This window comes from Benincasa hispida, chromosome 1 (genome assembly GCF_027475165.1).
Source record: "Benincasa hispida cultivar pf3 chromosome 1, pf3_genome.v1.1, whole genome shotgun sequence".
Lineage (NCBI taxonomy): Eukaryota > Viridiplantae > Streptophyta > Magnoliopsida > Cucurbitales > Cucurbitaceae > Benincasa > Benincasa hispida.
Window position 1 is genome coordinate 70,502,497 of NC_143478.1, and position 72,089 is coordinate 70,574,585.

Below are 72,089 nucleotides of genomic sequence, written 5' to 3' on the forward strand. Positions count from 1 at the left end.
GCTGTTATAAACAAGATTGACTTCAATCTTTAATGAAAACCAAGGAACAGAAGGGTGATGCAAATTTTGCTTCATCCTCTAAGAAGTTCTTCAGAGGTTCGACCTCTGGAACAAAGTCTGTGCCTTCTTCTTCCGGCACCAAAAGGTGGAAGAAGAAGAAAGGTGGAAAGAAGAAAGCTAATCCACCAGTCGCTGCCCAAAAGTGCAAGAAGGCCAAGATTGCAAAGAGAATCTGTTTCTATTGCAACCAGAAGGACATTGGAAAAAAAACTATCCCATATATTTGGCGGAAAAGAAGAAGACTAAGCAAGGTAAATATGATTTGCTTGTTGTAGAAACTTGTTTAGTGGAGAATGATGATTCGGCCAGGATAATTTATTTGGGCGCCACTAACCATATTTGTTTTTCATTTCAGAAAATTAGTTCTTGGCGGCAACTAGAAGCTGTGGAGATGATGATGCGAGTTGGAACTGGGCACGTCGCCTCAGTTACAGTAGCGGGAGGACTTCGACTTTATTTACAGAAATCATATGTTATACTAGATAATGTATTTGTGGTTCTAAGTTTAAAAGGAATCTTATTTCTATAAAATGTCTGTTAGAACAAAATTATACTCCTTTTTAATGTAAATAAAGTGTTTATTTACAAAAATGGTGTATATATTTGTTCTGAAAATCTTGAAAATAATCTTTATGTGCTAAGACTGTTAGCAACTAAATTCCTCCTTAACACTGAAATGTTTAAAACTATGGTAACTCAAAATAAAAGACTTAGAATTCTACAAAAAAAAAGCCCAACTTTGGCACCTGAGATTAAAACACATCAATCTCAAGGGAATTGAGAGATTGAAAAAGAATGGACTTCTAAGCGAGTTAGAAGAAAATTCTTTACCTGTGTGTGAGTCATGTCTTAAAGGCAAAATGACTAAAAGATGTTTTACTGGAAAATGTCACAGGGCCAAAGAACTCTTAGAGCTAATATATTCAGACCTCTGTGATCCGATGAATGTAAAAGCAAGAGGAGAGTTTGAATATTTCATCACCTTTACTGATGATTATTCAAGGTATAGGTATGTTTATTTAATGCAACATAAGCCCAAATCCTTTGAAAAGTTCAAAGAGTTCAAGGCCGAAATTGAAAATGCATTAAATAGAAAAATTAAGACATTTCGATCTAATCGAGGTGGAGAGTTTTTGGATTTTACATTATAGAACTATTTGATAAAACATGGAATAGTGTCCCAACTGTCAGCCCCTAGTACACCTGAGTAGAATGGTGTATCAAAAAGGAGAAATCAAACCCTGTTGAACATGGTTCGGTCTATGATGAGTTATGCTTCCTTGATTTATTTTGAAGTTTTGCTGTAAAAACTGAAATGTATATTTTGAATTTTGTTCCATCTAAGAGTGTTACGAGAACACCTTTGAAGTTATGGAATGGCCGTAAAGCTAGTTTACTTCATTTTAGAATCTGGGTTTCCCAATACATGTGCTTGAGGCAAATCCTAAGAAACTAGAATCTCATTGAAAACTGTGCCTATTTGTAGGCTACCCCAAAGGAAAGAGAGGTGATTACTTCTTCGACCCTAAGGAAAATAAAGTGTTTGTGTCAATAAACACTACTTTTCAAGAAGAAGATCACATAAAGGAGCACAAGCCCCGCAGTAAAATAGTGTTGAATGAACTTTCCAGAGAATCTACTAAACCATCTATAAGAATTATTGACGAACCCAACACCTCAACAAGAGTTGTTGAAGTTGGATCATTTAGTAAATAAAATCCACCTCAAGTGTTGAGAGAGCCTCGACATAGTCGGAGGGTTGCGAACTTGCTTGTATGCTACATGGGTTTAACAAAAATCCTAGATATGGTAGCTAATAGAGATGTTGAAGATCCATTATCTTACAAGAAGACAATAGAGGATGTTGAAAAATATGAGTGGATTAAAACTATAGATCTTGAAATGGGGTCCATGTACTTCAATGCAATTTGAGATCTTGTAGATCAACCTTATGGGGTTAAACCTATAGGTTGCAAATGGATCTACAAGAGAAAATTGGGTGTTGATGGGAAGGTGCAAACCTTCAAGGCTAGATTAGTGGCAAAGGGTTATACCCAAGTTGAGGGAGTCGACTATGAGGATACTTTCTCACCTGTTTCCATGTTAAAATCTGTCCAGATCCTCATATCCATTGCCTCATATTATGACTATGAGATTTGGCAAATAGATGTTAAGACTACTTTTCTGAATAGCAATCTTGAGGAGACCATTTACATGTAGCAACCTGAGGGATTCATAACCCAAGGTCAAGAGTAAAAGGTTTGCAGGCTTAATCGATCCATTTATGGACTGAAACAAGCTTCTCGATTTTGGAACATAAGATTTAATACTGCGATCTAATATTATGGCTTTGATCAAAATGTTGATGAGCCTGTGTATATAAGAAAATCATCAACAGTTTAGTAGCTTTTCTAGTATTGTATGTAGACGATATCCTACTCATTGGGAATGATGTAGGTCAACTGGCTGAAGTTAATAACTGGCTAACGACCCAATTCTAAATGAAAGATTTTGGAGAGGCTCATTTTTTCTGAGAATTAAAATCTTTAGAGATTGAAAGAAAAAAATGCTAGCTTTATCTCAAACATCGTACATTGACAAAATATTTGTCAAGTAATTCGATGCAGAACTCCAAGAGAGGTTTACTACTTTCAGACATAGAGTTATATTGTCTAAGGAACAGTGTCCTAAAACACCTCAAAAGGTTGAGGAAATGAGACAGATCCCCTATGCATCGATTGTTGGCAGTCTAATGTATGTCATGTACTAGACCTGACATCTGCTATACGCTGGGATAGTCAGTAGATATCAATCTAATCTAGGATATGATCATTGGACTGTCGTTAAGAATGTCCTCAAGTATCTACGAAGAACGAGGGACTACATGCTCGTGTATGGTTCTAAGGATCTGATCCTTACATGATACACGGACTCTGGTTTTCAGACTGTTAAGCTAGAAAATCCACATTAGCTTAATGGAGAGACAGTAGTCTGGAGGAGTACCAAGCAGGTGTGCATTACTGACTCCATCATGGAAGCGAGGTACGTAGTAGCTTGTGAAGCTGCTAAGGAAACTGTTTGGCTCAATAAATTCTTGACAAATCTAGAATTCGTTCCAGACATGTCAAAATCCATCACACTTTATTGTGATAATAGTAGTGTTGTGGCTAATTCTCGAGATTCTAGGAGTCCCAAATGCAAGAAGCACATAGAGCAGAAGTATTATCTCATCCGAGAGATTGTGCATCAAGGAGACATGATCATCACACAGATAGCTTCAGAGCACAATGTTGTTGATCCTTATACAAAGGCCCTCATGGCTAAGGTGTTTGAGGGTCATCTACAGAGTATGGGTCTATGGGACAGACTGCGTTTAGACTATGGCAAGTGGGAGATTTTTATTGGGCATTGCTTAGTTTATTGTTTTGTATACTTTGTATAATAGTTTGACTTTTATATTGTACACCCGACTAGTTTTAGGTCAAGTGGGAGATGGTTGGGGTTGATACCCTAAATCTCATAGGGTCCTATAGTTTGTAATTGTATTGTACAAACGAAGTAGATGGATGATTATGATAAAGAAAAACTAAACACTTAAAAAAAATCAACTCGTTTGTGTATCACATTAATAAGAGGAAAAGAGGGGTTGAGGGAGTATCAAAATAACTCTCTCCACATTTTTTTAATTTTCAAAAATTCAAAAAACTGAATCTTATATATATATATATATATTAACTAATTTAATATATATTATATTAAACTATATGTTATATTACATATAACATATAACATATGGTTTATATTATATCATATATAATAACTCATAGTTTATTATTCTCTCAATATAATCTATAATATTAATATGAATCATATTCATATTAATTTTAACCTATGGTATTTATATGAATCATATTCATATTAATTTTAACCTAGTATTTATATGTATCATATTCATATAATTAATATTTGAATCATATTCAAATATTTATTTCTCTCATTAAAACTTTATATTATAAGTATTATATACATTACATTAATTGTATCCTATACAATTATTTTCCTTTAATTAATTGAACAATTCAAATTAGTCCAAAATTAATTTGATTCTCATTAATCCATATTGAGCTAACAAGAGAACTTTATGGACCTCCTATAGATTGAAGCTCCAATGATACTTGATTAATTGATTAAACTCTTTAATTAAATTAATCAACATTCATTAACTGTCAGTCACTCCACTATAGATCAACAGCTGCACTCTTTCGCACTATAGATATATTTCTGTGTCCACTGGATTTAACCAATCAACAGTATGTTGACCTTTCACAAATTGCTCTTAAGTACAACTGGGTCAAAATTACTATTTTATCCTTATAGTTACATCTAGCTCCTTAAGCACCAGTGATCCCTCTAATGAACAATTAATTATAGTTAACTATAACTTAACCCCTCTCGGGCAAATGGAGAGGGAAGGGGAAGGGGAAGAGGAAGGGGGGAGGGGGAGGGGAGGGAGTGACACCACATTGTTCAAGACCTGGAATTAGTCCTTAAGGGAACAATTTATCTACTTACCCTAACAATGGGAATGAACGAATTCCTTCTTGTGTAGCTATATTCCCAGCTCCCCAATCAAACGAATCCCCAAAATAGTAGACATATTGAATTAGTAAATCTAGCCACTCTTATCCATGCAAATCAAAGGACCGCCCTCATAGGCAAGAGTTCATAACTCACTCAGGACTAAGATCAAGTCACCTATGAACATCTTGGTGAAATGTAAGTATCTTCTAACAATGGTGTTATAAAGAGAGACTACATTTTGTGGTCCGGTCTTATACAAACTCTTTGTATAGGATACCCCCCTCACATGTCTACACATGAATGATCAGGATCATATCATTTGTAATACTTTACAACAATTGTAACAATTACTACCAGATTGTATCTATAGTGTCACCAGGATAAGGTATCCAGCCTTATCCATCTACTTCAGACCATTTAGGTTATTACTTAAACATGATCAACTTGTATGTCTCCATATACACGTTTAAGTTACATCGAATAATCTTTGACCTTAGTTTATTGGTTTTGGGTTAATGCAATTAAATGTCAAATCAAATAACAGTTAGTTTATTAAATAAATAACACGTTTGTACGTATATAAATTACGAACTACAAGACCATGAGATTTAGGGCATCAGCTTAAACAATATCATCTCATAAACTCATAACATGCATAAATAATTTTTTTTAACAATCAAAACATATCTTTTTTAAAACTATTTGACAAAAATGGAAAATAGTGTTTTAAATCTATTTTACTTGGCATAAAGGTAGTTACATAGCTACTTATCTCGAAATAAAGCCCAAATGTTTATCCAAACAAACCAACCTCCCTTTTTTTTTCTTTTATCTTTATGAATCCTTGAATTAAACCCAAACTATAGCTTAAACCAAATCTACTTTAAGACTTCACACAATAACCCCAACTAAAATCTTTTTGAAACGATCTTTAATCTACCGGACAGTGAGCCAAAAGTCTCCAAAACTCAATTCTAACATCAACATATTACGGGTAAGCCAAAACTTAAACCAAAATTCGATGATTATTCAAGACCCTTCAAGAAAATCCTCAAAACACCAAATATTTTACCCAAAACGAAGATCTAGTGAAGAGCGATGGCGTGTGACGACAACATACAGCTGGGTCAACGACTAGAGAGAGAGACTATCAACGACAATTACAATATCGTTTGGCAACTAGGCAGAGGCGGGGCGGAGGTGTGTAACAGACAAACGGTGGGCACTGGGGTTTGTACGTGGGTCTAAGGTGAAAAGAATTAAATTTTGATTTTTTAAATTTATATATATATAAGGCCACATTTACCCCAACTGAAACATGATCCGTAAAAGTGGTCCCTAATTGATTATGTTCGTCGTTGCCTGTATTCCTTAATCATGATAAATTATGGAGCCCACCTCCAAATTTGTTATCAAAATACACAATCTAATTGAGGAATGGAGGGTGTTCAATTTAATTGTGTATGCAAATTACGTGAGACCCACTATCTTTACCGACATTGTTACAAATATTGCTTATGTAACTATATAAGAATTATAAATCTAACACATTTATTGTTATATTTATATTTACCATTATCATAATAATAAATATGACAAATTTGTAATTCTAAGTAAACATGATAAAAAATAATCTAATTCCGTTGGCGATTCAAACTTATTATGGTTCATTCATCAATGGAACTTCATAACAAGTACACTACTTTTCATTACGGTTTGGTAAACGTGGCCTAAACGTAAATCTACCCAGGTTTAAATATTTTCTTTTTTCCTTTCCAAATTGCAGGCCTCTCGCCAAATATTTACTCAAAACAACTTCAAATCTTTTGAATTTTTTTAAACCTTCCCCTCTTAAATTTTAAATATTCCAAATCTCACAAATTTTTTATCCAATAGTATCCAAATAAAATCAATGCTCAAATAATGATTTCAATTTTGGTTAAAAAAACCAAAATTAAAAGGAAATTAATCCCAAATAATTTAAAATAATTAATTTTAATTTACCTTAAATTCGGGATGTCATACATAATTTTCTCCGATAGTTCCTCCATAGCACATTTATTTATTTTTAAGTGTTTTAAAAATGTATTTTTAAGCATCAAGAAAGTCAATTCAAATCCACCTCAACAGACTACTTACAATATTGATTAATACAATGAAGAAAATGGTATTTGTTACAATTTAAACTAATTTGTTTAGTTCCATGAAGTTTGAAAAAAAAAACTATTCGCCTTCAAATGAGTGCTAGACTTTCATTTTAATTTAGTTGATGTTGAATAAAAATGGAGTTTATTGGTAACAATTCAATAGTTCAAGAATTTTATTGTGACAATATAAATCATTGCTTTTCCATTTTGTAATATCTAAGAGTTAATTGCAATAATTTTTAATTTTGCTAAATGATTGGTTAAATTTAAAACTTGAAAGTAATTTTGATGACCTCCAACCCAAGGGTGGTTTTTCTTATAAATTATAAGGTAAATGTCAATTTATATACCTAAATTTTAAACGTTGTATCAATTAAAACTCTGAACTAATAATTATATCATTTTAAATCCAAAACTTTCGTAAGTGTATCAATTTATACTCTCCTTCAGATTTCATTCAACCAATGTCGTGCAAGATTTATAACTTGAGTCAATTAAACTTCAAATGTTTTTCCCATCCAATTTAGACATTTCATTATGATTACCTTTGAAAATCATCTATGCATTGATTTTCAAACGTGTGTAGACTTCTTCAAATGTTGGTTTTAGAAAATGAATGATTAGAGTAAATGCATGGACAATTCTCAAAAGAAATTATATTTAAGAGTCTAAATTGATTCATTTATGAAAGTTTAAGGATTTATTTGATATAATTATAAGTTTCACATATAAACGTCTATCGAAATGTAATGAAAGGTATAAATTGATACAATTATAAAAAAATTAATTTTTAAATTAATGCAATTATTATTTCCTAGTTTATATTAATATAACCCCTAAAATTTAGTGTTTAAATTGATATTTTTCCTAAAATATAATCTAATAATATGTTACAAATATTTAATTAAAATGCCTCTGGCATGCAATAGCACCAGTGGTCTAGTGGTAGAATAGTACCCTGCCACGGTACAGACCCGGGTTCGATTCCCGGCTGGTGCATTCTTTTTACATTTTTTTTTTGCCCCAATTCAATCAGAACCATCCGTCATCATCATCACTGCCATTGGTTGGTTGGAGCAAACCCTTTTTCCATTTTTTTTTTTTTTGGAATTTCCCATTTTATGTAATGGTATGATATTATCTACTTTAAACATAGATTTGATAGTTTTGTTTTTTGTTTCACCTAGAAGGCCTCAATACTATACTATCAAGATAGTTATCCTCATTTAATACTATAAATCTTTTCTTTATTTAGCCAATATGGGACTTTGGTCGTACTGCAACATATAATTTCCTTATTTTAAAGAAAAGTGAAGTTGAAAGATGCTATAATTAGAAATCAATACGGACTAATTTTAAGATTGATTAAAAGGACATTAACAAAAATTGAAAAATTCAAACAATAAGAACCAAAATAGAACAAAATCTAAAGTAAAAAAACCATAATGCTATTTTAACTATATTATTGTCAAATAGATCTTGGTTTTTGAAAGTCAAACACAGAAACATTACTTCCATTTATTATAGTCAAATGTCGCATAGTTCGTTTTTCTCATAATTGTTATTCGTCGTCAATATCGAAACTGAATCGTTGTGCCGTAGAAACTACTGCCCACCGCAGTACAAATTGTTTATGTTGATTGTTTCTAAAGGTTTACACAACACTCACCTCAAACGAGCACTCCTCAGAAGGAGGGTTGGAATCAATGAGAGAACAATAGTTCAAAATCAAAGGAGAAGATGACCGAGAAGAATTATACCTTCGTCTCAACTCTTAAACTTCTAATGTAAGACAAAGAAATCTCTCTCAAGTATGAACATAATTTGATCAATGGACCTAGGTAGTCATGAGTCCGTGGATAATTCCCAATAATAAATCCATAGGGTTTGTGGAGAAACTTTTTGAAAAACGATAGTCCTAGTAAATACTTTGACTTGGATTAAGTTACTAAGACATTTGTATTGCCAAGGTCTCTGATATTTGACTTGAAGATCGCCCTTCACGATGTTTTCATGTCTAGTGATTTGATATTTACAAACGCTCGGTAAAATATAATTGAAATATCCGAGAGTTTCTTGATTTCTATTTTGAGTGTGAACTTGTCTCAATTCGTAGGTACATGATAGGCATATCTCAATTCGTGTGTTAACCCTGTTTGTTTCAAGAGACTTTATGGCTTTTGGTTAGGATGTTGTTTGATGTTTTCTGCTTTTTCCCCCTTAATGTGTTGAGTATCTTTTTAATAGATAATGGAATTCTAGTAATTAATGTACATCTATTTTAGTACTATTAATTTCATAACTTGAGTATGAATAAGTCTTCCCCAACGGAAATGTGCCTTCCCAAATCCTTTTGTACGTCACAGATGGAACTCCACGAGATCTTTGACAGACTCTTAAAAAGAAAAAAGGTACAATTGTATGGCCATTCCATTGTAAGATGTGAAATTTTCTTGCATAAGATAGCTACAATCCAGCCACCCTCATGCAGTTGGGCACACAGTTGTGCTTTGACAATTAAGGCCACGCCCGATCACCGAAGCTGCTGCCCTAGAAGAAGCACAAGATTATTTATTTATTTGGATAAAAACCAAAGAAGAAGAAGCACAAGATAGGAAGGGAGGAAAGGAAAAAACAAAACAAAACAAACAGAGAACTAGGACTCTAAATTTATGGCATGTAGAATCTGAACTCTTGATGGAATATCAATATCAATATCAATATCAATATCAAATCAAGAGGTGTCTCTGCGACGTCAAAAACAAGATATGAATTCAGGGAAAATGCCTAAACAATAGTTTCTTTGCACCAAAACACAAAGCCTAGATGAATTCAGGGAAAATAGGCGTGTCTAAATAGAATAAGAAATAAACGAAACTGTATTTTACCATAACCAGAAACATGCTTCTTCAGTTAGAGCCTCACATATTCATAATATACATCCTGAAGTTCGTAATGATAAATCTTCTAGTATTAGTTTCACCAGTGGCTGAAGTAATTTAAAAACGCAGAACTAGATGGTAGAGAGACTCTGATAATTTTGCGTAACCACATTTGTAGAGTATCTAAAAAAGAACGTAATTTACAAATGTTATTAGGCAGGTTTTATGGTTGATATACCTTCTTTCACTCTGGGATTTTTATGACAGTTGCAATGAACAAAATGAAGTTACTCCAGAAAGACCTCAATTCGGTCACCCATGCCATCAATAAAATCCAGTAACAATTTCCCTCCCACTTCTCCAGCTGCATCGTCCATCAGTTCTTTGATATTTATACCTCCCAAAGCTATGCTTCAAAAACATGTCAATTTCATTAGTCATAAAAGATATAGTCAAATAAAGATTAAATTTTGGTCAATTGGAGGTTAAAGAAGTAAAAACTACCTGGAACTATGTTTGTTAGTCCTTCCAAGAACCCTGCCTGAAATAGATATATATAGAAACCTCCTCAAAACAATGAACTAGTAATAATGGAGGAAAGAGAAAAACTAATGCAAAGTTTGATCAGAAACAGAACAAGTAGTAATATAATTAACAAAACTACGGTGGGACAAGGACTTAGTTCTGACACCCCATATTACAAGGAATATATATATTCACAAAATTGACAGCTGAGATCAAAAATATTCAGTAGCTAATATGAATATGAATTCACAAAATATGCCCGTACAACAACATGAAAGATCATGCTCATAGCTGCAATAATTCCGGCTGGTGCTCTAATTATTGGTGCTACTATTTTTGAATACGATACAGAGACATTTATTTTACAAACACAATGCTAAACAAGACATTTTATATTTAATACTTACAGGAATTCTAACATCAAGTCTCTCGAATCCATCTCTTCCGGTTATTTTGACTCTCAATCTCCGGGACCAGATACCAGAGAAGGGACCTTTTGATCCATCTCCATCATAGTTTCTGTATATCTCAGGTGTAATCACTTCGACAACTGGACTTTGCGGATTTTGGTCTTTCTTCTCTGAATCATCTTCAACCCTCCTTTGAAGACTATTTATGCTACTGCCCACTGACAAAACAATCTTAATTCATATGAAGCGATGGTAATAAACTACCATAAAAATTTAAGTCGGGTGCAAAGAAGATTAGGCTATAAGGGAACAGAAAATCTTTTCCATGTATAATCACACTATTGAAAAATTTTGTGAAACTCGTTAGTATTTCCAACAAAACCAAAGTCCTACTCTGCCTCAGGTGAAGTAAAAAAGCAAACCAAGTAATATATGCTTTGTTGGGCGGGGGGTTCCTTTTTTAAAATCTGATTGTTTTGGTTTCTTTTTTTGTTTTTCTTTGGTGTTTGGTTCTTTGTTGGCAGTTTTTTGTTGGTTTTCTTTTGGCTTTTAATTGTAATTTTCTTTTTTGGAGACTCTTGTTTTTGTCTATTTTTATTTGGTAGTAGTTTTTTTTCCTTCTTCTTTTAGGAGGTTGTTTCCCGGAACATTTCAATTAGTTCATCTATCATTAAAAAGTTGTTTCTTGTTTATATATATATTATTACATTTACTCTATGCAGAAAGAGTTTGTCACGGCTTAACGTAGATATTTTGTTGCATGTGCACGACTTTAGTTATATCATACAAAACACCCATCCACTAGAATTTTTGCAAGGAGGTTATTCAATATCAGTCAAAGTTTCTTTTCAAGGACAAAAAGAATGTTGGATTACTAATATTTGTGGTGTAGATGATTACGGGAGAGGAATGCTTTATGGGATTAGTTGTATTCGCTTTATTTATATTTTGAGGGTCCTTGGTGTATTGGCAGTGACTACAACGTGACTCAATGGACTCATGAGAGGATCCCAGTCAGTTGGGTTAATAGAGGAATGCGTCATTTTAACCTGTTTAAGGCAGGAGATGAAAATTAAGCAAGGAAAAGGAAATCTCTTATATCAATTTATTTCATCCAATGGACAGACATTATTATCCTTTAGCAGCAAGAATCTTCCTATCTTATTATGTTTACATTTTTTTACTGTTATTTTTATTATTGCCATTGTTTCTCTTATTTCACTCCCACATGGGATTTGTATCTTTTGAGCATTAGTCTCTTTTCATTTCATCAATTAAAAGAGTCGTCTCTTATTAAAAGAAAACAAAACAAAACAAAACAAAGCACTCGTGAACTTTGGAAAATGTTTCAATTTCAGTTATATCCTCCTATGGACCAACACCAAAGACGAGTGATGTTGGATACTATATAAAGTATTGACTCTCCCATGTAAAATCTGCCATACAAAGAATTTAACTTTCCAGAGCAAGAAGAAAACAGAGGCAAATGGGGGAGGAAGGGACAGACAACATATTGAAAAAGAGTTACAGAAGAATCCCCTCAAAGCATCAGGAGACCAAAATCTGATGTTCCTTTTCCCTTAAGACACGTGTTGATCACAGAGAATAGAAAAAAGTTCCACCACATCTAACGCCTTTCTATTAGAACAAGGGCGAAAGAACCCCAAAGATAACAAAGAGGAATGATCAGAGGTCGGGAAGACAGAAGCTACAAGAAGAAACTTCTTGCTCAAAATATGGTATAAACACAGAAAAACCTCTCGAACCGATCAAACCAAGGGAGATACTTATCTTAAAAAATTTTATGATTTCTTTTCATCCACAATTTTGATAAAAGAGCTTTACCCAAGTTTAACCAAAGTTACTTCAGTTTTGAGGTCAAAATGGGACCAACAACCAGCTGAAGAATATCATGTTTGTCTTCAATAATTAGGTGCTCCCAATTATCTTGAAAGAAAGCCATAGAGAAGCCGTCTGGCCCAGGAGACCTGTCCATATCAAATCCAAAGACCTCCGTGCAAATCTCCTCCATAGTAAAAGGGCCCTCCAATTCAACCCTCTCCCTCTCTGAAATGGGACTCCAGCGCATAAAAATTAGAGAAGAAAGAGGTAATTTCTTCTTCTATATCCATGTCCTCCTTCACAGCCACTCCATTGTATTTCTCCAAGAACTCAACCAAATTCTGATTCCTCTTTCCTCTTGCCAAAAAATAGATGACAGCGACGATGCCAGAAGAAGTGGCAGCAATTAGGGTTGAGGTTGAGAGGAGGGAACACGGGGGACTGGGAGCAATAACTTATCTTTTGAATTTTCAAAATTGAAAGATTGTATTAGAATAAAAATGTATTGAATGTAATTTTGCTACTAGTAGAAACTTCTAGCTTGGCCCATAAAGAATGCAATAGATTCACATCACTTGGAGAGATTAGAAGTTCTACAAACCTTTAATTGAAGGCTGGCTAACAGCAGAAGCATATTTCCTCTCTTCTTCGTAATAAGAGTTGAAACCCAATATTTCCTTCATCTCTCCAAATGTTGGCAAGGTTCCAGGAGAAGGCAATCGACCTCCTTTAATTGCAAGCAGTGCATCCTGAAATAACCAAATGTAGGGAAAAACTATACCATCCTGACTTTTCCACTAGGGTTGTAGTCATTTTACACTTAAAAGGTGAATGTAATTTTCCAAACAATGACATTCCAGGATTGTTCCCGAAAAGATCTACTAGCCATTTTCAAATGTCGCAATTAAAGACTTTCTAATGAATAAACAGGAAAAAGTTAATAATTAAAGAAATAACTTTTTCTTTTGTTTTGAAATATACAAAAGAAAGAAAAACACATCCAAAGGGATTACCAAAAACGTCTGCAATTGGATAAAAGGAAGGGAATTTTAAGTTGTTATTGTTTAAGGTAGAAACACTTTTTACCAATAAAAAGCCATAAAAAGAGCTGATTCCATTAGTTTCTCCAAGAATCTTGCTCTCTCTTGAAAGATTCCAATGTTTATTTCATTCCAAATTATCCAAAATATCACTCTAGAGAAGTGATTCCACAAGAGTTTCTTGGACTGCTTTAAAGAAACACCCTCATATTTTGATGGGATTTCAATATAGATGAGGGCAACTACATAATTTAACCTTTTTCCAAGTATCACTTTTCAGAAACAAATACTTTCTCCCAAGTCCATAAATTAGGAAATAGCATCTTCAAACCTATACTTATCCTCCCATTATTTTTATTAATCATTTAATATTGTGTTGTGCCAGAACATCTTGTAATTTCTCATAACTTGAATGAAAATTTTGCTAAAAATTTTTTTGAGTACTATGATCAAAGCTATTGTGCATATTATAGGTGAAGGCATGCTGTACCTGCATTGCTCGAATTGATACACCAACCAAGGAAAGAGGGTAAACAACAAGTTTAAATCCAACTTCCTCCAGTTCAAGAGGATTAAGAATGGGCGTCTTTCCTCCTCCTTCAAGCATATTGGCCTGCATAAAAGTGGAAGAGATATACCAGTCAATTAATGATCAACGACTGCAACAGCATGAATATTATATGTGACCTGAATGTAAGAAAACTCAATAGAGAACAACATATAAGACAAAACATACAATTTGTTTCTGAAACATGTGATCTAGTCAGACTTCAGTTGGAATCTCAGGATTTTATATCTTTTATATCATAGAGATATTACTTACCATAGAAATTGTTTTCCTCATATATTGTTTCCTCGCTATATTTTCAGTTTCTTATCAGTCTTCCTCATTTTATAATTTTTCATTTCTCCCTATTTGCACGTATATGTCCCTTTTATATCCTCTTTTCTTATATAAGCAATGGGGAAAAAGAAAAAAAAAACTTTCTAACTTCAGTTCATTCTCACTCCTCTGTTTAGTTCTAAATTCCGGTCTAATCAAGCAAAAAAGATAATTACAATATAAGAGCTTCTACCTAGTCCAAACTAGGCTACTATCTCTTTACACTCAAACACCAAAAGTTATAAATAAGAAATGATGTTGAGAAGAATTGAAACCCAAATCTTTTGATAATTGTGCCTAATATCATGAAAATGCATAAAAAGAATATCAATGGCATTGCTATGCACTTGATAACCCAATTTTCCTTTGTTTCAAAATTACAGCTTCTTCAGTAAAATGGTCCATGGTATATTAGTATAGTCATTCCTGTTTTTCACTTGGAGACTCTGCAGTAGAAATATATAAACTGTGAAATCCTCACTTTAAGACTCTGCAAGAGAAAACATTTAAAAAGAAGATCTTTTACGTCAATCATTCATGTAACAAAAATTTTCTATATGAGAGTTGAATGCATATTGCTTGATTTCTATTCTGTTAAGGAAATCAAAAGATACCATTTTAGGTATTTTCGGTGAGATTTTACAGAAGGCCTCCATCTCGTCTTTTGAAGCTAGTGCGTCAATGAAAAGAACATCAGCTCCAACATCTGCAAAGGCCCTAGCTCTCCGCAGTGATTCACTAAGGGACACTGCTTGACGAGAATCAGTTCTAGCTACAATGACAATGTCAGAACCACTTTCTTTTCTAGCATCAACAGCTGCTTTTATCCGCAACACAGCCTCCTCTCTCGATACCACTTTCCTGCCTTGTGTATGGCCACAAGCTTTTGGAGATACCTTGCCATGATAATCTTGTAAGCAATAAAATTTCCCTAGATAACTGAGCAAATTCTATGATGAAAAACCAAATACTTTATAGGATGAAAAATGCTAATTAATGCATCAAAATGATCAAAAGGTACTTTTGGGTTTCAGGAATCGAAAAGTACTTCTGGGTTTCATGGATCAAAAGAAAAATAAAAGGACAGATTTTAACTTTCAAATTAAATTAGTCAGCTTTCTTGCAAAGAGCATATAATTTTTTAAAAGAAAATGGACTGGATGCTCCTAAATCAAAATGTCTCTTCTCAAATTGTTTGTTTATGAGAATACAACACAAAAGGTCCACGGGCATTAAAAAGTAGTCCACTCCAAAGAATTGAAGCTGAAATTCTAAGCTTTTTCAACACTTTGTATCAGAAACCTTCGGTGGATTTTCTCCAACTCTTTCAAGGATAATGTAGTCTACCCATAGTGTTGAGGCAAGAAGCTATGGAGTACCCCTTGTCCTAAGAAAGTCAAATTCTTTTTCTGGGAATTATCTCACTCTTGCCTCAACACTATGGATAGACTACAAAAAAGATGCCCGTGGATTAATCTCTCGCCACCAAGGTGTTGGCACTGCTAGAACAACAGTAAATCACAAAAAGATATTTTTTTTCATTGCCCTTTTCTGCTGCTATGTGGGTCAAATTGTTTAGAGCTCGACTGGTCCAGGATTCCTCCTTTAGACTCTCATGGATGGTTAAGAATGTTGCCCCTTTTCAGATCTACTAAAGAGATCCTTTGCTCTAGCATCGTTAATGTTGTTTTGTGGAAGATTTGAAATGAAAGAAATGCAAGAATTTTCCATGTAAAAGTCAGATCGTCCAAGGAAGTCTTAGAATTTGATAGGATCTCTTTTGTAACTCTTTGGATATTTCAATTTAATCAATGAAATATTTTTTATAAAAAAAATGAAGTAAAATGTCTCTCAAGTTCTCTTAGGTCCTTCCATGAATTTAACGGCAAATTTTCTTTAGGTTAACATGGTCAAAGTCATTGTTCCAGAGTTATGAGTGGAGAGAAATCACAGAATTTTTCAGAGTTATTTTCTTACGTGCTATAATAGATTTAATCATCTCACCTAAAATCTTCATCTTAGTTCTCTCTCTCAAAGTTTTTTTTGTTCATTTTTCCACTCAAGAGTCGCCAGCTAGGAAGTTTTTACTTCTCCAGTTTTTTAAATTGTGTATCAGTTTTATTTTGATTGTCGGTTCTGCTTTCCTTCGCTTACTTATGTTGTTTTTGTTGCTTTTTCTCTCTTTTTGGAGTTTGTATCCTTGAGCAATAGTCTCTTTCTATATCCTTAATGAAAAATTTCATTTCTTGTCTAAGAGAACATATCGTTGGCGTTCAATTTAAGTTCTTATGTTAAAGCTTTGGTTTGAAAGAGTTCAATGGTTTTTACAACGCTTTGTTTCAACTTGAGTTCAAGTCTCTTCATGTTTGATCCGGATTGATTTTGTTTCTCATGCTTAGTCCTTTTCTTTTCTTTGTATTCGTTTTGATATTTTCGATAACTTAGTTTGGTTTCCTTGTGCTTTGAGCATAAGTCTCTTTTTCATTTTATCAATAAAGGCTTCACTTCCTTTTCAAAAGAAAACATATTGATTGGTTCGATGCTTTTATGTTCTGATTCTTCTCCTCTATTCCTCTATTTTCCCTGTTCCCTCTCTCTAGTTCCAATCTGTCCAGCGTCAAAAGGACAAACACAAAGAAAGGGGAGATGAAGGTTAGCAGGATAAGCTACAAATTCACCTGATGTCAGCAGCTCGAACAGAACAATTTTTCTCGTCAGAAACTGGATTTTATATAGCTAAATAAAATATAGTTACTTTCAGTGTTCATGCAGAGCAGAACATTTTAAATTGCTATAAAAGAACCTGATCTTCTAGTATGATCCCCGCAAAGCCTGCTCGAATATATCCTTTAACAGTCCTCTTCACATTCATTGCATTGCCATATCCATTATCACCATCCCCAATGACAGGAATTGACACTGATTGAGTGATTAGTTGCCCTTGATCCAACATTTCACCATATGATATGTAACCTGTATCTGGCAACGCCAATCTAGCAGCCGATATAGAAAATCCTGTAGGAAAGGCCAATTCAACGTCGCACTAGCTTGCTTGACTATATCAAATCCTTAAATAGCAATTCTTCCAGCCCGCTAATGGCAACTAACATATTCAACTACAAATTAACTCTTATGGTCAGATTTTCATCAGCTCAATAACTTCCCACGTTCCCGGCAATAAATTTCAATTGATTATAACCAAAACGTTGAAGAGAGCAAGAGAGAGAGAGAGAGAGACTGACCACTGGTAAAGCAGTAGAGAAATCCAGCTCTCTCGACTAGCTTAGCACTGAGAGCATCGAAACAAGCGGGACCTTGATGGACGCCCGGCATCTCCAGAATCTTCCGGAGCGCCTTTGCTGGAGATTCAACCGCAGATTCGTCGTTGATTCTAGCTGACATCGCCATGACTAGGGAGACCGGCTTCTGTTGGGGATTGGTGAAGAGAGAGATGGTCCGTTTGATGGAAGGCCGCCATGAGAGAGACTGACGAAGTGAATGCGGCGGCGGTGAAGGCAACTGGAGGCGGAGAGATGCGCTGTGTGAGAGTGAAAGTGAGAGGGAACCATCGTTACTCGCCACCGGGAGCTTCATCGCAAGTTTTCGGTTGAAATTGGCTTAAAGAGAATGGAAATACAACAAATATCAATACACCCACTAATTACTTCTTATCGTGTGCTTTACTACTTGGTTATTTTGGTGCCATTTGGGACTTTCTACTACTTATATGCTTTAAATACATCATAAAATCACTCAACGTGAATCTTTCTAATAACTACGAACTATATGATTCAAATTTTCATACACTCAATTATATTATTATTACAGATTTTTGAAATTTTAGGAATTTTAGGAATTTTAGGAATTTTATTCTCCTACTCTACATATAGAAAAAACTCAAAATTGTTAACGTATCTCCGATTGAATGTCAATTGTCTTATTATTTATTTTTGTTTTTCTTTTTTTACATATGAACCAAAAAGAATGAAAACCAATCCCTAATTTATATTATTTTTAATAATTTTGGATAAGTTTAATTCAACTTTTTTTTAATAATTCAAAGAAGAACAAAACTAACACGATATCAAATCACTAAACACCACAACATCGATCTATAGAGGGCGATCTTTAAGCCAAATACCAAAGACATTGGTTCGTCGTGCTTTACATGCCAGAACTTGAGCAATGGTATCACATATTCTTTGACAAAAAGAGAAGCCTGAAACAATGCTTCATTGGTGAAAAGCTCTAATGTCATCAACAAATGTTTGGACTTCATTGTTGAAATAGTCCCGACCTTCAAGTAAATTCCAAAGAATCGTCGAATCTGTTTTAAACCAACAAGGATAAATCTTTGCTTCTTCGACTGTAATAATACCATCTAGAAAAGTAGTAGCCTCAACAAGCTCAACATTATTGGTGAACTTTAGAGCTTTTTGCGATGTCAAAGGTTCACCATTAGAATTACGAACAATGGCTCCAAAGCCCACCTCTCCCATGGTGAATGAAGCATTAGAGTTAATCTTATACGAGTTACTCTCTGGGGGCTTCCGGTGGTTGATGTGAACATCATCAATAATTGAAAGAGATGTCATTTGGGCCTGAGACAAACTTGAACTTCTCTAAGTAGCATGCTTATCCATTTCCTCAACAAAACTCCCAAGCCCACTAGATAGGGTCAAACAGCCTCTTCTTGGCTATTTCAAACACCATCAAGTTATGCTAGTTCCTAATGGCAATAACAACCAATGTGAAGATCCACATTTCCATCGCACTTAAAGCCTTTAAGACCCTAATAAAAAGAGAAGCAAAGTTAGCATTTTTTTTTTCATATATGAGATAGCACATGGAACTAACTTCCCCAAATTTTCCTTATTTTTTTACAATCCCATATAACATGTAGCTCTATTTCAACAGCATTTTTGTAGAGAGGGCAACAGCTTGAATCATAATTTTTCCTGTAAAAAAGTTTTGCCCCAGTAGGAAGGGCTTCAATACAAGCATGCTGCAAAAATATTTTTGTTTTTGAAGGGACATTTATATTCCACAGTAGGCGTCATATATCTCTACTCTAATTCTCCATTGATGTAGAAGCCTCGCAAGCAAGATCTTGAGCAGTCGAGACATTGTCATTTATTTTAATGTGCTTATTTATCAATATACTTTGACAGCACACTTAATGTGCTATTTTATGTCGTTTATTTAAGCTAGATTTATTACTCTCAAATGTATCATTGTTCATTTGTAGAAATTGAGTGATTTGGTGTCATTTTAGAGTGCTTTAGAAGAATTAGGATCAAATTTGAAGTTAATCAAACCTAAATTGAGCAGTCGAGTAATGAGAATTGAAGTCCAAACCAAGAAAGAGGTGACAACATTGAAACGTTGTAGGAGTTGACCAAATAAACGGTCACGATTGTTTTTATTGATTCTAGAAAATTAGATAACGTCAAAAATTTTCCCTAGCATCTCCATGCTATCGTGTCTTCTATAAATGCATCTCTTTGGTTTTTAGGTGATAGATTTTTGTGTAGATGGTCGTTTTGGGCGAATGATCTATCATTTTCTTCGATTTTTCACCCTCTATCCAACTACAATATTAGATTTTATGGATCCCAAGTTAAATTTTAGATATATCATGATGTCTGACTAGAGTTCGTGTTTCTATTTCAAGGGTTGGTTTGAGTATAATTATAAGACCATGAGGTTTTGTTCTTAATAGTAAATTTCGGTATTCAACCAAGTATTCTTTTATTCTTTTTTTATTTTTATTTTTTTTATAAGCTCTTGTTAATTAAATTAACGCCTCAATTATATTGATTGCTTGTATCACTACTAGCCATGATTTTGGGATTCATAGTTGTCGTGAATGATTTTTTTTTAAAATTTTAGTAGCATAAGAGTTAGCTCAGGTGTGTTTTTTCAATATATGACTTTTTCATGATTACATAGCTTGTTTGTTTGATAGACTCTAGAATACAAAGAAATGAAATTGTTTTGATGTAGCTATATCATTTAATTGATTTTGTATTAATCTTCCCATTGTACTTATGCTTATTGTTGAGTTGATATAGAACACTATCATGCCCATTTAATTAAATAATAAGAGTTGGTTGTAATGTTGTTTTAATAATCAATAGACTAAGGGGGCTTAAACTTATCTAGACTTTTTCGAATAATTAAATTAAGTGCTTGGATGCTTGATTGATTTGATTTGGTGAGTCTGAGATTGAAATTACAATTGGATGAGACTACCTTGAATTAGAAACCTTGGTAAGACTTTGTTTCCTTCTGTATGTGTCTCTATCTTTCATTTATTTTTCTTATTTGGTCGATCTCTAAACCCCTATTAATGGACAAACGGTTATTAAGGTCTTCTATCGATCAATATAATTTATAATCTCAGATCTAGAACTTCAACTAACAAGTAGTATCATTAGCAAGACCGAGTCAAACCACAGGGAGCCAAAGATAAAATCTCTTTAAGTTAAATAAGCCTTTGAAAACCAGTAAAAATATGGTGGGTTTTGAGTTCGAGTTGACAGAAAAATTAAATTGTAGGAAATTAAAGTATGGAAAGTAAGATAGTTTGAGAGAGAGGGAAAGTAATACACGAGATTACCATTGTTGATTAAGAGACCATTGGGTTATCTATAGATTAATTAATTGATTTATCATGTGAATCAAGTGTTGGAGTTGACATTCAACATGTGAAAGCAATTATGATCTTAAGCACTCTAACTATATTTTAGATTACAAGCATGCAAGTCCATAATATTCCAAAAACTAGGGTTTCAGTGAGTACCTTTGAAGAACTCCAAATTAGCTCCAATCTTCAGCTTGATTCTCCTCTCCAATGGCTTGTAGACCACCACAAGTGTCTTTCTTACCATTTCTCTAGCCTTAAATTGGATTGTGGAATCCAAAATGAGAATGAATTTTGAGAAAATTTCGGAAAGGATAGCAGAATTTGGTGTGAGAATTTTGACGAATAATTCTTCAACCGTTGCATAAACCTTTTTTTAGCAATTGAATTTCAGTTTTTATAAAAACTATTTCATGCACTCAAATAACATGAAAATTTGACACCAAAACCTCTCATGGACTTGGAGGTGTTTAAATGAGTGGGTGAAGTAGGAAAAACCCACTCACTTAACTTATTTTTCATTTAATTGAAATTTTACCAAAATTCAATTTAATTTGAATTTCCTAAATTCAAATATCAAAATGTAATTTTTTTTTAATTTCAAATAATATTAATTCAACAATTAATATTAAATGAAATTCATTAATTTTAAATAATTTAATATCAAATATTAAATGAATAAAACACCTATTCCAAACTTATTCATGTAATTAATATTTAAATCATATTTAAATATTTTCACTGCTCCAATTTATTTAATTTGATAGTTAAACATTTAATTATATCGTATATAATTTATAATTCCCTTAAAACAAATTTAAACGTTTCAAATTCTCTCATCACACTATTTTAAGGTTTAGTCCATTTATGAGCTAGTGGGGGACCTCATGGATCTATAGATCATAGGCTCTAACGATCTGAGATTAACCGGGTAAACTCTTTAACCTAATTAACCAACATTCATTCACTACCGGATCACTCCACTAAAGCCCAATAGTTGCACTTCTCTCACTGTAGATATATTTCTTTTCACTTGATATCACCATAATCAGTAAGTCAACCCTTCACAGGTTGTTCGTAATAATGACTGGGTCAAAAGCTATTTTACCCTCGTGATTACATCTTGTTCCTTAAGTCACATTGATCCTCTAATGAACAATTGGTTTGTGATCCAATCACCAAACTGAGTTCCTCTTGGGCCAATGAAAGGGTGGGGGCCCTTTGTTCAAGACCCAAAGTCAGCATTTAAGGGAACACCCTCTCTATTATCCCTAAAAGCGGGTAGGAGTGAATTCCGTCTTGCACTCTATGTCTCCAGCTATTTACCTGGTCTTACCCCTGAAATGGGGGGCTTATTGAGCTGACATTGATGAGTCAACCCTCACCCATGCAAATCTAAGGATAATCCCGAATGAATTGAAGTTCATAGTTAGCTCAGGATTGAGGTCAAGTTACCTACGCATTCGCTTTGAAATAATTAGTCTTATACAGTAAACAAGGTGATAAAGTAAGAGTGACTTATTTCTTGGTCCAGTCTTATACAAACTTTTTGCACATGATGCCTCCACTCGCATGTCTCCACATGACGATTCAGGATCACATCGTTTGTAGCACTGTACAACAATTATAATAACTACAAAGTGGGTCACATCTAATAGTGTTCCCAAGATAAGGTACCTAGCCTTATCTGTATACTATAGACCGTTTTGCCTATCTACTAGAAATTGATTCACTCTTATGTCTCCACATAGAGTCCAAGTACTCATGTAATAGCCATAGATCTTAGTTTATTAGATTTATGTTATTTCTAAAACAAAATGAGCAATTCATACATTCAATAACAACTTTATTGAATAAACCTCAATAACATCTATATTGATAACATAATAAGTTTATTGTTTACAAATCACGAGTTTTAGGACATAAAACCCAACATCAAGTTTGTCGGTTAGCTAATTATTAAGCATAATCGACTGTTTAGAAGAGCTAGACAGGCTTCTTTTGGAAAACCAACGCGAATGTCGATTCCTAAATTAACTAAGTATTGTCACGGAAACCTATTTACTTAGTTAATCACATTAAAATTTTGGATTGATTAGAACATTAGATTAAATTGGCCAAATCTAACTTAACACATTTCCATTTCTTAGGTTTTGTTATCTTTCATTATTGAGTGACCCTAAAAACGCTAGAAGTCAAATCATAACTATAACTAAAACATATTCGCTATTTAAATTAAGTCATGTTATCATTACAATTACGAATAACTTTAACATGTATAGTGTGGCCAAACAAACATATAAGTATATGTGATTAAGTTGTCAATTTAATCAACTAGTATACCCATCCTAGATATCCAAGCAAAGAATAGAAAACAAGAGGAAATAAAAAAATCTTAAAAACATACATGAAAATCTCATAAATCCATAAAAAAAAGTACCCAACAAACCTCAAAATCAATATTTGAGGGCTTAGTCGATCATCGAATCTTGAATCCCGACGTCATAATCTTCATTACAAAGAAAAGATGAAAAGAAGTTTCATGGATTTTAGCAAAATATGACCAAAACCGAGCTAAAAACCTTTGAATATCGCTCCTAAAACGCCCCCAAACCCTATAATTAAAAAATTTATATAGGAATCGTAGTAGCACCGCGACGCTTTAACCCTTTTGCCCAGTGTCGTGAGGTGCTACAACGCTCTATGCCTGATATGCATGCGTTGTTCCATCAAACTCCAGAGCGTCGCGATGCTATACCAAATGCAATTATCTATCTTTGGCGTCAAGTAGTACTGAAACGCCAGACCACCTTGGGGCATTTTTGTCATTTCTTCTCTCTTTGAAGCCTGGTTGCTCTAGCTAGTTCCTAATTACACTAAATTAACTCCAAACAAACCGTAACGCTCCGAAATGCATGATTTATTCAAGATTCTACAAATATAAACATGTAAACACATTAAACATGTAACGACCCGGCACCTTAGAACTTGTACTAGGTCATTATTATATACATGCATTCACTTCAAAATGACACTTTTCATGAATTTGTAAAAACCAAATAAAAGCTATAGAATAAATAGTTTTTATTAAAAGTAAATACTTGAAATTTATTAAACAAGGTACCTTTAATTAATTTTTTTTTTTAAAAAAACAAAACATCACTAGAAAAATTTATCTAAAACAACCAATAGTGCAAAAAGACTAAAGGTTCTCTAAATTCAACGACAAACTAAGTTTTAAAACATGTAATCATAGTAAAAGACGTGAGTGGAAGCATCTGGCTAGTTCGAGTGGCATGTCATGGGTTTTACTTGTCATTCGCCAGTGTGTCCTTACCCTTACTTGAAAAAAAAACATGGTAAAGGATGTGTATAAAATACTCAGTAAGTAACCTTACTACTAAGGTTAGACTATGTATTTATGTCCAATAAATGCAGCATTCTAGTGCGACATACAAAAACCACTACTAAACATGGGTAGTCATCTAATGAATAACTGAACCCAGTCTACCGTAGGTGAGATGTACCCACAAACCTTTGCTAAAATCTCGAGGGAAATCACTAACCTCTGGTGAATCCTGAAGGAATCACAAATCTCATGTAAATCCCGAAGGAGACACTAACCTCTTGTGAATCATGAAGGAATCACAAACCTCTAATGTGAAGGAAATCGGACATGAGGATTTCCACGAGCAGCAGAAGGATCGTTCCAAATTTCGATCGTATTCGAACAACAACAATTACAGTCAAGAAACGAAAACATACAGGCTATGTGTGAACCCCGAATCCCAATTTTACACTTAAGTGTATTTTCTTATTTAAATTGTCTTAATTTTCCACTTAATTGTGTGTCCCCAATTAAATTTGTATAAATAAGTTGAGTAGGTTGATGAGAAGGTTAGTGTGAAATGGTGAAGAAGGAATGGGGATTTAAAAAGAAAAATATGGAATTGAGTTGGGAAAGTTGGGGAAAAATAATAAATACGTTGAGCTAGTGTGAAATAATATAGAAATTAAGTTTGGAAAATTTCGGTTAAGTATAGAGAAGTTATGTGAAATGCATTATGGCTGAAGGACCGAGAAAAATATGGAAGTTATGTGTAATGCTGTTGTGCACAAAGTACTGGAAGGCAAGTGACTAGTGGCACAATTGTATAGGAATTGCACGGAGACAAACAATGTTCGTAGTAGCTAAGAGCGAGATTGTTGAGAGTGAGATTAGTGAGATCGTTGAGAGTGAGATCATTGAGATCGAGACCAGCGAGATTGGAGAGGAAATGGGAGAGAGCAAAATTGGATAGAAGATGGGAAAGAGCGAGACCAGCGAGAAAGTAGGAGAGAGCGAGAGTGTAGAGAGTGAGATTTTGAGCTAGAAAGTTGGAGAGAGCGAGATTTTGAGCGAGAAAGGGGGAGAGAGCGAGACCAGCGAGAAAGTGGAAGAGAGTGATACTGCCGAGAATGGAGAGAGCGACACTGCCGAGAGCGAAAAGAGCGAGAGTGCCTATATGTTAGCCTTGCTTTGTCTGATTCGAACGTCACGCCCACGCCTCGCCTATGCATTGAACAGCCGAGCAAGCTTCTGGGCGATGTATTTGGATGCGTTAGAGTGGATTATGCATTTAAAAACCCTAATTTGAATACAAAAAAAGCTTGGAGACGTAAGGGCAAATGTCAATTAAAATCTAGGTGTCCGATTAAGAGAAATTCTTAAACCCTAAGAAACTGTGTTGGATGCGTTTAGGAAAAACACATTGAACCAAGATGAAGTCAGCTTACATTGATAAAAGGAGGATTAAACATTTGGCCATGTAGTCAAGTAGGTGCTATCAATCCCACGAGCAATTTGAACGCCTATAAATAGGGAGTTGGGATTTCATTTTTAAATCGCACAAAAATCATAAATTTCGTAGAGAAAGTAGAGGGCAGTGAGGGTTTAGAGGAATGTGTCAATTTTGGACAAGAAGATTTTCCAATCTACTCGTGCATTTGGAGTGATTCTAAAGCCATCTGAAAGCTCTAGAAGTCTAGTTTTCCGAGTAGGGATCCCGGAGGAAAAGGCTCAAAGGAACTGGGCTGGAGATTGAGAAGAAAGCAGAAGGGTCAGACTGTCGGATCAGTCTGAGCCAGTCTTGAATATTTTAAGATTCCGGCCAAACCATGAAGAATTATAAGCTGAAAGTTTAGGGTAAGATTCCTAAGATATTTTAGAATAAGTTTGCAGAAGGAAGTATTTCCAAATAAGCTTTGGAACTATAAGTAATCTAAGTTGTAAGTTGAATCTGAATTCTAGGGGTGAAAAAGGGACCCGAGGAGCTACTAGAGTGAAAAGTTCCTAAGAGTTAGAGATGAGTGGCTAAAATGTTTTCAAACTAAAACGTTTTTAAACTGATTTGATTACAAACGTTTTATAGAAAGCCTGTTTGCGAAAATAATTCTCATGCCTACTAGTTTTCTAAAGTGGTTTCCAAGCAAGTTTGAATTGTGATTTGAACGCATGCATATTGTTGAAAAACTATTTACATATGTATATGTATTGATTTTATCCAACATGCGTTATCATCTTTAAAGTCATGTTATATATGTGTTATACTGTACATGCTTTAAAGAGAAAAGTTGTTTATAAATAGTTTTGGTAAAATGCGATGCCGAAGTACAAGGAGAATGCATCCACCCAACTAGATACTAAAGTACAAGGAGAAGGTATCTATTGGTACTGAAGTACGTTTGAGAAGGTACAAGCCAATAGGATACTGAAGGACGTTGGAGAAGGTATCCTAGTAGCTCGATACTGAAGTACAAGGAGAAGGTATCTGAGCAGTAGTACCTAATGTGGTCACAAGTGAATAAAGTCAGAGATTGAGCAAAAGGGTTCTCTCTGGACTAGTAGTTGGTGTTGGGATTATTTTACTAGTTATATAGTACTTTGATTTGAGAAATGATTTAATTGTTTTATGTTTAAAACATCTTTATATAATTTATACTTGGAAAATATTTATGCTGCAAAAGTTTATATTTCAGATAAAACTATTATCTGAAATTATGCATGAGAATTTACTATGTTTTCTCGGTCACTCACTGGGCATAAGTTCACCTCGTTTTCAAATGTTTTTTCCCCCCTACAGGTAGCGGTCAAATCCTCTGAAGACAGCTCAGTATCTTCTCTGCCACTAAAGGACGAAAAGACTTGTAACCGTTTGCTAGGTGGTTACTGTTAATATTGTACACATGTTACTATTGTTCATATACGGACTAGGGTTTGTGGGTTTTGGGACTTGTAAATCTAATGTTGTAAATACTCTAAACATATTAAATTTCTAAATTAATAAATTGTGGGCCTACAGCCGTCCCATTGCATATAATCTGTATTTGGTATCAGAGTTATTCCCAAGAGTTTTTAGGCAGTAAGTGTCAGCCTAAGGGTTGATAACTACTGCAGTCACGCCCTTCTCGTTTAGCTCGCTCAAGCTGTCACTTAGTAAATCGTATTTACTTGACAACTTCTTTTCCGTGAGATTCTGATTGAAAAAAATCTCTAAAACAATTTTTGACAAAAACTTACTAAAATTAGGAAAATAATTTTCTTTTTATCTCACGGTTACCATGAACCACCAATAACCTCCCACTCAATTGGTTATTAGAGAAAAAGATTTAATTATCTAATAATTAATATTATTATAAATATAAATGATAACCAACTTATCATACTATATTTATAACCTATAGTTTTAATATTTCATCTCATGAAACATATAAACTATAGTTCTTTTTCTATTCCATGGCACACATTAATCCTCCACTAGATGTATCTCATACATCATACTGATCATATCATATATAATCAAAATACTTCTTGTCAATTTGAACATTTCAAATCAACACCAAGAAATGATCCTCAATTGAATCCATTGAGCTACCAAGGGGACCTTATGAACATGTAGCTCGAAGCTCCAACGGTACGTGAATAACTGACTAAACTCTTTAGTCACGAGATTCACCATCCGTTAACTACCAGGCACTCCACTAAAGACCGACAGCTGAACTCTTCTTATCATAAATATATTATGTGTCCATCTTAACCAATTAACAATGTAACAACCCTTCACAGATCGCTCGTAAGTACAGTTGAGCCAATAACCATTATGCCCCTATAGTTACATCTAACTCCTTAAGTACCACTGATCCCTCTAATAAATATAAGTCATAGTCCTACTATGACTGAGTCCTCTCTTTTAAAGAGAAGTTGTGGCCACTATGTTCAAGCCCCAGAATCAGCCCTTAAGTGAGCAATCTCTCTACTTATCTTTGCTTCGGGAAAGGATTGAATTCCATTTTGTGGATTGAGTTCTCAGCTCTCAGATCAGACAAGTCCCCAAGGTAGGCATGTTGAATGGGCAATCTGGCCACTCTCACCCATACTAATCAAAGGACTGCCCACAAAGGCAGGGGTTCCCAAAACACTCAGGATTGAGGTCGTGTCACCTATGGTCGTTTAGGTGAGATGTAAGTCTCTAGTATCAACGGCATTATATACAAAGTCTAGTAATATTTTGGTCTGGGTCTTATACAAACTCTTTGTATAGGACACCCCCGCTTGCACATTTCCACATGAATGGTCAGGATCTACCATCTATAGTAGTTTACAAAACTTGCAAACCTCTACAAAGTGGGTCGTATCCGTAGTGTCATCAGGATCAGGTATCCCACCTTAATCCTTATACTACAGACCTATTTAGGTGATCATTTAAGGCATGATTCACTTGTATATCACATATACATGCTTAAGTTCACATAAGATAACCATGGAGCTTTGTTTATTGGATATGAGTAAATGCCAGAATTAAATAATAATTATTTTATTCATCAAACAATGTGTATCTTTACAACAACAAGACTCTGGGAGAATTAGGACACCAATCCTAACAACGTTAACATTTCGTGGTCAGGTATTATACAAAATCTTTGTATAAGACACCCTCGCTCACATGCCCCCACATGAATGATCAGGATTAAACCATCTGTAGCAAGTCAAAACATTGCTAACTATTCTACAAAGCGGGCCGCATCTGTAGCGTTACCAGGATAAGGTTTTCCTCCTTTATCCATATACTACAGACCATTTTGGTTATCACTTAAAGACATGATCCACTTGTATGTCTGCACATACATGCTTAAGTTACATAATGACAACCAGAGATTTTAGTTTATTGGTTTGTGGTAAAGCAAATAAAACATCCAATGTTCATAGACAATAAGTGAAGAAAATATCATATATTATACATAACAAGCGTTTGTTAAAAATTATGTTTACAAACTACAGGACATGAGAGTTTAGGGAATCATCCTCAACAGCTATCAGTGGTAGCTTTCAGTTTGATAAACATTAATACAATTTCGAAATATTAGCTTTTAATTTGCTATCAGTTATCAATACTTATCATTGATACACTTTCATCAGCTAGAATCAATCTTGAAATATTAACAGTTAAGACTATCAGTGGCTATCAATAATAGACTTTTGTAAGTGGTTATCAACATTGAAAGAAAACCAACAACTTTGAAAGATTGAGCTATACTAGTGATGGAAAACTATTAGTGGCTACCGCTGATAGACTTTCATAAATGACTATCAATTTTGAAAGATTAACATAGTGACTATCACTAATAATCTTCTATTGTGGCTATCACTGATAGCAGCTATCAGTCGTTATCACTGATATACTTTCATCAATTAAAATCAACCTTGAAATATTAACTCTTAAGGCTAGCAATGATAGACTTCTATAACTAGTCATAAACTGTGAAAGAAACTCGATATATAGATTTCACCTAACTTCTATCACCGATATCACTAACATCACTCATATCATGGTTGTCAATGATGGCTTCTTTCACTGATCACATCACTGATAAGATGCTATCAAGGATTTCACTTATATCATGCTATCAATGTTTTTATTGATATCATGCTATCAGTGATAGCTCTCTATCACCAATAATATGCTATTAGTGGTAGCTTCTATCGCCAATAACGTGTTATTAGTGGTAGCTTCTATCATTGATAATGTGTTATCAGTTTTAGCTTTTATCATCGATAATATGCTATCAATGGTAGCTTCTATCAATGATCTACTAACCATCTTATTATCCCTTTCCATGTCCTATCCAAACACTCGTATGGTCCCTTTTCTTTTTGATACCTCTCAAGTGAACTTCTGCAAAAAATGAACAGTCACACCAAACCCTTCTTCTTTGTTTAATTTTGTAAACAAATACTACGATACATAAATACACAAATATTTCAATTTGTACTCTTCAGTTTGAGCCATCTATGCCATTTTTTCAAGTTTATTTCTGATAGACATCATACTCATAAAGTTCTATAAAAAGAAAAAAGAAAAAAAAAAAACTATTGCCTTGTTTGATATCGTTCGCATTTCTCATTTTTTGAGAAATAAACTTGTTTAATAATTATTCTCGTTTTTTATTTCAAAATTTTAAGAAATGTTTCTAAAAATGGTGCAAATTAATGGACTAAAAAATGGTTTCTTTCAAATATGTTTTCATTTACTATTTATATTTAATGTTTCGTTATAATAATCAAACTTAATGATTGGTTTGTTGGTGTTAAGTCTCTTATGAATTGGGTACTACAACCTCATAATTCTTATAAAATGAGAGAGAAGAAGCAAAAATTGGATAAAGGAAAGAAAATTAAAAAAAGAGAGAGAGAAAAAGAAAAATCGGAGAAATAAAAGAAAATTTAAAAAAGAATAAGCAAAAACGGGAGAAATGAAAGATTTTTTTTTAAAAAAAGTAAAAACCGGAGAAATGAAAGAATTTTTTCTAAAAAAGGGAAGAAGCAAAAATTGGAGAAAGAAAAAAATAAAAAATAAAAGAAAGTGAAGAATCAAAAATTGGAAGAAATAAAAAAAAAAAAAAGTAAAGAAGCAAAAATCAAAGAAAATAAAAAAATAAAAAAATAAAAAGAAAGGGAAGAAGAAAGTGTACAACAAGATAAGACGAGAGGTCGAGGGACAATTGCAACTTTAATTAAAAAAATTAAAAATTGGGCGGGTGTCCCTAGGTTTTGCTTTTTTGCAAACATGTGAAAAAACTTCAGCTTGAAAATTTGATTGCTATCTGATTTCTATGTGATTGTTATGTGATTTCTATATGATTTCTATGTAATTGCTATGTGATTGTCACACCTGCAATTACAAAAAAAATGAAGTCATGACTTTGGTTTCTTAAAATGTATTTGTCATACAATGCAATTTTCCAAAATTCAAAAGTTGACTAGTCAATATTTCCATATTTGCAAATATTTTAAAGATGTGATATATATTTAGGTTTTTCCCCTTATTTTACTATCTATTACAAATATCCATATATATATATATATATTCCTTTTCCCCTCTTAAAATTTAAATATCTTATCAAAATTCCAAATTCCAAATATTTTGAAATTACATCTCAACTCCTTTTGCAAACAAAATTTAAATCAATTATCATATAAAATTAATGTAAATCAATTATCTTCTCCAAGTTATAAACAACTTCTAAATCTCCCAAATTTAATTCAATTTCACAAATTGAATTAAATCCAAACTCTTCTTAAATTAAATTATCCTTGGACAATAATTCAATTTAACCTTAAAATTCAAAATAATCCCCATATATTTTAAAATAATTAAATTTAAATTATCTAAAAATTTGGGATATCACAAACCATCATAAACGAGTGAGATTAGAGGCACTAAAATAACATATTTCAGATACACTAAGATAACACATTTTAGGTATTATCACCTATTTTATTGTTTTTGCAAATTTAGCTTAGAGAAATCAAGTTTGATTCCTTGTCGTTCGACCTAGTCTACTATTAAATACTACAAGTTGGTAGCCTAGATTGGTAAAATATAAATTTCATTTGATTGAAGGTTTCTAATAGCACTTACATCATAGCTCAAACTTGCTAAATCAAGCTAAGTTGCTTTTAGATTTTTTTAGTACAATTGGGGTTAAAGGGATTCAAACCATAGACTTTGTGGTTTCTAGTACACTCATATGTCAAGTAAGCTATGTTTGATTTGGCAAGTTGTTTCTAAATTAGAGAGTAAAGTCACCCCTTCATTTGCTACACTAAAAAGAAAGTTATTAAATTTAGGGAGGGGATACATTCACCATTGAAGTTTGGTTCGCATGAGCTTGGAAAAGAAATAAAATTCAATAAAATGGAATAATAATGGTAGATTGACATAGACACTTCACATTAAGGGGGCATTTGGGCCCCCTATTTAGAGTTGGGCGGATGGGCTATAATAGCCCACCCAACGTTTGGGGCTCCAACTAAAATAGTTGGAACCCAAATCTCACTTAACGCTCGATTATTTTGCTTCGTTTCCTTACTCTCCCTCGTTTTCCTTACTCCGTTTAGTGCTCGATTATTTTGCTCCATTTTCTTCCATCTCTTCTCCTTAAGGTTTTGCTATTTTTCACGATTAGCGTCATTCTTGGTGGATTTTGGAGCTTCCTCCGTTCCTACCGATCAACTGTCATTATGGTTCTCTTTGGTCGGATTTGAAGAAATCTTTCGCAGATCTACACTACGGTATATTTGGTAGTCTCGATATGTGTTTTTCTCTAGATCAGTAACCCATCCTCTTTCATCTTGTCGTTTCAAATGCCACTCCTATTCCTCCTTCATCTTGCCGCTTCTTTGGTTCTCTTTGTTCCAAACGAGGGTTTCCCCTTGGCGCTTCTTTTGATTCTCTAGTTTTTTGTATTGTCCCTCCTATCTATCTGAGTCCGAATCGGAGCTCAAATCTTGCTTGGTAGGAGATGAAGATCCTCATTTGAAGCATGATAAGGGATGGAGGATGGTGTTCAGATCTTGGTAGGGTTACTAGATCCAATGGTAAGTCTTCTTTCTCTTCACTAGCCGATGATGAGCCACTTTATATATATATATATTTTTTTTTTGACAAATGTAAGCTTATTTTACTCCACGCTAAATTTCAATGTTGTATTTTTGGTCTTTGATTATCGGTCTCTGATGATCAATGTATTTGTTCTATTCAATAACTGTTTTTGTCTGATTATAAGTCTCTATGCTTGATTTCAGTGTTCTGTTATGTTTTGTCTTTGATTATTGGTCTTTGATTATTTTCCCCCTATTTTGATGATTTTTTTTTTTTTTTTTGCATTGCTACTGTTCTTGATATTTGATTATTGGTCTTTGATTATTGTTCTTTGATTATTTTGCTCCTATTTCGATGACTTTTTTTGCATTGCTATTGTTCTTGGTATTTGATTATTGATCTTTGAGTATCGGTCTTTGATTATTTTGCCCCTATTTCGATGACTCTTTTTGCATTGCTACTGTTCTTGGTCTTTGATTATTTTACTACTATTTCAATGACTCTTTTTACATTGCTTCTGTACTTGGTCTTTGATTATTTTGCTACTATTTCAATGACTCTTTTTGCATTGCTTCTGTTTTGGTCTTTGATTATCGATCCTTGATTATTTTGCCCCTATTTCAATGACTCTTTTTGCATTGCTACTATTCTTGGTCTTTGATTATTGATATCTGATTATCGGTCTTTGATTATTTTGCTACTATTTCAATGACTCTTTTTTAATTGCTTCTATTCTTGGTCTTTGATTATTGGTTTTGATTATCGGTTTTTGATTATTTTGCTACTATTTCAATGACTATTTTTGCATTGACTCTAATGATCAATGTATCTTATTCACCATGATACATCATATTATCTGAAATTCAGAACGACTTAAGAAAGAATTTCGTTGCTCTGAGGCTAGCTTACTGTCTAAACATAATACTAGGATAGTTTGTTTGTTGGCTTCCTTGTTGTTGTTTTTTTTTCCCAATCTCATTGCAACTATGTCATAACTCTTGTTTGGTTCCTAAGTTGTTCTTGTTTGATTTACTCTAGTTTGATTGCAAGTAGTGGTTTGCAAGATGTGATTGACAGTAGTGAAATTGATGTGTTTGGTTCCCAATCTCAATGGTATACTATTCACTTTATTTCACTAGATGGGGTTTCCAAAGTGTACTTATTACCATAGGTACACCTAAACTTGACCTACCCATGAATGAGATCTAAACTTTGACCTACCCATGAATGAGACCTACTTAATTCCAAGGTGTACTTTATTTCTCTTCTCTATAAATGAGACCTCTTTTCCTTACAACTATGAGGACAATCCCATCTTCTCACGCCATTGTTGGTAAGTTTCTTCCCCCTCCCTCTCTTTTGTATTGCTTATCACATCTCCTATTAAGTCACTTTCATTTTTTTTTCTTTATATTATTGCTAAAGCATCTGTTTATTGATTGTCATAGTGTTCAACTTATTAGAGAACAAGCGAAGCTTCACATTTCCTCCTTCTATTGTATGCAAGGTGGTACTTTTTTTTGTCTCAATTTTCTTTTCTTTTGTGTCCTTCTTGTTTATCTCTATAGTTGGTAGATTTAAAATATTTTCTTTCATGTATTATAGGTCGGGTGAAATCTAATTCGTCAAATTTAATCTTGTATATTTGAAGTGTTTGTTGATACGAAACTTTCACTTTTCATTTAAATTCTTTATCCTGTATATTTATAAACTTAAAATAATTTAGTTATATATTAATTATGCTTTTGCAGTTGGTTTTCTTTCAGTTATATATTAATCTTTTCTTTCCGTTGTTTGTTGATTTTCTTCCTAAATACTTGTTAGGTTTCTCCTATTTTTCTTTTTATTGATTTATTTTTTATTTAAAACTCAAGATTTGATCATGAGCCTAAACTAAAACCTACTAAAATCAAGACTATTTTATCAATTAGAATTTTAATTTATGTGTTCATATTCAAAAGTGAAATTATTCGACAACATTGCGTGAAATTTTGAATATGGTTATTGTTGTTGATTAAAATAAATAATAAGTTGAACATATTTGATAGAAATGCAAACAAAATTTTATAACTTCATTTGGTAGGGTTGAATATATTTGATAAAAATGCAAATAAAATTGTTTATTGACAAATTATTAGTAAAGTAATAGCTACGAATAACTGTCTTTAAGGATTAAGGTGAACAAACTTAAAAATCCGTAGATAACGACTTAAACTTATTTGTTAAAGAAGTATAAAAGAGAGAAAAGAAAAAAAATATGCATTTTTACTTCAAACTTTCAATTTCATCCAATTGCACTCTAAATTTAGATAAAAGTTTCAATCTTAAAGTTAAACATTAAAAAGTACTGATAGCTACTATTACTACTATTACTAAGCTATATTATACAAGTTTGCATGCATTTAAAATTTCATGATAATTATATTCTTGTTTAGATTAAAAGTACATTAGTTTGGAATTAAAATTAAATTCTAATTTGAAAAACCACTCATTAATAAACGTGGAGCCAATTTTCGTAATCTATGGTATAATGGACCCCCAAGAAGTAGTAACCATATTAACGGTGTTCACAACTACCCAACATCAATTTACTGCTAATACTATAGCTGTTAATCAACGACCATAGGAGGATAGAATACCTATCACATCACATTAGACATCATATTAGGCAATTAGTATACTTTTGATAATCCATGAGTCTGATTTAAGTTGTCATGAAAGCACATGAATGGATAGAAGATGTTTTGCCATTTTATGTACTTTACTAAGGACAACTGGTAGATTAGTGGGAACATAAGTTATAGATGTTGAGGAAATGGTCGCCATGTTCCTATATATCTTAGCCCATGATATTAAGAATAGAGTAGTTCGTAGACAGTTCGTTAGGTTGGATGAAACAATTTCTAGGCATTTCAACTCCGTTCTCAATGCCGTTTTACGACTACATGAAGTATTATTGAAAAAACATTTGTCAATCACAACCTCCTGTACAGATTTGAGATGGAGATGATTTGAGGTATAGTGAAACTAAACAAATGTTGATGCATTGTCTGTGTCTAGTTTAGATAACTTATGTATATGAATATTTCATACGTTGTATTCACACAAGATTGTCTAGATGCGTTAGATGGTACATACATAAAGGTCAACGTGAGTGCCATTGATCGACTAAGGTATAGGACGAGGAAGGGTAAAATCGCCATAAATGTTCTTGGTGTTTGTGACACGAATGACAATTTCGTATTTGTCTTACCTAGGTGGGAAGGTTTTGCAACTGATTCTCGTATGCTTAGAGATGCAATATCACGACCTAACAGATTGAAGGTTCCAAAGGGTCACAACTTACACGCACAACTTCTTGTTGTACATCGTAGCACTCAACGATTATGATTTCATACAATTGGACATTGTATAGGGTATTATTATTTATGTGATGCTGGGTACCCAAATGTGGAGGGCTTCTTGGCACCGTACTGAGGAAAACGATATCATCTTTCAGAATGACGTGGAGGAGGGAATGCACCAACAACTGCAAGAGAATTTTTTAACATGAAACACTCTTCTTCGAGGAATGTCACCGAGAAGGCATTCGGGCTGTTGAAAAGGAGATGGACAATACTCCACAGAAAATCATACTACCCTATACAAGTCCAAACTCAGATGATCACGACGTGTTGCTTTTTTCATAATCTTATTAATAAGGAGATAAATACTGCCGAAATGCTCGAGGATCTAGACGAGGTGGACATACATTCTGCTACCATTGGTGGAGACGAGATCAATTATATTGAGAGTTCAAAGAATGGACACAATGAAGAGATGAACTGGCACATAATATGTTTTCTGACTGGGAGTTATGTAACAATTAGTAGCTTCATGCTTAGTTTGTAGCTTTAACAATATATTTTTTTTTAATTTCATTTATACGATTTTGGAAATAAATTTCCAAATTTCTTAATATAATTAGATTTACCATCTTATCCATTGTAAATAACACATCACATGACAATTTCTTTCTTTACTACTTAAATTGTACTACAGTGTACATGTTGCAGGATGACAAGTTATTCTAGAGCTCCAAAGCACACTTTGACGAGGGAGGAAGAGTCGAAGCTGGTGGAATGTTTGGTGACTTTGGTTGAATCTGGTGGATGGAGATCAGATAACGGGACCTTTCGCCCTGGGTACTTGGCATAGTTACAACATATGATGACTGATAAGATACCTGACTGTAGAATACAAGGGACCCTCACCATAGATTGTATGGTAAGAAGCCTTAAAAGAACGTACCAAGCTATAGAAAAAATGTGAGGACCGACATGCAGCGGGTTTGGTTGGAATGAAGAATTCCAATGTGTCACTGTGGAGAAAGAGACGTTTGATGGTTGGGTGAAGGTAAAATTTCATAAACATTTTTTTCATTCATCGTCTGACCAACCATACTCTCCATGTAAAGCCATCCTGTAGCAAAAGGGCTCATGAAAAAGTCATTCCCATATTTTGATGACTTAGTCTACACCTTTGGCAAGGACCTGGCAACTGGAGAAGAGGCAGAGACATCTGGTGACATAGCCTCAAATGTGCTAGGCCGTATGCATAAAGGTGCTTCTACTGGCGATTCATAGGAACATGACCTGTCACAAGATGGGTTTGATGGAATCCTAACTTCACTTCATTTCGAAGGAGGCAATTCATCAAGGGGTAGTAAGAGAAAGCGTTATGAATATTAGTCTAAGTTAATTGAAGTTTTTAAGAATGCAATGGACTTTGCAAATGACCAATTGAAGTCCATTGCTGAATGCCTAAAGGAGCAGCGTACAACAGAGGTTGAGCTACGTGCCAAGGTTGTGAATGAACTTAACGATATTCCAAAACTGCAAACCCGACAGAAGATGAAGCCTATGAATATCATATTTCACAATGTGCATAATACGGAGAGTTTTTTGTCTGTTCCAACAGATACGAAATTGAAGTATTGCGAGCTTCTTCTTCTAGACAATGCCTGACCAACTATTTTCATCACCCGCTTTTTCATGTTTAATTTGGACATATCTAAATTATGGTTTGTACTTTATAATATTTTTTATGTTTCACTCCGTACTATTTCATGGACATGAATGTGATTTGGTTTTCTTTTTTTGTAGTTTGTGAAATTTCTCTATCTTTCATACATTAATGTGTTGGGCAATGATTAATATCCTTTGAAGAGAATGAAATTGTATTTGCTGCATGCTGACGAAGTTTGATACGTCAAACAAGGTTAAAATTGGTGGAATGAGGACAATGCAACGTTCAACACATTTTATACAAATTAGTGGAACAAACAATTTTATTTAGGTTCGTGAAAATATGATATTTCATTTAAAATTTTCCTTTTTATATACGGAAAAGTAGAATCAATTGTGATATATACTAAGATAACATGCATTTTATTAACATACTGTTATAACTGGCTATTATAATAATTTGCACCCCAAACATAGATTATTGTAACTCAGACTATAATAACCTGCACAACAAACACAGACTATTATACCACAGACTATAATAACCTGCACACCAAACACAGACTACTATACAACAGACTATAATAACCTGCACTCCAAACAGACTATTATAATACAGACTAAAATAATCTGCATCCCAAATACAAACTAAAATAATCTGCACTCCAAATATAGACTAAAATAATCTGCACTCTGAACACAGACTATTCTAACCTACAGACTATAATAAACACAGACTATTATAACTCACTCAACACCCCAAACGCCACCTAAAAGTTTTCAATTATGATTCATTTAAAAAAAAATTGTTTCTATTAAAAAACTCTTAAATAATAAAGATTTACATTTTCGTGAATTGATAGTTTAAAATTACTCGTTAAACATTAGTTCCAGCATAGTATTATTTTAAATTATTAGTATTTTATAGTCTACTTGGTAATTTGACATTATTGATAATAACACGATATAATAAACTAAATAAACTTGTAATAAAAACACTCTTAGAAATAATTACCCAACACGTGAGAGTCTTTATTTAGTTATTTTTATTTTATAAAAAATACTTAAATGAAAATGACTTTTTAAAAAACATTTTCTTTCTAAGTTAACCTAAAGAGGTCCTTCTTTTCAACTTTAAATATTTTATCATCTGATATACACACATATATTTGACAGAGAATTTGTATTCTATTTTTGAAAATTGTTTTTTGGATTATGTGATCTAAATCGTATAAATTTTGAAAACAATATTTTGATATTTTTAGTGTATCCAAATTTTGAATTTTAAAATTTAAAATACAATATTATATTAAATAAAGACAAAAAATATTTAGAAATATAGTATTTCATGTTACAAACTCAATTCAAATTTTAAAATTAAAATATATATTATAAATTACAAAATATTAGAAAACAATAGTTATACAAATTTTTGTAATATAAAATAAAATCATATATTAATTAATTAATCATAATAATTTATAATCAACCTAATATTTAGTTGGTAACTATAACTATTTTTATAGTTTATAAATATTACATTTGAAATAATGGTTTAAATTAAAATTTAATTTATGAATCTAAATACATGCATAAAAATATAAGTACAACTTTATTTTCATTCCATCATTTTCAAATGAAAAATTATTTCAAATGGTAAAACGGTTAAAAATATTTACAAGATATAATAAAATCTATCATCGTCTATCCTTGATAGTTTTAAAACTTGACTATATTTTGTAAATATTTTTTTTTTATTTTTCTATATTTGAAAAACCGTTTTTTAAATTCTCTAAAAAAAAAAAAAAAAAAAAGCCACACATATCTATTGAGCTACTTTTCCTTCAAAGTTCCCACACATTCACATTTCACATAAATCTCCTTTGTCTTGGGCCTTGGCATGGCATGACCTTGTGTACGAGGTTGAAAATAGAAATAGAAATATGTGGTGTCTGTCTTATGTCCAGTACTTCACAATTACAATATCCTCGTTCAAAAATTTTTGCAGTCTCAACATTTTTGTAGGCATATATAAACAGAATTGATTGACCCATTTGTTATTTTCTACATTTATTAAACTGAGATTTCTGACCACGTTGGGACTTGAGACATTTTCCCTTTTAGCTGACGTTTCAATCTTTATGGCCAAATCGTACTGCGACCTATTCGTAGAAGCCGATACCCATCACAGCTGAGTTCGATTTTGATCTCCTTCTCATGGAAATTGCTGTTGCTTCTACACTTACCTTTGGTAATTGCTATCATTCATTCGCCTCTTTTTATGTATTGAATTCTTTCTTTTTGCATTTGGGATCATCGATTGTGACGAATTGTGAATTTGGGAAATCCCCATTTCGTTTTCCTAGATGAATTGATTGTCTGGACACTTCTTTTGTTAAGGGAGGGTCATCGATCATCGAATTTCAAGTTGTTTCTGAATACCCACTTATGAATCGAGTGATGGGTTAATTTTGTTTGAAGTGGGTTTTCGTCTGTTTGGATCGAGAATGATGAACAACTGATGAACTTGTGTAATCTGGTTTTTCCATTTTGATGAACAACTCAGGGTTTAGGTTTTCTGAACTTTAGAAGCTCTTGCTTCTCTACCTGGGGATTTCCATTCTGTCAACCATCACCAACATTGGGGCATTGCATTTTATCAAAGAAAATATAAAGTCATGGAATAGGAAGAAATTAATGTGAATTATCTCTATTTCACGACAATTTATTCATTTTGACCTGGTTTCAATTTCAAGGTCTTGTCGTCCGTGAGTTGTTTTTTCTTTTGACATTGCCTCGTGATTGGGGCATTTTAATAAAATCCTTCATTTTGTAGCCATTTAGTTTGAGTTTTGTTCCTCACCTCCGCTCCCCACTTTTTTAATGTCATACAGAGGGGGCTTGTTGCTCGACATCATATGCATTCACAAGCAGTTGGAATAGATCTTCTTTTGATGTTCGGTGAGTTTATGATGTTGGTGGGTTATGATCTATTGTAGCTCATTCTCAATCTGTTTGTATTCAGGCACGGATGCAATTCCTTTCATTGTTTCCGTGCTATTTGTCTTATACTTGCAACGAAACCTTTTGGTTGCCTGGAAGATAAGAATGATAGATAATAACGTCATTAGGATACTCAAAAACTTATATACACATTGTTCATTCTTCTGTGTTTGGTCAACTATCCAGGCTGTTCACATTACATAATAACCATCCTTAAAAATTGAAATTATACCGTCATACTAGTTTTTATGGTCCTCTATGCTCATCACATGGAAACTACAAATATTGACTGAGAATGGCACTTCATTTGTTTTGGTTTAGAGGCGAACATAATTTCAAGAGTCCAAATTTAAAGAGCGAACTTATATAATTGAGTTGAAGAGGGATGTTTTATTTTCCTGCGTCAATTTCAATTCTATTTAGTTTCTAAGAGACTGTAAATTGTACTCTGAGATGAGCATCAAATTTAACAATATCCTGAAGTTCTAACCATTCTCTAGCAAAGAGTTCTTGACGATACAAGGGGAAACTCTTAAGATGATTAGTGGCTAACATCTTTAAGAGGAAAAATCCATTTCTGATGATTCCAACCTATTTTATGTTTATCTTTGGGAAAAAATCAATTTATTTTCCTAAAATTTGGGTTATATCACTTAAAACTTTTAACTAATAATTGTATCAATTAAAACTCCAAATTTTAAAAAGTGATCAATTTAGATCGTGTGTAAAATTCTATTTTAAAATGTTGATGTATGGTTTTCTCATGTGTTTAAGACTTTTTTGAATGTTGAGGTTAACGTAATACTAGAGAAAATTCTATAATGAAATGACTAGTTGCAGCTTTTCATGAAAATGATTTTGTCTTTTGACATTATGACTTTAACTTTTCATTTCGAGATTATGAATTGAATATTTGTTACTTGTTTCTGTGGTTATATTTAGTGGCAGAAATAAAAGATTTGGATCAACAGAATTCCATTGGTTGTCTAAGGGACGTGACCTTTGCTTGTCAAAAGTTTCAGTGGCTGCTGATTACCCAGATTCAGTTCCAGATTCATCAAGTTTTTTAACTAACAAAGGTTATCATCCTCTTGAAGATCTAAAAGTTTGCAAAAGAGCACGGAACACTGAACTCACTGCTGCAGAAGTAGCAAGGACCGCTGTGGAGGTTTGGATTGATGCACTATGTGTTTTCTCTTGATTGTTTTTAAGTTTTTGCATAAAATAGAAGTGATCTGACATGTTAATAAAAATTATTGTATAATGTGGTGATAACATTAAGGTAGAATCGAGTGTGGTTTCACCTCATGACCCTGTCTTCTTTTTCTTTTCCTTTTCCTTTTCTTCTATTAGGTCAATAGCAATGCTTTGTTGTTATTTCCCGGAACTGTGCACAGTGAACCACATGAACAAGTATCGTGGAATGAGTTTCAATATGTTATTGACGATTATGGAGGTTTTTATTTCTTTTTCACTATATTATTGATTTTTTCTTGTTAATGATTTTCATTTCTATGGATAAGCTTATACTGTAGCTTAGTGACTGAATCAAACTTGGTAATATTTTGTTCTGTTCAGATTTGTATTTTGAGATTTTTGATAGTGTGAACATGTTAGAAGATCGTGGAGCACACAATCCTGTGGTAAGGATTTACATGTTTTAGATTTATCATTGAAATGTATTAATAAATAAAGGTTTAAGTTAAATGTTTCAGATCTACATGTTACATTATCATGCATTGCTTTTCCATACCTCCTATATATATTTTTTTCTTTCATTTATTTCTAAATCTCCTAAAGTTTCTCCACTCTTTTTCTCTTACTCCAATATGGAATATGATAGAGAGATTATGGTATTTATATGACCTCTTCACCCGCAGAATGCTTTGATTGGAATGGACATGCAAATGTATGAGAGTAGGAGGACAGTTGGAGATTATAGTGCGGCAGATAGTGGCTATGGTGATGTTGTTCCTTTTGATTACGATTATATTGAGGTAAGTATCTAGTTGTCTGGTTTCGGTTCAGAGTTCTCTGATTTTCCTTTTCTTGTTTATTTTTGTTCTTATTATGGAGTTAATGCACCCGCATTTCTATTGGTCTTATAGGTAGTGGAAACTGATTTAGCTGATATTCCAGTTGACTGGGGAGCTCCAGATGATTCTAGCTTGGTTCATCCTGTATACTTTGCCAAGTGCTTGAATAAGGTGATTGCCACCAATACCTTGTTTCCGTTGTAGCATGGCCTGTACATTATACACCGTTGTAAATATCTTAGTTGTTAGTCTATTTTACCTTTATTATTAACTTAAATCTCTTCTTAACATCACATCCTGCTCCTTGCAAATAGAGGTATAACACTTTCGTTAGAACTAGTGAAGTTCAATCAACTCTTTATTAAATGTTTGTTACCTGTAGGTTATCAATATGGAATATGACAGAAAGATGATGCATCCTTCAAATGGGGTTTCCATTTTGGGATGTCTCAGACCTGCATATGCTGATGAAGAATCTTATGTAAGAAGATTATTTTTCTTTGAAGAAAGTGAAGGCTACAACACAGAATGGAAAGGTAACTTCCTCATTATGATGAAAAAGTGGAACTAGAATAATAAATCGTATCCTAACCATTCAGTTGAATGGTTGAAGTAATTACTTGTATGAACTGTTCAGAAAGCACTTAGCCAATCTCACGATCTTTATTTGTCTGACGTGAATACATTTCTCATTGGTATGATTGAAAAAATGTTCTACAACTCCTTCCACCATATCCAAGGGAAAAGTTCCAAAATTAACTGTTTTTATTATCTATTTTCTTCCTCTTATTTCTCGGATCTGCTAAACTTATTTTCTAGGCTAACTATATCCGTGAGTTGCTGATGTTTATACCAGTTTTGGCTCCCACTGTTTTAAAAGTTCAATTTTGCCCCATATGTTTTATCTTTTGAAATTGATTCCAACATAATAACACAAATAAAATCAAATAATAATAATGATGTGTCATTTTAAAAAGTTTATTTTACATGATGCCCTGTTTTCTTTTTTCTTTTTTCTTTTTAATATTAAATATCCGGCCTACTTTTATCCAATTTAAAAATCCATTAGATTCTACCCAAATTAAAACTAACATGTTATGATATTATCTCGCGATACTTTTTTCTTTTTAGATAAGAAACAATTTCATTGATGGAATGAAATAGCCAAGGATATATGAAAAGGACCCATTCAAAGGGAATAATACAAAAGATGTTTCTGATGTCTCATAAGTACAAAAAAATCTTCATCCAGCCTTCATCATATCTCACCATCCTCATCATCTCTCCTCTTAGGTCTATATGTTTTTTTTCCTTCCTCTGCTTTTCTGTAACTATCTTGGCATGATAACACCAAAAAAAAAAAAAAAAAAAAAAAAAATGGCATGATAAATAATTTCATCATATCTCACCATCCTCATCATCTCTCCTCTTAGGTCTATATGTTTTTGTTCCGTTTTGGGTTGTATTTGATTGTATTTGTTTTTTCTGAACTTGTCCAGCTTTGGTTGTTTTTGCTTTATCTTGCTTTTCTGTCTCATTGTAATTTTGAGCATTAGTCTCTTTTCATTAATGAAAAGCATTGTTTCCATTTAAAAAAATAATAATAACTTCATCAATAATTGCAATCCCGAACTTCTTGTGGCATTGCACTCATTTTAACAAAACAGTCATGTTGTGAAGAACCAAAACAGAAAATCAACGATCGTATGCACAACCGAAAAAATTCTTCTGCTGTTATTTTCACTGACACATCAAGTCACAAGAACACGTTTTTCTTTTAATGATTGTGATATGAAGATGATAGGGGGAGCTGATGAGATATAGTATGGGCCGGTGAATATTTCTTCTTAGTTGGGTGATATATAGAGATGTATAAAGTGTATTATGATATAATTACTTACTGTGTGAAGTGTGATTTTAATTTGGATATGGTTGGTTGGGTTTTCAAATTGGATATAGGTGAGGTTAATATTTAATACTAAAAGAAATGCTAACTATATCCAAACATTCTAATTTTTCTTCAGGATATTGTTAAACTTGATGTTCATGTCAGTAGATTACATTTCCTTTGACTTTGAAGGATGCTCATTCGTTCATTTGATCTAACAATTCGTATCCTAAAGTTAGGTTTCCTAGGTTTGTTGACATTAAAATTAGTTGGCTTTCTTTGTTCTTCCACATATTATTCCTAGTTAGGATGTCATCATCAGCCTACACAATGCAGTAGGAAATTTAGCATGAGTAGAACTTTTTACAAATAAAGTAGGTCCAGAGTAGGACCAGAGTGGCATTATATGCAACCTTTACTTTTAACAACACTGGAAAAATTTTTCAAACTTGGCTCTAGTAAGTAGTAATCGTTTCAGAAGGGGATTTCTTTAATTTTCGATTATTTCTTTATTCTAGAAGTTTCTAAATCAGGGGGAGTGTCCATATGGACCTCTTCTTTATGATCCCCATTTAAGATCGGTTTTTTTCTTTTTTAAAAATATAATTGATAGAGGACCCAATCATTATTGACAGCCAGCAGGAAAATGTTTTGAGTTTAACAAGTGCAAAGGTAGTAATTTACACTGAATGATTGGGTGCATCTTTTAGCTTTCAACCTAGCTTCAAATCATTTTATTCTACCATTTGAATTTTATTTACCGATGAAGATCGTAGTTTCCCAGATGCCTTTTCTTGTCCAAGGCTTAACTCTAAAAAATGACAGCATCTCTCCATTTAGGGTCCTTAAATGCCGTGTGAATATGTTAGGTACTTAAACACCTTGGAGAACTACACCCCAAAAGCTAGCTATTGAGGTGAGAGAGACAAACCACTTAAGTACCACATTGGTCATTCCATTCTAACTGATGTGAGACAAAGGTAGCCCACTCCCTTGCTTCTTTACAATACTTCATCCCCGAAAAGCTAATGTCCTCGACGGCTAGACTGACAGTACTTCACTCGAAAACACCCGATCAGAACCCTCCGCTGGTGCTTCTCTTTGGAACGTCGACTATCGGCTTTGATACCATTGTTGAATACTTAAGTACCTTAGAGAACCACACCTTAAAAGCCAACTATTAAGGTGAGAGAGCTAACCCACTTAAGTACCACATTGGTCATCCCATTCTAACCAATGTGGGACAAAGGTAGCCCATACTACCTTGGGTCCTAACAGAATACCGTGGAGAGTTTCAATGTTATGATAGTAAAAGTAAAGGCTCTTGACCTTTAAGTTGTTTTGTTTAGGCTCGTTGCCTTTTCAAATGATGTTCTCTTGTTTCTCCCAAAAAAAAAAAAAAAAAAAAAGGAAAAAAAAAGAAAGAAGAAGTAGAAGAAGAAGAAAAGAAAAAATTAAAAAAGTAAAGGTCCTCAAGTTAGAAGATATTAATAGGATGTATAGTTATGTATTGGATGACTAGTGCAAGATTTCATCTTACCTCTTTTTGTTTATATCTAAGAATATATATCAAGTTAACAGAAGGAATACCACAATCATTAGTTCTAGATGTAGGTTCAATTCATGATCCTCGTTTTACAATAACATACCCAAAATCTCTTGTGGTTTTGGATCAGGGTTTGATTTATGAAAAGTACTAGAAGGTTCCACATTTGCATGGTTTTTATTTTCCTTTTGGTATAAACAGAAGAGTCACTGATTCGTTACTTGTGTTTAGGTATATATATTTCCACGTTCTAGCTTCTAAGCACAATAGGGTTATTGTTGATGGACTTCTTCCTAGTCATCTCATCTTTAACCACAGGTTTAGAAGGCGAAACCTTGAGCTTGGAGTCCAAAATTGATAGAAGCAGCCAAAGATCCACTCTCTACAGGTTGGAGATAATGAGAATTGAGCTCTTCTCTGTATATGGAGTTCAGGTGTGTACATGATTTCCCTTTTTCCGACAGTGATGGCTGTTGTAATTTGGTCTCGTATATGAGTATTTATATGATCTGCAGTAGGGTCAATAAGATAGAATGACAAGAATGAATGTAATGGCTATTTATCATATCAGATAGTGGAATATTAAGGAGAAATTTAATAAAGAAAGAATTACAAAATGGAAGGTAGACACAAATAGATTTAGCTTGAAGCAAAAGGAGAACAAAAATAATTCAGGAAGTTCTGGCATTGGCAACTTAGACATGCTATTTTTGGATGGGTTTTTTCAGTCCGAAGTTAGTTTGCAAGATTTTCAAGGTGCTGAACCTGATATTCTTCTGCACTCTACTGCGGAAATTATAGAGCGTTTTAGTGAGAAGGGCATTAGGTGCAATATTGCTCTTAAAGCTCTTTGCAAAAAGAGGGGTCTTCATGTTGAGGTAATCCTTTTTATTATGTTTGTTATAATGTTTTGCAACAAAATTTTTTCTTCTAATTTCATCGATAGTACGTCAATTCATTCACTAGTATATAAGTTTGGTCCATCTTAGACTTTTTAAAATAATTTTTCTGAAGGAATCCCCTAGCAGGTCTCTTGGTTTTATTGCATCTCCTCTCCTCCCTTCATGCCATCAATACAAAATAAAAGAAGGAAAAGTAAAATGCATGTTGTAAGTTGTAACATTATATTCTATCGTGGTTAAAATTTAATGTGTATACATTGAAAGCCGCTCCTATTAAGTAAATCTTCTTTGGCTGGTTCTAATCATGACTCTGGATTTTAACATCAATGTTGATTCAAGAAACATGGAACTTTTGTCCATTTATATTTTGAATGGACTATGAAATAATTTTGGTCATACCTTGTTTGAGGTGATTTGGTTGGTCCATTGCCTTTCTTGGAGATCTCTTCTTGTTGATTGCCTCAGTTTTTCTTGGCCCCCATACAAAGGGGAGAAAGAAATACTTTGAACAACTTCATCAGGGCTTTCCTTCGGTCTAACAGGAACAAAAAGGAACAACCATATTTTTAAGGGTAAAAAGAGATGTTTAATAGATTTTTTTGATTCTTTAGTCTTACAACATGCATATGTCTAATGGAACAAAAAGGAACAACCATATGTCAAATAGCGCACACACTTCGACTAGTCTAATGGGACAACTCTTTGACCTTACCAAGAGAACTCATAGGATATAAAATTTCAAGTAGGTGAACATTATAGTTTGAACTTATTTCTTCTAGCATCCTTACTCTTTCATTGGTCTGATCGATTATGACTACCAGACCAACCTATGGTGGTCACATTATCTTTGATACTATAAACTCACTCAGTTATTTTGGGTAGGGGGTGGGGTAGGGTGTGGGGGATAAGAATTGACAATCACTTCATTTAAAAAAAACTAGCTTACAACTTGAAGGGCGACAGGAAAAAAGGTGTCCCCCCTTCACAACCCAGAAGGACAAGACGACCTTCCCATTTAAGTTGATACACAAAAGTTCAAATTTGTGTTCATTGGCCAACTTTGAGTATTCAGATCTTGCTATTTACTGCCCTCTCACTTATTCTTTAATGATATAGTTTAGCCATTTTACCTGTTCTAGTAAACATGAGATGTTGTTTACTTCAGTGTCAGTATAGGCCTATGTGACCTTGATGCATCTGGTTGAAGATTCTTTAGACTGACTAGAAGTTAGTTGCCTTATTAGAGTTACTAATAACTTCTGCGTATATGACAGTGTGTGGTATATATTTTTCAGGATGCTATTTTGATCGGAGTCGATAGTCTTGGCATGGATGTGAGAGTATGTTTTGGGACAGAAGTACAGACTTTTCGATTTCCCTTTAAAATCAGGGTGAGCCACCTACACCTCACCGTTTATAAAATTATTTCTAGTTTGTATAAAGTTTTACTTACGGCACCTTTCTTGAGGGGCGAACATTTTACCTTTTAGCTACTTGAGTATATTATCCGTTTTCTATGTTGTCGTTGTAGGCAACATCTGAAGTTGCAGCTGAGAAGCAGATTCAACAACTCTTGTTCCCACGATCTCGACGTAAAAAATTACGAAGCCATGGGGATGGATTGAGAGATACTGTCAGTTTTTAGAACAGGCTGTGCGTTATTTTGACATTTGGTGGTTCTTAGAACTAAATTTCACAGCTAAGGCGACTTATTACTCAAATCTGTCATTAGCATTAGTCTTAGTTTGAGAATTGTACAGTTCAAGTTGATAATTCACCCTCTGTTTTTTTATCAGATTCCTTTGTCTGCACTTATTATTAATTTCTTTGGTACCCTCTCGACTTCCACATCTGAATTCCCTTGGTGTCACTACAAGGTTTTTGTCCTATGCCGGTGCAAGAATGCACAGAGACTATGTCGATGCGTTTCTGCATGGGCCGGCAGAAAACGGTCAGCATCCCACACAATATCCGTCGACAATTTTGGTTGTATGACACAATATCCGTCGACGATTTTGGTTTTGTCGGAAGAAAAAAGGTCAGATAGCCTGAATTTCTTCTTGTATATTCTCCCTACATCTGCTCTTCTTGGAGATTCATTCTCATTGATATTACTTGATTAGTTTAAGGCTGCTAAAAGTAGTTGAAAAAAAGAACAAAAGCAAGCAAGGCCTTACATAAACGATTTTCCGAGATGAAAATGAAATGTTCACTTTGTATGGTGATTTACTACGAGGACACGTCCTTTTGCTGAATCTGTTAGACAGACAGCTATTTTGACACAACTGTTAGTAATATTTTTTGGGAAGCTATCTAGTACCTTATTGTAATGGTTAGAACAATTTGTTTTTAAGGATCTACATTCCCATTGGAGAAAGTACTCGGTCTTTTGTTAGGAATGTTGTTGACATCTTCAAAACCTTCGCCCATGGCCACTGACCTCTATTTTCTTCACCTTCTTTGCCGTGGAATCATTTCACAAGTAGTGTATATCCATAGGACAAACCTACAAGATAGCATTTGACATCCAATACCATATACGTAGGGTGAAGATAGCGTTTTTTAAAGCTTGAGGTACACGAAAATGCAATAGCCCTCCGAGCCTTAAGCGCAAGGTGAAAAAAAAATGTAGGCTTTTATCAATGAGGCATAAAATTTTAATATATGAAGAAATATAGTAGGTTGAATAATAAGATTAACAGACGTTCTGGAAAATAGAGGTCTTATTTGAGATGGTAAGAACATTTACACATTTCTTGGAAATTAGAAAAGAGAGTAGAAAATCAGATTTGCTACTAAGGGGCTGTTTGGGGCGTTGAGATGATATAGGATGTGGGGAGTTCTGATGTATGATATACGATATACGGAAGAAAAATGACGGTGAGATATAAAATACTTTTCGAAAATGGGTCCACAAACAATTAAAATGGGTGAAATAGGATAATGGGTCTCCAAACATTAAGATGATATAGGATGTGGGGATATACTATCTCATGTTGGGCCCCCAAACAGTCCCTAAGGTTTAAGTAAGGTACAAAGGTCACTCCTCCGACTCAAGTGTGCCTAGGTGCATGCGTTAATATGATTTTTCGTTCAAAGACAATAAAGCCCTCAACCATTGCTACAATCACTGATTGCTCTTCAACCTTTGTAGAGACCAAAACTGCAATTAGAGATCTTTATACGTTAGTTATTATGACTAGAGGGAGTTTTTCAGCTTAGTATTCATCATACTTTGCATCATTGGCAATATACTTTTGTTTCTAAAGGGGCTGACAAGCTCTTCTTCCTTGAAGGGAGTTTTATTTTTATTTACTTAAAAATTAAATTAAAAGCAAATTAAGGAAAATTATTTCAAATGGTAAAACAGTTGAAAATATTTACTAAGATATAACAAAATTTTAGAACTATTAATGATAGATATTGATAGACATTGATAGACTTCTATCGGTGTCTATCAATGTCACTGATAGACATTAATAGCAACATCTATAATTGATAGTTCTAAAATGTTACTATATTTTGTAAATATTTTGGTTCATTTTTCTATATTTAAAGACAGCTTGCAAATTAATTTAATCGTATCTAAATAATAAATAATAAATCTAATTAAATAACTAATACTATTAAATATCATATATTTAAATACATATACATTTGAATCATATTCAAATGCATATCTCTCTCATAATCTATAGTTTTTGTATGAATTCAATTCATTTTATATTACTCTCATATTATATGTTTAATTTTGAATCTCATTCAAAATTAACTCTATATTATAATGTATCTCTATACATTATATTAATACAATTGATATACATTCATTAGTTTAATTTGAACAATTCAAATTCTTTCAAAACAAACTGATCCTTGTTTTACTCTTAATGAGCTAGTAGAGGATGACGGAACACGAGACATACACAGCGGAATGAGGATCTAATTACACTCTAATTGCTTCTAATTAAAAGGAAATTAGCATGCAAAAGAAAAAAAAAATAAATTAAAAGGGATAGTGTACAACCTTTGTAGCTCCCGAAAAAAGCTTTTTCTCGCTGAACCTCGACCCGAACTCGAAGGAATGAAAAGAGAATAAAGGGAGGTTCAAGGTTCATGTGAGAAAAAAGGAATTTTTGGTGAGAATTTGGAAACATATCGAAAAATCAGCTTGCTAAAAGAGAAAAAGAAGAATAATTTTTTCTTATAAAACAATTACATGCATCTAATACATGTAAAAACTCACCAAAAACCAACACCTCACAAAGCACTAAACCAAAGTGCGCTATGTGTCATTCTATAATGTTTACACATAGTCCACTTAAGTTAGTGGGATTATCCAACAAAAATGTTAGGATAATTCTACTAACTCTAGTCAAGGGCAAAATGATCTTTTTCCATTTGGTCAAAGTCAAACGTTGACTTTCCTTAGCGAAAAAGTCAACCCTTTGACTTTTTACAGTTTTGACCCTCTTGACTAATTTTGACCTCCCGAACATGAATCCGCATTCATATTTACAAAATTCAAATCACATTTGAATATAGAGCACCATAAAAAATCGATAGCGATATCACATATACTTATCGATTTTAATCCCTTTTCCTAATTCAAACAATTCAAATTAATCCAACATACTGTTTTAAGTTTAATCCATATGAGCTAGCAGGGGGACCTAATGAACCTACAGATTATGGGCTCCAACAATCCGAGATTAACCGGTAAAACTCTTTAACCTAATTAATCAACATTTGTTAACTAACGGGTCATTCCACTAAAGTTCTGTAGTTGCACTCCCCTCACTGTAGATATATTTCTGTCCATCTGATATAACCATAACCAGTAAGTCAATCTTTCACAGGTTGATCGTGGTCTTGGCTGCGTCAAAATATCGTTTTACCCCCAAGAAAACTTCTTGTTCCTTCAGTCCCACTGAACCTCTAAAAAACAATTGATTTGTGGTCCAACCAACAAGTCGAGTCCCTCTCAGCCTAGTGAGAGGGTGGGGCTCCTTATTCTAATTCCGAAGTCAGCACTTAAGGGAACAACCTATCTACTACCACTAGAGACGGTAGGAGTGAAGTCCGTCTTGCACCCTATGTTCCCAGCTATTTACCTGGTCTTACCCTTGAAATAGGAGGCTTATTGAGCCAGCGTTGTTAAGCTGCTCTCACCCATGCAGATCTAAGGATAATCCCGAATAAACAGGAGTTCATAGTTAGCTCAGGATTGAGATCGAGTTACCTAGGTCATCAAATTTGAATTAGTCAGTTTTATACAGTAAATGGTGTTATAAAGCAAAAGTGACTAAGTCGTGGTCTAGTCTTATACAAACTCATTGCATAGGATGCCTCTACTCACATATCTCTATATGAACGATTCAGGATCATATCGTTTGTACTAACTACAAAGTAGGCCACATCCATAGTGTCTTGAGAACAAGACACCCAACCTTATCCCTATACTATAGACCATTTTAGGGTATATACTCGAACTTGATCCATGTTTTATGTCATCACATAAAGTTCAAGTCTACATTAAATAGCCTCAGGACCTTAGTTTATTGGATTCAAGATTACAATTTCAATAACAATTTTATCGACAAACAAAACAGAATTTGTTTATCAATTTACAAACTACAAGTTTCAGAACACAAAATCCAACAAACTCCCACTTGGACTAAAACTCCTAGTGGATTATCACAATGTTGAATTTAAGTGAGAAACATATAAGTACAATAAACATATGAATACAATAAACTAGGGCATACACCCAAAAGTTCTCACACTTATCCTAGTTTACAAACTTTGTAGAACTAGACTCTGTAGGTGACCTTCAAACACTTTAGCCGTGAGGGCCTTTGTAAAAGGATCAACAATGTTTTGCTCAGAAGATATTTGGGTCACTACAACGTCTCCACGATGTACAATCTCTTGGATAAGATGGTATTTGCGCTTAATATGCTTGCCGTGCTTATGGCTTCTTGGTTCTCTTGAATTTGCAACTGCACCACTATTATCACAATTTCCAAATCTATCAAGAATTTCCTCAAACATACTGCCTCCTTTGCTGCTTCACATGCAGCTATGTATTCAACTTCCATTGTGGAGTCTGCAATACAGTTTTGCTTCACACTTTTCCACATTACTGCTCCTCTATTCAGAATGAATATGATCCTGATGTAGATTTTCTTGCATCTTTATCGGTTTGAAAATAAGAGTCATTGTATCCAGTAAGGATCAAATCCTTAGTACCATACACGAGTATGTAGTTCCTTATTCTCCTAAGAAACTTGAGGATATTTTTAACGGCAGTCCAATGATCATATCCAGGATTGGACTAATACCTACTGACTATCCCTACTAGCATATGTTAGGTCTAGTACATAACATTGTATACATCAGGTTCCCTACTGCAGAAACATAGGGAATGCATCTCATATCCTCAACCTCTTGAGGTGTCTTAGGACATTGATCCTTTGACAAATGAATTCCATATATGTAAGGTAACAAACCTCTTTTGGAATTCTGCATCTTATACCTAGACAACATTTTGTCTATATAAGTTGCTTGAGACATGGCTAGTGTTCTGTTCTTGCGGTTCCAAATAATCTGAATCATGAGAACATACTGCGTATTTCCTAAATCTTTCATTTGGAACTGCGTTGCTAGCCATTTCTTGATGTTCATTCCCAATGAGTAGAATATCGTCAACATATAAAACTAAGAACGCTATGGTAGAATTGACGATCTTCTTGTAAACACAAGGCTCGTCAACATTCTGTTCAAAGCCATAAGATTTGATCGCAGTATCAAATCTTATATTCCAAGATCTAGAAGCTTGTTTCAACCTATAAATGGATTTTTGAAGCTTACAAATCTTTTGTTCTTGACCCCATGCAATAAACCCCTATGGTTGAGCCATATAGATACTCTCCTCAAGATCGCCATTTAGAAAGGCTGTCTTGACATCCATCTGCCAAATTTCATAGTCATAAAAGGTGACAATGGATAAGAGTATTCTAACCGACTTAAGCATGGCAACGGGAGAGAAAGTTTCTTCATAGTCCACTCCATCTCTCTGGGTATAACTTTGTGCCACAAGTCAAGCCTTAAAAGTCTGTACTTTACTGGCTTGGTCTCGTTTTCTTTTGTAGATCCACTTATAACCAATTGGTTTTACATCATTTGGTTGATCTACAAGTTCCCAGACAGAATTGAAGTACATAGACTCCATTTCGAGGTCCATGGCTTTGACTCACTGATCGCGGTCCACATCTTTCATCGCTTGTTTATAAGTCAATGGATCCTCTATGCCGTCATCAAGTATGACGACTTGTGTTTCTGTTAAACCCAAGTAACGGTCAGGCTGATGAACAACCCTCCCACTACGTCGAGGCATTCTCAACTCTTGAGAAGGATGTGACTGACCAGATGTACTAGTTTTATCTACTACTTTAGTAGATGAACTAGCTCTATCTGTAGCGGCTTTGGAAATTTCATTTAATACTAGTCTACTACGAGGTTGATGACTTCTTATGTGGTATTCCTCTAAGAATGTGACATTTGTCGATACAAATACCTTATTCTCTTGAGGATCGTAAAATAGACCACCTTTTGTTTCTTTTAGATAACCTACAAATAGGCATAGTTTTGAACGACGTTCTAATTTTTTAGGATTTTGTACCAACACGTGTGCCGGGCATCCCCAAATCTTAAAGTGACGTAAACTACTTTTACACCATTTCCATAGCTCATAATATGTTTCTGAAACATTTTTAGAGGGAACGTTATTCAAAATATAGACAACAGTTTCTAATGCATGTCCCCAAAAGGAATCAGGTAACTTAGCAAAGCTCATCATTGAGCGAACCATGTCCAACAAGGTTCTGTTTCTTCTTTCAGATACACCGTTCTGCTGAGGCATATTAGGTGTAGAGAGTTGTGACTTGATTCCGTGTTCTATTATATAGTCCTGGAATCTTAAGTCCATGTACTCCCCACCTCGATCTGATTGTAGTGTCTTAATTGTTTTACCTAACTAGTCCTCAACCTCAACCTTATATTCTTTGAACTTTTCAAAAGAATCAGACTTGTAATGAATTAGGTAAATATGACCATACCTTGAATAGTCATCAATAAAACTGATGAAATATTCATACCCACCTCGAGCTTTGACATTCATCGGTCCACAGAGGTCTGAATGTACGAGCTCTAAGGGTATTATGGCTTTGAGACCTTTTCCAGTAAAAGATCTCTTAGTCATTTTTCCCTCAAGACAAGACTCACATGGAGGTAAAGAATTGTCTTCTAACTGATTTAGGAGACCATTCTTAACCAATCTCTCAATCATTTTGAGATTTATGTGGCCAAGTCTTAAGTGCCATAGATAGGCATTAGAAGAAACTTTTTGTCTTTTATTCTGAGTTTCGGCTGTTCTAAATATCTCAGTATTTAAGACAAATTTTACTTTAGTTGGTCTTAACTCATATAAGTTGTTTTCAAGTATGGCAAAACAAATTTGAATACCTTTTCTGAAAATGAACGCTTCATTAATTTCAAAAGATATTTTATACATTTGTTCTAATATACATGTGATAGATATTAAATTTTGTCTCATTTTAGGAGCATATAAAACATTTTTAAGTATGATATATCTATCGTTGAAAAGAACTTCAAGTCTCCTACTGCTTCGACCAAGACAACCTCTCCTATTCCAACCTTAAGGGTGATCTCACCTTCTTCAAGCTTTTTCTAGGAACTAGTTTCCTGAAAAGAGAAGCAAATATGATTAGTGGCTCCTGAATCCAATATCCAGGTTGAGGTATAATACTCCACTAAACATGTTTCAACAACTAGTAAATCATATTTACCTTGTGCTTATTTTTCTTCTTTTTTCTCAGCAAGGTATTTCGGGCAGTTCCTCTTCCAGTGCCCATTTTTGTTGCAGTGGAAACATTTTCCTTTTTCTGCAACTTTCTTTCCCTTGTTTATCATGGGAGTCTTCCTCTTACCAGCAGGGGCCTGAGGACATTCCTCAGTTAAGACAAATCTCAGGTCATCTATTACTAGTATTGTATTCAGATTTGTTTTCAATGTTGAGTAGTTGTCGCCGTTAAGCTTTTCAGAAGCTAATAGTTGAACTAAAGAGCTAGTTATGCTGAAAAGAAAAACACATCATTTTTAGTAAAAAAAACATTAGTCTTTAAAATCCAATCAAGTTTAGCAAACCCATAATTATTATATTTGCAACGATATTTCAATGGTTTAGAATAACCTTTACCGAGGGGTGATCGACTATTCCTCCGTTGAACCAAGACTATCTTGACTAGATACTATCACCATAATAACTCTTATTCCCATAGTAACTTAGTTATTGCTACTTTGGTCAAGAATTTACTAACACTTGGTAATTCTCTTAAGTGTGACCCTCCATTTTCAGACCTCAAAGATCGAAATCATTATGTTCCCGAAGTTGGAAAGACAAGAATGAAAACGGACCTGAGAAACCCTATCAATTTCTAGAGTTCGCGGAGTTCTGAATCCTATAATACAACTCTCTGATTGGTAAGGTCGCTCCAGGGCAGACATGTAGGCGGATTCTCACGGTGCGACCTAATGGAAGAGACTGTAGGATGTGTTGACACACTTCATTCTCCCACTTACTATGAACAACTTCCTATATTTACCTTGGTATTGACTCATGCAAACACTCTCTGAATGGAGTCCGCTCCCAGGGCGGCCCAAAGCCAAGCATGAATCTCATGGTGTGAACTCTTAGGGATGCTAGAGCTAAAAGTACATTACTTCTCTCCAGCTGAAGTGTTCTAGACGGTTAGGGTATAAAATGCTTAGCGATACATTTCGGCTAACTTAAACATATCTTAAGTCTAGGTGATTCATCCGAGTATAACTTTTATACTGGATTTTAAACCTACGATGTCTAGGTGATAAACAAATTTTATTACCTCACACCGCTCACGCATGCTCATAAAATCGGTTTAATCTAACTCAGACGCCGACTCAATCTCCAGGTAGTAAGTGTTCCGTGAACCATCAACTTAAAAACCTTCAACCTTAGTCATTTTTTCTGACTTTTTGTCAAGATCTTGCTGGGTGAATTTTCTTGTAACTTCGGTTTTTTCAAGATATCAACCTATTTTCTTTGAAAATTGGGATTACTCGATGGTTAACCCTAACTGAGCATGCATCTTATCTTTATTATAGATTTTAGAAATCTAGGTTATTTTATAACAATTATAAAATAAATTATAACAATTATAACCCTAGAGGATTCATCTATAACATGCTTCCTTCAAACAAACATGCTTTAATATAACACATATATTAAAATTAAGCATGCATAGGATATATTTTATAACACTTATAACATATAACAAATGTATGTCACATGCTTTTCCTATGGTGGAGTTTTAAAACTATATGGCATACTATATCACATAATCAAACAACATTATATATCACGTGCATAATAGGTAAACAACACTAAAGTGTACTGATTTTGGTATTAGAAACAAAAAAATAACTAATTTATTACAGAAAATAGCAACCAGCTTCCTGGAACTGGCTTCAAACACTTTGAACCATCTGGAACTGCTCAGAAACCACTCGAACCGGCCTAAAAGCCCCAAAAACCAAGTTGAACCGGTTAAACCGGCTCAACCAGGTTAAACAGACCGGTCCAGACCTTCTGGACTGATTGGTCAATGCGTGCTGGCACGGTCAATGGAAGCACGGGGCGGGTCGAGTCGAAGGAAAGCGTACGGGCGCGCGGGTCGCGGAGGCGGAGCGAGCGGGCGCATGGGCGTGTGGGTCAAAGAAGCAGAGCGAGCGAGCGCACGGGCGTCGGGGCTACTTCGAACCGGGTCGGATCTTTGGCTGGCGGGCAGGTCGTCGGGTCTGGTGGCCAAAACGGGTCTAGAACCAAAATTTCTTTAATTTTTGAAGCTGTCCTATCTCCCGGAACCGAGCAATTACAACCTAATTTGAACTTTAATGACTAACAAATTTACAGACCCTTTTTTCACACATTAAAGCTCATAAACATGTGAGAAATTACAATTTCCATAAGAAATTTAAAGAAAAACAATGTCAAAATCGTAATATATCCACTTTAGTCCACATTTCATTCAACATTTGAATAGAAAGGAAAAAATACCCACCAAAAGCAATTGAGCGTAATTAAAGCATGCTCTGATACCAATTGATGGAACATGAGACATACGCAGTAGAATAAGGATCTAATTACACTATAATTGCTTCTAAGTAAAAGGAAATTAACATGCAAAAGAAAAAAAAACAATAAATTAAAAGGGATAGTGTACAACTTTTGTAGCTCCCGAAAAAAGCTTTTTCACACTGAATCTCGACCCGAACTCTACAAGACCACCACTAGAGTTTCCTTGCTATTCTCTGGACTTAGAATCGGGTTGTGGGACTCGGTGAATGAAGGAATGAAAAGAGAATAAAGGGAGGTTCAATGTTAATGTGAGAAAAAGGGAGTTTTTGGTGAGAATTTGGAAACAAAAAATTATAGAAAAATCAGCTTGCTAAAAGAGAAAAAGAAGAAGAAATTTGTTTTATAAAACTTCTTTTTATAAAACAATTACATGCATCTAATGCATGGAAAAACTCACCAAAAATCAACACCTTACAAAGCACTAAACCAAAGTGGGCTACGTGTCATTTTATAATGTTTACACATAGTCCACTTAAATTAGTGGGATTATCCAACAAAAATGTTGGATAATTTCACTAACTCTAGTCAAGTGCAAAATGGTCTTTTTCCATTTGGTCAAAGTCAAACTTTGATATTCCCTAGCAAAAAAGTCAACCCTTTGACTTTTTATAGTTTTGACCCTCTTGACTAATTTTGACCTCCTGAACATGAATCCGCATTCATATTTTCAAAATTCAAATCACATTTGAATATAGAGTGCCATAAAAAACCAATAGCGATATTGCATATACTTGTCAGTTTTCATCCCTTTTCCTAATTCGAACAATTCGAATTAATCCAACATACTGTTCTAAGTTTAATCCATATGAGCTAGCAGGGGGACCTAATGGACCTATAGATCATGGACTCCAACAATCCGAGATTAACCGGTAAAACTCTTTAACCTAATTAATCAACATTTGTTAACTAATGGGTCATTCCACTAAAGTCCCGTAGTTGCACTCCCCCCACTGTAGATATATTTCTGTCCTTCTGATATAACCATAACCAGTAAGTCAATCTTTCACAGGTTATTCGTGGTCTTGGCTTGGTCAAAATACTATTTTACCCTTGAGAACACTTCTTATTCCTTTAGTCTCACTGAACCTCTAAAGACCAATTGATTTGTGGTCCAACCAACAAATCGAGTCCCTCTCAGCCTAATGAGAGGATGGGGCCCCTTGTTCTAATTCTGAAGTCAGCACTTAAGGAACAACCTATTTACTACCACTAGAGACGGGTAGGAGTGAAGTCCGTCTTGCACCCTATGTCCCCAGCTATTTACCCAGCCTTACCCCTGAAATGGGAGGCTTATTGAGCTAGCGCTATTGAGCTGCTCTCACCCATACAAATCTAAGGATAATCCCAAATAAACAGGAGTTCATAGTTAGCTCAGGATTGAGATCGAGTTACCTAGGTCATCAAATTTGAATTAGTCAGTTTTATATAGTAAATGGTGTTATAAAGTAAAAATGACTAAATCGTGGTCCAGTCTTATACAAACTCATTGCATAGGATGCCCCTACTCACATATATGAACGATTCAGGATCACATCATTTGTACTAACTACAAAGTAGGCCACATTCATAGTGTCTTCAGAACAAGGAACCCAACCTTATTCCTATACTATAGACCATTTTAGGCTATATATTCGAACTTGATCCATGTTTTATGTCATCACATAAAGTTCAAGTCTACATTAAATAGCCTCAGGACCTTAGTTTATTGGATTTAAGATTACAATTTCAATAACAATTTTATCGAAAAACAAAACAGAATATGTTTAATCAATTTAAAACTACGAGTTTTAGGGCATGAAATCCAATAGAGGATCTAATGAATCTACAGATTAGTTGCTCAAATGATTCGAGTTTAATTACTTTAATTTTTTAATTATATTAATCAACATTCATTACTTGTGGGTCACTCCATTAAAGACCCACGACTGCACTCTTCGCACGGTAGAATATTTCAGTGTCCATGGATATAACTATTATAAGTAAGTCGATCATTCACAAATTACTCATAATTACGACTGGATCAAATTATCATTCTACCCTATAATCACCTCTTACTCCTTCAGTCCCATTAATCCTTTAGTGAACAATCTGTTTATGGTCCTACCATAAATAGAATCTCTCTCTAACCAATGAGTATGTGATGGCTCTCAAAAGAGCTATTATTCCTAGCTTAGTTTGGACTCATTAATGGATCTTATGTGTTAAATGTCTTATTTTGTAGGTACCGAGAAATCAAGAGGTAGAATTGATCATTTGATGGAAAGGGGATTTAAAGCAATTTGGAGGTGATTTGAGCATCTGAGCTGCAAAGGAGTGAAAATGACCAAAATGTGCCTGTTAGAGCGTTGTAGGAACATGCCTAAGCCCAATGCTCGTGCAATGCTGTAAGGAAGCAAGCTAAGACGCAGGGGCAGCTTTGAAACGCTACGGATTTTTGACGCTACCCAACCGTCCTTGCGTGCATTTCTTTAAGCCTATACATAGAGCAGCATTGCAACGTTGCGATTATTTCTATAAATACCCTCTTCGATTTTTAGATTAAAAAACATGCTGATTTTCATGGAGGTCGAGGAGAGACTTAGTTTTCCTTCTTCCTCTCGAAATTTTCAATATCATTAGGTTAGATTTATGTTTAATTTTGGATTGTAAGCATGGATTGTGTTGTATCTCATGGATTGTCTATGGATTTTTGAGTTAAATTTCATCTAGTATCTTGAATCAAGTTTTCGATGTTAATTCCTTGAGTTTTATGCTCTTAATTGATATTCTGCATTCTGAATTATGTTTTCTTTGAATCTTCTTTAATTCCGAAACACAGGATTTTGAGGTTGACTTTTCACGCATCATCGTGCATGCTAATTGATTCTTAGTTTGTCACAATTTTGCATGAATATCTTGTTGAATTTATTTTTTACATAAGAATGTCTTGCTAAGATCATCTAAGTAGCAATAGTTTATTAGGCATTTGATGGCTATTCCTAGAATGTGCTAATTGCTAGGTTTAAAGATAAAAATTGGTTAATTGAATATGGCTTTCCTGACGGTTAATCGATATAATTGAATCCTAAATTGTAAGACACGCGTTTTTGATTCTATATGGCTGCTATCAAACCCAATAGAATTTAGAAGCATGTAGATTAGTTAGGGTTTGGCCTTTCCGACCTTAATTAATAATTAGGATGCTTTCTTGGTTAGATTCATGCTAGTTGTCCGCCACTGTAGAGGCTAGTTAGATTGAATCGAGCAAGAAGTTATGCATGCATAATTAATTAGCAGAAAAGTATGATAGAAATGCATTGAATGTCTATCTTGATTTGAGAATTATATGAGCCAATTCCTTTTTATATTTATCCCTTGCAACTTAATTTCTCGCATTTAATTTTCTTGTTAATCAAACCAAAGCCTAGTTTTTATTGCCTTCATAGTCAAATTTAGCTTAAGAGAGATTTAATTCTTGGCCTCTGTGTGGTTCGACCCTGCAGTTAGCACTGTTGCTACATTTTTGTAGTAATAGGAGTAGTTCGAGGAATTATAATTTTCTTTTGTTTCGGAGTTCTTTTTGGGGTGACACTGTAAAGTTTTCCTCTGAACAACAGGATGGGCCCCATTGTTCAAGACTCGGGGTCAGAACTTAAGGGATTAATTTATCTACTTACTCTAAAGGCGGGAAAGAGTAAATTTCATCTTGTGTAGCTACGTTCCTAGCTCCATACTTGGACAAATCCCCAAAATGATAAGGCTTATTGAGTCAACGACACATGCCATTTCAACCCATACAAATTAAAGGACTGTCTTCATAGGCAGGAGTCCATAACTCAGGATTGAGATCGAGTTGCATGTGGTCATCCTATGATATATTAATCTCTCTAGTCAACGATGTTACAAAGAGAGATTAAATATTTTGTAGTCCAATCTTATACAAACGCTTTGTATAGGATACCTCCACTCACATGTCTTAACATGAATGATTTGAATCACATCATTTGTAACGATTACAAAGTGAGTCGTATCCGTAGTGTCACTAGGATAAGACATCTAACATTATCCATATACCACATACCATTTAGGTTATTACTTGAACATGATCCCCACTTGTACGTCAATCACATACTGTTCAAGTTACATAAAATGACTTTGGATCTTTGTTTATTGGATTGAGTTACACAATCTAAATGTCAAATAAAATAACTCATTATTTCATTAAATAAATAATTTGCTATTCATTACAAACCACGGGATTTAGGGCATAAACCCTAGTAACATCTCCCAGTTTCCTTAAACCAGGTGATGCATATCTTGTAGACTTAGACTCTCTAGATGGCCTTCAAACACTTTAGTCGTTAGAGTCTTTGTAAATGGATCAATAACATTGTGCTCCAAAGCTATCTTCGTGATGATCATGTCTCCTTGTTGCACAATCTCTTGTATCAAATGATATTTGTGCTTTATATGCTTTCCTCTTCTGAGGCTTTTAGGTTCTTTGGAGATTGCCACAACACCACTATTATCGCAATAAAGGTTAATAGATAATGACATGTTTGAAACCACTTCCAAATCTGTCAAGAACTTCCCAAGCTAAACAGCTTCTTTAGCAGCCTCACAAACGACTACATACTTTGCATCCATGATAGAGTCACCAATGTATCCTTGCTTGATACTCTGTCATACTATAACTCTTCTATTAAGAGTGAAAACTGATTCTGATGTGGATTTCCTAGAATCTCTATCAGTCTAAAATTCAAAGTTAGTGTATCATGTAATGATCAAATCCTTAGTGTCATACACAAGCATATAGTCCCTCGTTCTCCTAAGATACTTGAGAATGGTCTTAACTGCAGCCAGTGATTTAATCCTAGATTGGATTGATATCTATCGACAATTCCAACTGCATAGAATATGTCCAACCTAGTACATGACACGATATACATTAGGCTGTTTATATACAATAGGTGGTTGTTAACATAGGGAGCTGGTCACCCTAAAGAAGATATTGGGTGACGAAGGTAATAAACTGCTTCTTTTATAGCCGGTTGTTACAGTAGGTTAAAGCCTCAAGAAACAAATAATTCAATACTAACAACAACTTATAATTCAACTACAACTAATCAACAAGTCCTAATACATCAAGTAATATATTTGAATAAGATTCAAATATTAAATAAATATGAATTGGATTCATATAAAAACTATAAGTTAAAATTAATATGAATAATGTTTATATTAAAACAATAGATTATGAGAGAGAGATTAAATATTTCGCGGTCTAGTCTCAAATTCTTTCTATAGGATATTTCCACTCGCATGTCTTCACATAAACGATTTGGATCACATCGTTTATAAATTATAAAGTGGGTCATATCCGTAGTGTCACCTATCTATGTACCACAAACCATTTATGTTATTACTTGAACATGATCCACCTGTATGTTAACTGCATAATGTTCAAGTTACATAAAATAATCTTGGATGTTTGTTTATTGGATTGAGTTATAGAATTTGAATGTTGAATAAAATAACTCCATACTTCATTAAATAAATAAGTTGTTTATTCATTATAAACCACAAGATTTAGGGCATAAACCCCAACAATCTTTCACTTGTCTTAAAGCTTGTCTTAAAGCTAGTGGAGTGTACAATACAACAATACAATAAAATAGGATATAAAATATGCCCAGTAACATCAATATCACTTGTTACAAGATTTCCCAAAATAGTGAATTTGTGTCCTCAATATTGATCTTAACAATGAAAATCGAGCGCATTTTTGCCATGTTGTCTTCATTACTGAGGTACCTAAGCCTTCAACAGGAGTACATGCTAAGTACAGTTGAGCTACTCACTTTGGTGGAACGTTGCTTTAGGATCATGAACAATGTCATTAGCCTTTATATGAAGTGGTTTGGAAGATTTTCCATCCATAACATTACAACTTTAAATTTATTGTATTTGAGAAGAGACACATGAAATTGTATCAAATAAAATGTAGACATTTTCTCATTATGCATTAACAGATGTATAATCTACATTTTCTAACTACACTTCCGAATTGACCTTCATGTCTTTTAATAGAACAATTCTCTTAAAATTTTCCATTTCAGTTCTTCCCCTGTTGTTTTTATTTCCCAACTTCTGTTGTAGACATTGGAATTCAAAACTATATTACTCTTAAACCCAATGTGGATGATTCTGGTTCTACCAAAGCTATCTCACCCTTCTTGTCACTGGCTTCCACCCCTGCATTGCCACCAACAGTAACATCTGGCCTACTTCTACTGCCCTCAGTGACGTTCCTTCTTTCGTTCATCTTGCGGTTTCTCGACCCTCCTTCCTCGTCCACAATTTCGTTGGCGACATCGGCATGACTGTGATCTTCTTCTTTGTCAGCTCTGCATTCAACATGGGATTTTCAGACACAAGCCAGCATACAAATGACTAGATGTTGTTTATTAAAAAAAAAAGAAACACATAGTGATTTCTAGGTTGATGTTTTCTGTCATGAGCCTACAGTTTTCGATATCCAGGGGTCGTAAAATATCGACGAAAGTTAAAGATGATAATTGGCTTTGAAGCTTGAAGGAAAACGATCTTAAATGCCTGGTTCTAAAACAAAGTTTCAACTCCGTTCCTAACTTTTACGGTATTTGGACTGGATGAAAGAATTCGATTCATGTTAATTTATATAAAGTTCTTAAACATATGTATGTTCATGATATTGTTTCCTAAAATATATGGTTACATTGTAAAGTCAACAGAGAAAAACTAGTTAGGCTAAATTAAATTTAAACTTCCCAAAAGAAAGTAGAATACGTACACTGAATAAATAACAAGCCCAACAACAACAGCAGCAAATGCCACAAAGTATATCCAGTCGACCTGCACAGCAGGTCATAGCATAAGTAAATCATTCGAGATAGGACTTTGTATTAAAATGAGATGTAGCATTTAATGTTACCAGACCTTCTCATGATAAGCAAAAATTCGTATTACAACAGCCCACATGTCTGAAGTTAGCAAAGACAGATTCAACATTGCCGCTCCATTGATCTAGGATGAAAGAAACACAAAGCTTCATGCAATTATCTGATGACTGATTACAAGAGAACACTACTTTCATTTGACAAGATGAAAATTTGAAAGCGAATCAGTTGGCATTAAGTGGAAATTCATTTGCTTCACAACAAGAAAACAAAATCCCAATACATAATTTTCTGTATCCATTATCTCAAAGATATATGGTATATCCTATCGAATCTTTAAATATATCCATTGAATTACTCAACTATATCTTATGAACTTCATTTCACACCGAAAACTATTCTAGGAGTGGTATGAATTCATTTGGACTATTATCCGTCTTGTACAACTTGTTGGGTGTGAAGATTTTGGTTCAGAGCAAACACTTTCACGGAGAGAATTCCTCAGCTCTCTCGAATGTGCAAAGTTTAACTTCTTCTTGTTCTTCTTTTATATATTTTCTAGTCTGACTTACTATTATTAATTCCCGAGTCGTATATATATAATATATAAAGCAAGGGAGCTTCTCCTGTAATTTTCTTAAAATCTGTGTGTTTTATAGGAGCTTCCCTTATAATTTTCTCGGAATCCTTATGTTCTGGCTGAGTTTTCTGCGTAGTGGAGGGATACCTAACATCTACCTTTTTTCAGACAATATTCTTGCATATTGACGCATATTGTTGGAAAATTGACAAAAATGACTTTTTTGGGATTTTATTTTGTATTTTTGATCTATTTTTTAAAATTAAGTTTTTTTTTTTACCCTATTGATGATGAAAATTGATGTAAGCATGAGAAATTTTAGTTGTACAATTACTCTTATGCCCCTTATTAACTTCTCACCTTTTAATTTCAACAACCAACCTACCAAATTAATTTACCAAAAATTCTCCACTACAAACATTTATTCATGGACGGGAATTAGTATACTTTGAACATATTTTGCATGTGTCTGGCCGGGAATTGGCCCATATTTGCATGGGCCCGACCGGGAACTAGTGTATTTTGAACATATTTTGCATGAGCCCGCCCGAGAATTGGCGCCTACTTGCATGGGCCCGGCTGGGAATTAGTGTACTTTGAATATATTTTACATGCGCCCGACCGGGAATTGGTGCATACTTGCATGAGCCCGACTGGAAATTAGTGTACTCTAAACATATTTTGCATGAGCCCGACTGGGAATTGGCACCTACTTGCATGGGCCCGAGTGAGAATTGGTGTACTTTGAACATATTTTGCATGCACTAGGGCGGGAATTAGTGCATACTTGTTTGGACCCGATTAGAAATTAGTGTACTTTGAACATATTGTTTTTTGACCTTGTCCCATACCCGGGCAGGTTGAAGACTGGGCCCAACAACAGTATATAACGTTCTCAGTTTCCACCCTGGTCGAGCGCCATTAGCCTCGCCTGGTCACATATCTAGTCAGCCTCGTATGAAACCCGACCGGGTGGAGACCGATTTTCAGAAAAAATGGTTCGATTTTTATAGAAAAATTAACTTTTAGGCTCCAAATTGTTCAGAAAACGTCGAAAATGATGTTCTAAGGAAAAAATTAACATTAAAAATGGGTGGGGTTTTGAGAGAAGGGTTGTGACTTTTGAAATGTTGAAGGGTATTATAGTAATTTTATATTATTAACAAAATTGTGAGGTAAAAAAATAAAATTTTTAAAAAGGATCAAATAGGCCATCTTTGTCAATTGTCCCATATGGTTAAACTTTAGAAGATCTAAAAGAATTCAATGACACATCCCTCTTGTTAATGGAAAAAACAAGTCACAAGTCTCATACCTGAAGCAATACAGGAACTAACGAGTAGAAGAGAAACATAGCCACTGAAAATCCAACAAATGGAAGTGCCTGGAATCATTAATAAAAAATGGACAAATCATAAAATCTTGTGAGAAGTAATGCCAACTCTTCTAACAATACTAAATGCAACCAGTAGAAAATGTAACATCCCGGCCCAAGTAAATTCAAACCTGCAACTCTTTACTACAAAAAAACTCAAAGAAGACAAAAAACCAACAAGAACACTAAAAGATAACTCGAAAACTCAAAGAACAAACAAGAACACTAAACGATAGATATATATTGCAATATGAATGAAAAATTTAAAACACCCTTAAAAAGAAGTATGCATATCTATTTGAGTTGATGTTAAGAGAGAGAGAATAGGAAACTTACTGCCCCAGCTGTCCAATTAATTGATTTTAACTCATTCCGCTCTATTATACTTCTATTAAAATCGTCAAGGCTCAAAGGTAGATAATGAATTTAGTCATATAAGACAGCTAAATGGTTAAATTAGAAATTTAGTCCCGTTGTGTGTCTATTTAATCACTTAACTTTAAGTATCTGTTTGGATCGATTAGAGAAAAAAATCATTTTTATTTAAACTATTTTGTTAAAAAATGTTTAAATAAACTTCTTAAATAGTTGCCAAACAATCCAATTTTTTCTAAAATAATTCATTCTAAAAATTAAATACTTGAAAAGTTAAACTAGACAGTAAACACACCCTAAATGTATCAATAGTTTTTTAAACTTTTAAGTTTGTGTCTAGTAGGTTGTTGGATTTTAAGAAATGTCTAAACTTTCTATTTTGTTTTCAGTAGATTCCTGTAATTGCAATTTTGTGTCTAATAAATCCTTGACTCGTTCAATTTTTATTTATTTATTTTTTACATAAAATATTCATGGACCCACTAGATACACCATTAAAAGTTTTGAGTTCCATTAGACATAAAATTTAATATTATATATGTAGATCAAATATTAAAAAAAATTCAAATATGTCATAGACTTATTAGATACAAAACTGAATATTCAAGAATCTATTAGACATTTTTAAATTTCAGAGACCTATTAGACACAAGATTAAAAATTCAGTGATCTATTAGATACTTTTGAAAAATTAGGAATTAAATAGACACAAATCTTGGGACTAAACTTATCATTCAAAAGAAAAAAAAAAAGGGAAAGAAATTCAAAGTAAAAGCAATTGTTTCTTCCAAAGCTGATTGAATAAATAAATAAAAAAAGAAAATGAAGTAATAGGCTATATCAGCATTCAGAAAAAGACCATGACAGTATAAATAGAACTAATTGAACATCAGATGATGGATACATTTGGATTCCACTGATGATTGAACCAAAGAGTCCAAGCATTGCCATTAATTCAACTCTACCAGCATTCTTCACAAGGAATTCCTGAAAAGAACTGAAAATTAAAAAGAGCCAAGGACCATAGATTCATAACATGAAAAACAAAAAGAATAATTGAATTCCTAAGCAGAATATGATCATAATAGCATGTAAAAGAAATATCATAACAAATGATGAGCAAATATAGAACTTGAAAATATTCACTTTCGCAGCCTGCTTTACACATCCTTTCAATAAAGAATACTTCCCTGTTTTCATAAAAATTATAAATTATGCCATGATAAGATGAGTATGAAAAAAAAGGAAAGTATATGGGTCTTCACTAAAACCGACCAAAATCGAAAATTCGGTTTTTACTAAGGTGTGAGTTCGATTCGGTTTAACATTATACGGAAATCAAAATTTTTGGTTTGATTCGGTTGTGGATTTGGTACAACGTTTAAGAAAACCGAAAACCAAATCGTATCGAACTGAATATTTGTGATTCGGTTCGGTTTGGTATATATCGAATTAAGCAACTGCGAGATAAATACATACGTGTATATATATACACACACATTACCTCACTGACATTACTAACAGCATAAAGTGTAGCACCAGCAATAACCAGTGCATCCCCTTTAATGGGGTTGCTTCCTCCTGCAAACAAATGACTGAATAAGGCTCTAGCAACATGAAACTTATTTTGAGAGGAAAGAGATCACAATGTTACCTGCCCGGTCACCGGCATGAACATCGGAAAAAATAACTGCGACGATACCAGCCACACAGATTACGACACCGATTATCTTCCTCAGTCTATATTTTGTTTTCAAAAATAGCCAAGTGAACAGCAACACACAAGGGATTGCCCAACAATCAAGCAGCATGACACTTGTTATGGATGTGTATTGATAGGCCTTTACCACTGCAAAATAAATTAAAATGTGAACTGAGTCAGTTTTTATTCTTGAATCATTAGAATATATGAGATGCATAATGATATGATTTCAAGGGAACCTTGAATACATTAGACTTGAAGGCAAAAAGAGCTTCGTTTGAAAGATTACTACTGAATAATAGGGAAAGGAATTCAATAACAATGAAAATGGAATAAGAATATTGCAAATAGAATCTCCGGTTCAATTTCAACATTTACTTAGGTCCCATTTGGTAACCATTTTGTTTTTTATTTTTGTTTTTGAACATTAAGGTTATCTACTTCCAAATTTCTTCCTTTGTTATTTATTTTTTATCAATAGTTTAAAAAATCAAGCCAAATTTTGAGAACTAAAAAAAGTAACTTTAAAAAATTATTTTGTTTTTGGAATGTAGATGAAAGATGCAAATCATGGTAAGAAATGTAGATGAAATAGACTTAAATTTCAAAAACAAAAACAAAAAAACTAAATGATTACCAAAAATGGTCTACTATTAGTTACGAGATGAATCCCTTATTCCTAGTAGCTTGAATTCCCTTATTAATCATTCCGATCTATTGTTGTTCTTTATCCCGTTATTTTCTTGCATTAGTTGTGAACTCTGCTCTGTTTGACTCAAGAAGTTTGTAGCACCACGATTGGGAAAAAAACCTCAATTTTATGCTTATTAATTTCTTATACTGTGGGTCTCAAAAGTTTAGAACTCCGCAGACTAGTTTTTGCTCTAAACGCCCTCTAACAATTAAGTTTGGTCCGTTTAACCCAAAAGTTTTGAGATGTTTTATTTTATTATGTTAAGATTAAAGAAATTGAAAAATAGTAGCATCAACAGAGAACTTATGCACCAGAGAAGAAAAGGAGCTACAATTCTTACACACACAACATATAAAAATCCATAGCATAAACTAAGAAAAACACAATAATTTTACCAAGGTAATTGGCCTCTACATCTACTAATCCAAGCAGTATGTAGTAATACCATTTTGCCTGCATTGAAAAGAAGCATGTTATTTATTTAACCCCATTTGATAAAAAAAATTCCCCTTTCAAATTTGTACTTGTTTTTACTTACAATTTCTATATTTCATCCACCCGTTTCTAATTCTGTATAGAATTAAAATCTAAAGGTTAAAATCTTATTTGGTAATCATTTGGTTTTTGGTTTTTAATTTTTGAAAATTAAACCTACAACCACCTCTTATACCTCTAGATTTTTTTTTGCTTGATTATGTACTTTCTACCCATGATTTTTAAAACCAAGCAAAAATTTGAAAAAAAAAATAGTTTTTGGTTTTAAAATTTGGCCAAGAATTATACTCTTGTACTAAAGAAAGATGCAAACTATTGTAAGTAAATGGAAGAGAATAAACTTAATTTTTAAAAATAAAAAACAAAAAATAAATAATTATCAAACGAGTAAATATTGTAAATGCTTTCCTACTTAAACATTCAATTCAATTTTATAAATATTTACAAAAAATTACATACTAAAGCAATGAAATTATGAGTAAATAAGTTTACTTTTGGTCTCCTAGGGACCATTTAAGTATTGGGGACAAAAGAATCTACTTAAAAGTCAAAAGTTAAATACATTATTATTAGGTTTCGTATTGTCCACTTTACTTCATTCTGGTCCATGTACTAATTTCAATATTGGTCTTGTACTTTTAAAAAGCAACCATTTTGATTCCTTAGAAATGAAATAAAAATGAGAATGAGGGACTAAAATGGCCACTTTTTAAACGTGTAAGAACTAAGATGGACCTTTTAAAAATATAAGAACAAATTAAGGTAAAATTAAAAAGTACATAGACTAAATGAAACCCGAACGGAAAGTATTGAATAATATAGAAAAAGTAACCTTCATAGCTTTCCTTCTGGAAAGCATTGTGATCCCATAGACAAACGCCAAGAGCACATAATTTACAAAAGACTGTGAGGTAGGTGCATCAATTCCTAAAACAAAGCACAATATAAAGCATTAAATTCAGATTGCAATCAGAATAGCCTCAACTATTATTGCAATGAACAAAGAAGTTAGATATGAACAGAGATAATTGTATAAAATCTTCGTCGAAAGTCCGAAATGATTTTTGCCCCACTTTTTAAAACCTTAAGACTTTTTGCCTTCTTGCTTATATCATCAACAACCAAATTTACAAAATTACCCTTAACCGATTTATACTTTCTCCATTTCTTTTTCAGTTGCAGATCGAGAGAGAGGAGACCAAAGAGAGAGAGCCAGAGAGAGGAGAGCTAGAGAAAGAGAGGATAATTTTGGTAATTTCACTTGAATATGACATAAGTAAAACGTCAAAATAACTAAAATTATAAAAAGTAGGACATATTTCATTTTTTAACCCAAGAGAGTAAGAGAGCGAGAGTGCAAAAAAACGATGGTAAGAGAG

General features: G+C 33.8%; 3 protein-coding genes and 1 non-coding gene across 14 annotated transcripts in view; 2 read left to right on the forward strand and 2 right to left on the reverse strand.

Moving 5' to 3' along the window:
• The first annotated feature begins 7,716 nt into the window (after positions 1–7,716).
• Positions 7,717–7,787, forward strand: TRNAG-GCC (transfer RNA glycine (anticodon GCC)). The gene has a single exon. It is a non-coding gene; the product is annotated as a tRNA-Gly (tRNA).
• Positions 7,788–9,053: 1,266 nt separating this feature from the next.
• LOC120091220 (Phosphoenolpyruvate carboxylase family protein) lies at positions 9,054–18,069 on the reverse strand. Of its 4 annotated transcripts, none has more exons than XR_016531855.1 (9): positions 17,613–18,056; positions 17,174–17,385; positions 14,985–15,266; positions 13,978–14,100; positions 13,049–13,196; positions 10,603–10,823; positions 10,175–10,211; positions 9,909–10,081; positions 9,054–9,338 (listed from the first exon to the last, which is right to left on the reverse strand). XR_016531855.1 is itself a non-coding variant. In XM_039049172.2 (9 exons), the coding sequence occupies exons 1-8, from the start codon at positions 17,962–17,964 to the stop codon at positions 9,958–9,960; spliced, it is 1,494 nt and encodes a 497-aa protein (XP_038905100.1). In that variant the 5' UTR covers positions 17,965–18,069; the 3' UTR covers positions 9,054–9,338; positions 9,909–9,957. The 4 variants fall into 4 exon arrangements, 3 of the variants coding, with proteins under 3 accessions (XP_038905100.1, XP_090173527.1, XP_090173529.1); XM_039049172.2 differs by having other exon boundaries at positions 9,909–10,076; positions 17,613–18,069; XM_090317401.1 differs by having other exon boundaries at positions 9,054–9,333; positions 9,909–10,076; positions 17,613–18,058.
• Positions 18,070–39,844: 21,775 nt separating this feature from the next.
• LOC120085922 (Pentatricopeptide repeat (PPR) superfamily protein) lies at positions 39,845–49,113 on the forward strand. 6 transcript variants are annotated; one of them, XR_016524142.1, is made up of 12 exons: positions 39,845–40,194; positions 40,838–40,904; positions 41,889–42,114; positions 42,300–42,402; positions 42,525–42,589; positions 42,827–42,943; positions 43,055–43,153; positions 43,365–43,518; positions 46,714–46,850; positions 47,145–47,890; positions 48,614–48,709; positions 48,850–49,113. XR_016524142.1 is itself a non-coding variant. In XM_039042242.2 (12 exons), exons 1-12 carry the CDS (start codon positions 40,161–40,163, stop codon positions 48,961–48,963), a joined length of 1,362 nt encoding a protein of 453 aa, XP_038898170.1. In that variant the 5' UTR covers positions 39,845–40,160; the 3' UTR covers positions 48,964–49,113. The 6 variants fall into 6 exon arrangements, 4 of the variants coding, with proteins under 4 accessions (XP_038898170.1, XP_038898179.1, XP_038898188.1 ...); XR_016524143.1 differs by having other exon boundaries at positions 46,735–46,850; XM_039042242.2 differs by having other exon boundaries at positions 47,145–47,294.
• A 15,366-nt stretch (positions 49,114–64,479) lies between these two features.
• LOC120073626 (uncharacterized) overlaps positions 64,480–72,089 on the reverse strand; it is an 8,283-nt gene continuing 673 nt past the window's right edge. The window contains exons 2-11 of one of the 3 annotated variants that reach the window (XM_039026433.2): positions 71,543–71,637; positions 70,611–70,668; positions 69,474–69,668; positions 69,324–69,400; positions 68,724–68,806; positions 67,781–67,832; positions 67,385–67,453; positions 65,530–65,616; positions 65,384–65,445; positions 64,480–64,958 (exon numbers count right to left, since the gene is read on the reverse strand). In XM_039026433.2, the coding sequence (XP_038882361.1) occupies positions 64,727–64,958; positions 65,384–65,445; positions 65,530–65,616; positions 67,385–67,453; positions 67,781–67,832; positions 68,724–68,806; positions 69,324–69,400; positions 69,474–69,668; positions 70,611–70,668; positions 71,543–71,637 (1,010 nt within the window). In that variant the 3' untranslated portion in view covers positions 64,480–64,726. The remainder of the gene's footprint in view (positions 64,959–65,383; positions 65,446–65,529; positions 65,617–67,384; positions 67,454–67,780; positions 67,833–68,723; positions 68,807–69,323; positions 69,401–69,473; positions 69,669–70,610; positions 70,669–71,542; positions 71,638–72,089) is intronic. The other 2 variants (XM_090310495.1, XM_039026437.2) reach the window with 2 other exon arrangements.

Bases quoted from the DNA above. Each gene is read 5' to 3' on its own strand.
- LOC120091220 (XM_039049172.2), bottom strand. From the start codon at position 17,964: ATGAAGCTCCCGGTGGCGAGTAACGATGGTTCCCTCTCACTTTCACTC. The intron at 14,101-14,984 runs GTATCTTTTGAT...ACTTTTATGCAG, and splicing joins CACCGAAAATACCTAAAATG to GCCAATATGCTTGAAGGAGG. The intron at 10,077-10,174 runs GTAGTTTTTACT...TTTGAAGCATAG, and splicing joins ACTAACAAACATAGTTCCAG to CTTTGGGAGGTATAAATATC.
- LOC120085922 (XM_039042242.2), top strand. From the start codon at position 40,161: ATGGAAATTGCTGTTGCTTCTACACTTACCTTTG. The intron at 40,905-41,888 runs GTGAGTTTATGA...GGTTATATTTAG, and splicing joins AGATCTTCTTTTGATGTTCG to TGGCAGAAATAAAAGATTTG. The intron at 43,154-43,364 runs GTGATTGCCACC...TGTTACCTGTAG, and splicing joins TTGCCAAGTGCTTGAATAAG to GTTATCAATATGGAATATGA.